The sequence below is a fragment of the Fringilla coelebs genome (assembly GCF_963513975.1).
Source record: "Fringilla coelebs genome assembly, chromosome: 7".
Classification (NCBI taxonomy): domain Eukaryota; kingdom Metazoa; phylum Chordata; class Aves; order Passeriformes; family Fringillidae; genus Fringilla; species Fringilla coelebs.
Genome location: NC_140035.1, coordinates 6,211,929 through 6,272,448, shown reverse-complemented (window position 1 = coordinate 6,272,448; position 60,520 = coordinate 6,211,929). Strand labels below are relative to the sequence as shown.

Sequence of the window (60,520 nt, the reverse complement as noted above, 5' to 3'; positions counted from 1 at the left end):
CAAACCTTATACAGGGATTGTAATTTGTGTCATTTGACTCTTTGACTCCCAGATGATTTTTTTTCAGGAAGCCCTAAAGAGCTCACTATAACATTGTGCTGAGCGTTCTGAACAAATTCCCTCTACTCCGATGTCTGAACAGTAAGTTTAAAAATTAACTTTACAGCACCACCTGGTGCTTACTTTTCAGTAGAGCTGCATTAACTCAGAGAAAATCCCTCTCAGCCTACAGAACTGGGGAAAGAAGCAGAAAAAAACCACCTTCTCCTACATGAAGAGTATTTTCAAACTAACATTGAGAGGAGGGGAGGGGGAAATATAATGAAGGCCAAATATCTTCCTATTGTTAATTTGAAAGGAACAATATAGAATAACATGAAAGTATTGTTGCAGGTGGGTGGCTATTTTTAATGAAATGCAGAATTTGCCAAAATGTGGTTTATGAAAGAAATGAGTGGAGAAGCTACTGCAGATGGAGTTAGTGCCCAGTGATGGGGTACGGCTCCTGACAAATATTTATGATTCCCTCCACTCCTTAAATAGAAGGAGTTATTTTTAATGACATGCTTAGTTAGACCAAGGTGTAACTCTCCAAAGCTGGGAGAGACTAACAGGAAAAGAATACTGTCTTACAAACCAGCTCCATTTCTGAGCCTCCCTCAGAAACAGTTATTTCACACTATTTCTAAATAAAACATGTAACTTTGATCTCTTTCACACATTACAAATGTTTCTGAGGTGCTGGTATCCAGGAAACAAGACAAATATTCAGGTATTTTAAATTCTTAATAGATAATTTAATAACCCTATAGTTTACAGTAAAAAAATTGAGAGCAGAAATTCAAGCAAAGTTTTCTTATAGAAAGATCTTCAAACAGGTTTACAAATATAGTCTTAAAAATCCCTCACAAATGCTGGCAGTTTTTAATTCACTTACATGACACAAGTCAAGACATTCATCAAGGTAGGGGTTTCTGCCCTGCTGACTTAAAGCCTTGCTTTGGGCTTGGCTATTTGCTATTTTCTACTTGATATACGCAACAGGAGCCTGCACATCTTTAGTCCATCTAAAAAGAAACAGAAGTAATCAGTTTCTCATTGTCTATTACAGGAAGTTATAAAAACTTCTTAAAAAAGAGCATCAGTCATCCAGGAAATTTGGTCTTCCTTTAGACATTAAACATTTAGATCACTGTTTTTTTCACCCTCCAGTGACAGGCATAGAAAACAGCAATCTCACATGTGAGTAACAACAAACCCACCCCCAAACATTTAATGAGCTTTTATTTATGTTAATAAGAAAAACAGTAAAAACTTATAGCATAAAATGTGTACTAAAGAAGAACAATGTAAAATTAATCTGATTTAAAACAGAAACATCTACATAGCTTGATGATTAAAAAAGCTATTGGATGATTCTCCTCTGCATCCAGATGATGGCACTGAAATACAGAACTAACAGTGGAACTAATACATGTATGCCATGCTTTAAAAGCTTTCCAGGTATGCTCAGTGTAAATGAGAAATCATGTATTACTGACCACACTCTGGCACAGTCATAGTAATTCAAGGAATTACCCATACAGCAACCCCTGAAAGAAAAGAATGCATTTTCTAACTTGTAACCAGTCAGCTCTACAAAGCCATTCTCAGCCCTCAGTCCTCCAGCAGATAGTTTGGGTTGACGACCAGGTAAGGATCATCATCAAAAGTCTCCTCTTCTCTGGATCCTCTCAGTCCTGACTGGGACAGCTCAATCAGAATGTGGTCCTGCAACAGACAAAGAGTTGTGTTAAAACAAGGACAGAGAGGTTTGTTTGTACTCTTTGAAAGGCATTTTTATATTGGTAGGACCTCTTATTAATTACTTAACCCTTTTAATTGTGAACTCCCTCTAAGAGAGTCTTAAAAACAGCATTCAAGGAAATCACTTCTATGCTGTATCCTTCCTGGAAACTTTCCAGCCTAGTGCTTTCCAGTGTAATGGTTTTTTGTCTTTAAAAGTGAAAACTAATTTATTTTGTCATACTTTTTCCTCCAAAATGCCCTCGTAGCCCTCTCACTTAAGGCTATCCATTGAATACAAGTGTTAATTGTATTTTTGTATCTTAATGTATAATAGTACTGTAGAAATACAGAAAAATATCACACTTCTATAGTGACACAGTACAGCACCTTGAACTTTTACTTATACACATCTTTAATTTATTTCAGTGGTTTTTCCTGTCATTACTGTAGCAGGTGTTAAACAAAGAAGGCATTTATACTGTATCAATCAATGGAAGAATAAAACAGATTTCTTCAAACAGGAATGTATTCTATTAAAAATGAAACATTTTAATATAAGTCGCAACCCTATACAAGTCAAAACCCTTTTTCACTATCCATACATCTCTATACATACATAATGTGTAAGTCGGTGAATGACTCTCTCTATGATCTTCTTTTTATTTATTAGTTCTTCTTCAGATTCGATTTCAGATTCAATTTCCTTTAGATACCAATTAATAAGTTCACTCCTCTTTAGTGCTGCATCGTCCTCTTCTGCAGAGAAAATAATTTGCATAAATACAGCAGCAGTAAACTACCACTCAAACCATAGGAGAAAAGGATTTACACATAAACATTCACAAAGCTGAAGAGAGAAACATACTTTTAAAGATGTTTAGGAAAGGTCAGACTTAAGGGTTTTTTTCTTAAAGCACTGTATTTTGCACAGGAGGTTGTTGTGTCATGGTTTAATTGGAGATAATTAGATTGAGAATGGAAGCTTTCAGGTCTATGCTTTCAAATGGCTTCCAAATCCTCTCTGCCTTCAGCTTCAAGAAAAAACAGTCACAAGGACTAACACACCTTTCCTCTAGGTAAAGAAAAACCACTGTCACACAAAGCCAGAGGAGTCATCCTTCTACATGTACAAAGCATTTGAACAGACACTGTCATCTCCACACCCTTCCAAAAGCTTTACAGCTTTAGTATCTGCCATGAGACAACTACTGCATTGCACTGCAGGAGTAGCCTCATGGCAACTGAAATATTTTAGTTTCTGAAGAACTAATCCAGTCATTTGCTTAAGACAGGCTGTGGTTGCTGGCATACATTAAAACTCCTGCTCCAGTTTTCACTGCTGCAGATTCTTCTAGCTTGGTTACACCACTGTGTGCTACAAATCCCCTTCTGGCTCTCCTCTGCTGACATGCTGTTCAGCTTAATAGATTTTGATAAATGACTAAGGTAACAGAGCTGGAAACTCCAGGAAGTCCTATTTCCATCACCAGATGTAGTACTGTCATATGAGCACAGGTTTACACCTGACCCGACAAGTTTGTTGTCTCAACAGGAGTGAAAATCCCATGTACAACAGCAAGAGATGAAGTAACAATTGCTCCCTGAAGTCAGGGTCTGCCTTCTTTGCAATAAAGAAATTCTTACCTTCCTCTGCTTTCCTGAGGTGCAGCACCAGGAGATTAGAAATGCGTCGGTACTCAGAGAAGCCCAGCCTGAGAGAAGCTTTGGGTGCAGCATCCTTGCTCACATCCTCAGAATGGCCATTGATCCCATTCACAAGACCATTGACGCCTGCTGGAGCTTCTGCCTCACCTGTTGGGACACATGCCCACATTTAAAGCTGCAACATCTTTTAGCTATTTAACTCTGAGCCACTGAAAAGCCTTGCGCTGACCAACCAGGCAAGTTGCTGAAGGAGGCTGAAGAAGCAAGACAGTTAAGAACAGGAGCCCAGATTTCTAGAGCTCATTAGTTGAGAAACTGGAGAGAAGCACATGCTCAGTCAAGGTAAGCTGTAAAGACTGAAAGGACTTTCCCCTTTGAAAAATTTCTTTAAGGAATTTACCATTGACTCCATCTTGGTCCTCTTGATCCTCCACTTGCTGTTCATCATCTTGGTCTAAATTGACATCAGGAGTCTCAACTCTAATGATGGACTTATTTAAAAGCCTGAAAGCTTCCTTCACATGTTTTGGGTGAACCTGAGGAAGATTTGAAAAAAACATATATTAAATAGGCAGATGGGCGCTTCAAGTTTTCAAACAGCTCCAGAGACTCATCTCTGACTCTGACAAAGGGATTTTCTACACATCTCAGCTGATTAATCCTAAGCAGTAAATACTCTGCAAGTTAAATTATATCCCACTACAAGTACTCCAAGATCATGCAAGGTTATGGAGGAAAAAGCAGCCCAATTAATCCTTCAGGCTTTAGCAATCATGTGGAGTTGATAAAATTTTTACTAAGCCAAGAACGTTTGGGAGAAAGATCAGTGGAGCAAGAAACATGAAAGAATGGGTCTGAACAGAGACAATATGAAAGAAAGATGTAATTAATGATACTCTCTTCCAGAACTGAAAAGCAAAAACTGGAAAAATCATCTGTAGCTGAGCCATAACCTAAAAGCTATCTGTTTCTTTATAAGCTGAATTTAATTTAAAAGAACCCAAAGGGTGTCCTTACACAACCAGCAAGCAGGGTTCTATCCCTGCATGTGTCACATAGCCTCTAATCAACATTTCAAAAGGCCTGCTGGGTTTGAAATCAAGGACTAGAGGGGCAGTAATCACACTACAGTTAACAGTCAGAACACAATGTGCTTTTCAGCAGTGGTTGATGTGAGCAGGAGCTCAGATCACACATACAGCTACCCTTCAGGAGGTCCAGATACTTGGATGAACTTTGGCTTTTTAGACTGCAAATGGAAGAGAGCCAAGAGATTACAAACTGTGAAAGATCAGGAAAGAAACTTCCAACAGCCCTGGCTGACAGTAGTTGGTGACATGATTTGACGGGTAGGAGGCTGAGTGCTGACACAGCTGTGATACAAAATCATGCAAGCTCTCAGTTTGGACCAGCTGACACCAGCTTTACAAGTCATCCCTTAAAAACAGTGTTTCTGGCATACAGACTCTGAGTATGACCACGACTCAAGCTCTCCTCCTCACCCACAGGACTATTCCCAATACCACAGTCAAACAGCAAATGCACAACTCCCACACAATTCCATGAACATTTCCCCAGACCTCCATCACAGCCCTGATACCTCATCACAGCAGTGCATGCGGGCCATGGCCTCAGACAGGCGGATCATGCTCTCCAGCTGCCGCACCGTGATCCTCCAGGATGACTTGGTCACTCCAGAGCCATCGCGCTGCCGCAGCCGCTTGTACTGCTCCACTATGAAGTCCTCAGACTCCTTGGATATCTGTGTGGCATCAAAGAGAGTGACAGGGGTTCCAGTGGTCAGAGTATTAAAGTTTTTCCTTCTTGCATTAGATTGTCAGCGTACAGCCTTTGCTGTACAGGCTGCTGCTTTTATCTGAAATATTCTATTGCACTTCTCTATGGAAGTATAATGGCAATCACATTATGTTGAAATTATGTTATAATAATGATTAAACTTATCAATGACAATGTCATTACAGTAAATACATAGCTGCATTCATTATTTTACAGCAGATTTTAAAATAATTTCTATTTTTCTCTTCTACTGACTTGTTTCCAGACAGAATTTATGTCTGTCCCTACTAGATTGTTCTGTTTATAGACTTAAGAAAAATCCAACACACAGCCCTTCCAAGCTGCTACTTGGATAGACCCCAAAAAAATCTGTAGTTAGATCAGTTTCCCATGTTCTGTATTTTACCAAAAAGCAAAGAAATAGAGGCACAATACCCTCTTAAAATAAAGACACACAAACTGATTAAGTGGTGAGTCATTAAACTACAAAAAACTCTGCAGCAGCCACGGTGAATAACCCATGCCTGTGAGGTATGAGAAGGCCATGAAGTCATCCCTTAATTGTTCTAGACAAAGGTTAAGGACTGCCATGGACTATAACAGTCTCAGCTGGGCAGACTGGGCTTCTGGAGTTTAGGAGCACCAGGTTGCAAAATACACTCTGTTTCTAGGTAATAACCTGAGTTTATGGCTCCTTCCTTGAGAAAACACTACCCCAAGTGTCTTGGTGTTTGCTGGAGAAAAGCCTACTGCAGAGCAACTGTTCCTTTGGACCTCCTCATACAGAACAACTGTTCCACAGTTTAAAAAATTAAAATTACCTTTGGCTTAAACTGTCTTGCAAACAGCAGATACCTTCGGATATCATCCAAGGAATAGACACGGTCAACAGACTCTTCCACTCTGGAATGCAGATCCACGATGCGCCGGGCAATGGCGTAATCTATCACCTGGGACATTGGGGCTGTGTCAGCATCCCTTGCACAGCACCAGCCAAAGAGCAAAACAACACTTCTATTCTTCCTTCCCATTCCCCCTGTTTACTTGTTATCCTCATGGCACAGCTACCCTTTCCAGTAGCCAAACTCTCTGCCAGGAGGTCCAGGAGAATGCCCTGGGAGTTTCTAATACAAGGAAACACAGCAGAGGAGGGACAAAAGGCAGTTTTAGGATTTATAACCTCTGGGAACTCTCCTGGATTAAAAGTTAGCCAGAGAACAGGCAAAAAGCAGCACTTTGCAGCATGGGAACTTCCTTCGTTTTCAGCCTGCTTTGTCTCTCTCACCAGTGCCTTCTCAATTAGATAATCACTCTGAGCAGAACAGTGGCTGAACCAACATTAATCTCTGGATCTCATGCATTCCCAAGGCAAATGCCACACAGACAGGTGGCAGCAGTCTCAACCTTAGTGACCAGCCATTTGTAAAAATGACTAATGGTGTTAAGTTTGCAGGTCAAACCACTACAGGATGAAAAGGCAGTATCCTTGTATTCAGCAGAGTATGTTCAAATTTGTACTGCCAGCTTTTAGCTGCACAGAAAGAGCAAAAAAGCAGAAGCAAAACACTCTCACGAGATTTGCATCACTCAAAATTGCAGAGGGCCACCAAGATGGTCGGAGGGCAGGAGAACATGAGGTATGAGAGGCTAGAAGAGCAAGGTCTGTTCAGCTTGAAAGGAAAGCAACTGCTTTACCAGCCAGCATAGATGTGATGAAGCCAAATAGTCCTTGAATAAGAGGCAATCCACATGAACTGAACCATGAGAAATTCTGATTAGATACAAAAGCTATTATTTTTGAACACATGACAGTTGTCACACATTGCAGGGGCCTGGAGAGACTGCAGAACCTCCATCCTTCGAGATACTCAAAACTCACCAGGTCAAGTCTTAGCAAACTGTTCTCAATGATCTGAGTGCAAGGTTAGATTAGACACCTCCAGGGATCTTTTCTGACACAAACTACTCTATAATTCCTTAAAATTACCTCATTGCACTCATCCACAAGGATGAAGAAGAGATCAAAGCGGGACATGATAGGAGCTGACAGGTTGATATTTTGTTTCAGTGACTTGGATCTGTCATAGCGTCCACCAACTGGGTTTGCTGCAGCCAAAATGGAGGTCCTGGCATTCAAAGTAGCCTAACAGTAGGAAAAAATAAATTTAAAAAATCTGTATCTGTGACCACTTCCTAAACCAACTCACTGCAACCCAAATGGGTCAGCATAACACCTTTTAGGTGGAGTCCAATGCAGGGTATTACAACAATCACTACTCAAAAGCATCTAAACTCCACCAACAAGCTCTTTCTAACCAGGTCTCTGTCCCAAGACACAGTTTTGATAATCAATATTGAAACATTGCCACACTCTTGCCAATAATACTGAAACAAGCCCTTAAAATTCCTTTTCACAAGATCCTGTTTTTCTACAAAGACACACCATTCTGTAACCTTTTTTGGGGTTACTTCAAGGTTAGGCTTTTCCCATTTTCCATTTCTTGCTCGCTACTATTTAACTCAGTAACATTTCTGACCTTCTTTGGGTATGTGCTACAAAAACTTTCCAACAAGTGATCTCCATCCTGCCACATTGAGGCAGCTGCAGAGGTGACATGAAGATTGGGCAGGTGAAGCCACATCAGTACACATTACAAACAGTCAAGTGATGCTACAGACTGCACAGAGGAGTAGTGCAAGCTACCTTCACTCCAGCTTTAGTAATGGATATTGTCTGCTGTTCCATTGCCTCATGAATGGCTACTTGATCCCGCACGTCCATCTTGTCAAATTCATCAATGCAACAAACACCCTGCAGCAGAAGAATGAAAATAAGTAACCCAGAATGAATCACTTATGAAAAAAGCACCACTAAGATAATTTAGGGCTCTCTGTCATCAAACAAACACATTCTAGGGATGAAGGAGCCTCTCTCCCTCCTAGACTCACATTATCTGCCAGCATCAGTGCTCCAGCCTCAATGACAAATTCGTGGGACTCCTCATCTTTCACCACAGCCGCCGTCAGGCCCGCAGCGCTGGAGGCTTTGCCACTGGTGTACACAGCACGGGGACTGAACTCATCCACATGCCTGTAGAAAAGACGAATAAGACCTCCAGTATTTCATCTACCTCTGATATTTTTAAATGTGCAATTAATCTGTATTTTTAATAGTCAACATCCTTTGAAAATATTTGGAAATTTGTATGCTGAGTTTGTTTTAGCCCTGCTCAATTACTTCACTCACATCCACACAATCTCTGGAAATATTCTCAAGTATTTTACTTCCCCTTTCCTACAGTTGACACAGAAAAAGGCACAGTGCACACTGGACAATATTTAAAGGCTGGGTCTTGATCTTACTTTAGAAACTGACTCTTGGCTGTACTTGGATCACCAACAACACAAACATTGATGTCCCCACGCAATGAAGTGCCTTCTGAAGTGGTCTTGGGAACTCCTCCAAAGAGCATCAGCAGGACACCACGTTTTACTTCATCATTACCTGCCCCAGAAAAGACATTAAACTAAACATCCAAAAAGCCACCACAATTTTCCTATTTAAAAAAACCTCCATCCCACTAGAATTTTAGAGCATTTGGACACTTCTGCTCAGAATTCACCTATTCACTAAGCATCCACTAAAACCTGTAGGGTTCAGTAGCAGAACACCTGACATCAAGCCCAACCCTCTAGATTGGGCTTGCAGGCCATAATGATTAAACATCACAAATACTCAAAAAATAGATTTTCCTCTTCTAGCACAACCAGTGCTGAGGGGGAAGAGTTTGTGATAGCTGGCACAGGGCTTTCAACCTTTCCCAAAAACTACAGAGACAGCAAAAGGAATTAATATTTATATAAGTGAAATCTTCCCTCTAAGGCCACAAACGGATTCTTACCATGGATAGTAGGGAAGAGGCTGGTGCACAGATTATGGTAAAGGTTCTTATCTTGGCTCATTTCAAAAACCTTTTCCCACTCTTTCACAGACATTTGGTTTTTAATGCTTTCTGCAGTCTGTTCTTCATCTCGGAGCTCTTTTCCACCAAACTAAAACAAGGAAATAAAACAGCATTCAAAGTAGTAACAGAGTCACTAATGAATGTGAGCACTGCAGACAGGTCCCAAAAACTTGCTCTGAAATCTAGATGGGAAAAACACGTTCTGAAACGCTGCCCTTAAGCTAAGTAACCTCATTACCTTATACCTTTAAAAACCAATACCCAATTACCTAGCAGGCAAAATCAATGGTGTAACTTGTAACTTTAGTTAGTGAAGAAAATCCCAAGTGAGTTGCTTGTACAGAGATTAAAAAAAGAGTAAAACCAATATGACCTCCTTTGACTAAAGTTGTCTTTGTAAGCATTCCTACATTAACTGGAACTTCCAAGGTCTTTTGATGCTCTGAAATGGGGGAAGGAAACTTCTACTCCCAGAACATACCATATGCTCTTTTTATCCTATGTGATGGTGATGCTCTTAGCAGAATGACAGATTACAGTACCCCACCATGCCAAAACTCAGATGTAGTTAGTATTAGTCACATTGCAGTAACACCCCAAGATGACACTTGATAAACCAGAGGGAACAAAAAGGATGCCTGTTTCTCCTGTGACAAAATGCAGCAATAGGATTTCCTGGAAGAAAAGGAAATGCTCCAGAAATGGATGAAAGCTGAATGGAAACACATGTGCCAGTTAGCTGTTTAGAACAAACTGTAACACTGGCAAATAATCACGTCTGTGAAAAATGCAACAAGCAACAAAGACAAGAAATTAACTTTGCTATGTAGCTTCAATGAACATATAAAGACAGTCAAACCAACACAGAAAGGGGGCACACACGCACACTTAAAGCTTTACCCATTCCTGCTCCCTAATTTGAGGGACAACCACACAGAACAGAAATCACCAACACCTCTAAATCTCCTTTCCCTGCAGACTCACCCGTGGATTTGTTGGTGCCACATAACAAGCCAGAAAGACGAGCTTATAGGAGAGCTCCCGGACCCCGAGGGCGCGCAGCCCCCGGATGCCTTCGGTTTCGTAGCCCTCTGTCCCCGTCACCCGTGAGCCGGTTTCTGCACGTAACCCTGCCAGGGAAGCGGGAGTCAGGACAGTGGCTCCCAGCATGGGAACGACACCCCATGGAGGTCATGAGTAGCAGCAAACCTGGTGTGGCGAGCTGGGACACGTCAGGCACGACAATCAGTGAGCCGGTGAAGTCACATTTGTCACCTGCCTGTGCAGATTCCACAGCCTCTGCGCGCAGGATCACCTCCAGGCTGCGCGGAATGCTGCCGCGCGGCAGCTCGCCCTGCGTCTCCTGGATGCGCACCTGGCACAGAGAGAAGCTTCAATGCTGAGCACCACACAAGATCTGAAACTGCTTCCAAAGCTACACTGCTGACAGATGTGTTAAACAGCATCTGACTGCTGCTACCCATGTCAATCCCTCCCGAAATACAACACACAACCAAAGTCCCTTCGCTAATCAGCATCTAAGGAGCCTTGGAGCAGCTTAGAGGATGTACAAGAGCTACAGTGACAATTCTGAAAGGTAACCTGAAAACTTCAGTTAATGTGGCTGACATAAAATACAACTGTGCGATGTGAGGTGCTGAGGATTTGTGAGAGCAAATCAACCTGGAAGAGCAAGATGTTGCAGATACCCATAAGCACCTCTTTTCATACTTGTATAAAGCAGCTACACCTGATGTGCTGGCAACATGAGACTAACTCTGGCTTGAACATGTGGGGTTTCAGTGGCTTACTTGGACAATAAATGTCACACAAAAAACTAATAATTTCCTGTTCTTAAACATAAGTGTTCCAGAGATAGGAACAAACCTTTTGCATAAATTGCAGTGCCTTTTCCTTAAGTCTTTTCTTGACATTGACAGAACAATTAACCATCTTCAACGTGTAGAAGTACAAATAACTCCTTCCAACTACCACAGGAACATTACTGGTTGTCATCACCCTCCAACATCACCCCTGTACCTTTTGGAAATCAACAAATCTTGATTTGTTTGTGTCCAGCAGGAATCTCCTTCTGTTGGCACAGACTGGGTTTCTGCAGATGTTTGGCTGGGTGTATTTGAATTGCTGCTCCACATCTTTGATCACTGTCTGGCAGTCGAGGCACAGGAAGGTTCCGCTGACCAGCTCGGGATGGACGGGGTGGGTACGAACCACCTGCCCACTGATGCGCAGCAGGGAGCCAATTTTTGCTGAAGTCAGTTCTCGAATTCTGTTTAAAACAAATTCACAAGGATTAAATTATTGAGTTGACAATTTAAGGCCCAGGGTACTAAGATACAAAACAGTGTCACTCTGACTAAACAACTGCTGTAACAAACAAAAGAAACAAACTTGCTACAATCTATTCTCATTTTATGATTTTATATAAACTTTTAGATTAATACTAGAGGTCAAACCAATGCAAAAGTTACATCACTGATACTTAAAGGCCACACACACTATTTTGTTTTTTAACTAGAGAGGTTACACTTGTTTTTGACACGTGATGAATTTAACTATCTGAGTGTGATTTACAAATTAAAAACTGTGTCAAAAAATCTCCTGCACAAGATCAGGAAACTTTGTCACAACTGTACTGGCCAACTGCACATTTCACATTACATAACCAAAACATTTTCAGCATGCTTTGACTCGCTTTGCCCTGGCAGTAAAACAGCACAAGTTTCTGGAATTAATAATTATCTTACTTGTGTCTGGTAGGCAGGTCCTGGAATGCAACATAAAAATCCTTGTTTGCAGGAACATTTCCGTGGTCTCTGGCAAAAGTCTTTGTTGCTCGACACAGGTATGGATAAACCCTGAAATATGGGGAAAAAAAAAGTTCTAATTTTAGAGACGCTATCAAAATGCCTTCTCTGCTTTAGATTACATTAAAGACTTGTAACAGATTTCCAGGTTCTGGCTTTTAATCCTACGTTGTATAACCCAAAAAACACACAATAAATATGCTAAATGTGAGATCACTGCATAATAATGTTATTTATGCTCTTGTTTGAAAATAGACTTTTCAAAGTCTCATTTTATTACACTTTTATCCTTATGTTAAGAAATATATCTTCAAAATAAGTGACCAACTCAATCAAATATTGTCAGAGCATGAAATTTTAGAGTTTATTCTGTATTTTCATACTGACCACCTACTTCTTTACCACAATAAATGCAAATTATCTGGTTAACTCATGGGTTCCAGAGAGGAATCCACTAAGAAAAGGTTTTAGACAGTAAAAAATATAAGTGTTTTTAGAATGCAGAAAGAAGCCGCTTATTTTTTTACATAAAAGCAAATATTATGGGCCTGAGACTCCAGCAGAGCTCAGCTTTACCTGAAAGAAACCCACTCTGCATTTTACCTGTAAAATTCCTCCTGAATAGTGGTGGAGAGCTGCTGATTGAACTGCTCCAAATCCGCAAAGCTGACGATCAACGTGTTCCGCTCTGGCCGGATCAGCTCTTCAGCATCTCGCAGGTACTTGACCTCCCCATCGCTGTTCTGGAACCTGAAAGTGATTCAGGAGAATGTTTCACAGTCACACACCAGGCAGCAATTGAATACTTCTGAGTTCAGGAGAAAAGACAGAGAAAAGGATCACTCACATTCAGGCATCCCACAGTCCCTTGCAAAGCCCCTTTCCAACAGTATTTCTTCTTCCACCCCCTTGCTACATCTGCTCTATTCACACCCTAGCACAGACACACTGGATTTACATTTCATACAGCAGTAGAGTTGTCTCAGTGCCAGACAAAATTTATTTAAGGTTTAACAATGACTCTGCACCAGCAAACAACGTTTTGTTTCCTCCGGGTGATGTTAATGGCTTCCTTATTTGATGCGGATGGGCCCCTCAGGAGGCAAAACCAGGGAGCCAGATGTATTAATGTCTAACACGCAGGCCGTGGAACAGGTTTTCAACACAGCTGTGACAAAACTTTGTTAAAATTGACCAAATGCACCTAAAAAAATCATATAATTATAGAATGGTTTGGTTTAGAAGGGAGTTTAAGATCATCTCGTTTCAACCCCCTGCCATGGAAGGGACACCTTCCACTAGACAAGGCAGCCCCAAGGCACACCCAACCTTAGACACTTCCAGGACCTCCCAAGTTCTCTGGACAACGTTTCCGCGGAAACTCTCCGAGAAGAGTTTTGTCTACCAAAAGAGGACCCTGCTGCCTTCCTCCAGGTTCCTCCCGGCAGAGCCTGAGACGACAGCAGAGCTTTTCCAGCTGAACGCCAAGGGCAGGGGGCACCAGGCCCTGACAGGATCTCGCCAAATGGCGGCCCCTCCGTGAGGCGCTGCCGGCCCGCCACCCGCTGCCGACCCTGTCCGCCCGCCGCCAGGCCCGGCCCCCGGCACTCACTCCTCTAAGAAGTCCAAGAACAACTTCTGGCACTTCTCGGCCACTTCATCGCGGATCTGCTGGTGCTGCGGCGCCACGCCCGCGCCCCCCACGGCCGCCACTGCCAGATCCATCCCGATCGCTGCTACTGCCCCGGCCCGGCCCCACAGCGGTTCGCGCCACGCCGCGTACCACGTGGGCCGCGCGCCCGCCGCGTCGGCCAATCGGCAGCCGCTGTGCCGCAGAGCCCCGCCCGCCGCGGCCGTTTTCGCGCCAAAGGCGAGGGGCGGACGGGGCTGAGGGCGGGCTCCGAGGAGGCGGCCGGGGCAGCGCCGGGCACCAGAGTCCCGCCCCGCGCCGTCAGGGACAGCGAAGGGGGCCGGCCGTGGGCTTGTCAGCGACCTGCTCAGGGCTGCGGACCGCCTGGAGCTGTGCCAGAGCAGCATAACGTTTCCCATTGAGAAAAAGAGGCATAGAATGCTAAAGGGTTCTAAGGGACCTTAAAGATCATCTCGTCCCAACCTACCTGCCATGTAAGGAACACCTCCCACTCCACTGTGGAGCTCTGGGGCTTATATCCAACCTGGTCTCGAACCCTGTCAGGGATGGGGAATCCACAACCGCCCTGAGCAACCTGTTCCACTGTCTCACCATGCTCACAGTGAAGAATTTCCTCCTAGTATCTCACTTAAATTCCCCTTTTCCAATATGTGTCTATTCCTCTTGTCCTGTCACTACAGTTCTTGACAAAGAATCTTCCCTGTAGAAGGTTGCTATGGGTTCTCTACACAATATTCTCCTCTCCAGGCTCAACATCCCCAACTTTCTCAGCCTGTCTTTGCAGGTGAGGAGCTCCGCTCCTTTTATCAACTTTATGGCCCTCTTGTAGAGTAGCTCCAACAGTTTCATGTCCTTCTTACGCTGTGGATGCCAGAGCCATATGCCTGGAGATGTCAGCTGTGGGCAGCTTCAGCACAGCAGCTGCAGTGAAGCTTCCACATAACATTGCTTTCCCCACGAAGAAATCAGCTATGATAGCTGGAGTTAAAATTACTGTGGTGTGGCCAGGGCACCGCTGAGGAATTCCCAAGCCAGGGAATCCCCACCAGGTGAGCAGGAGGCACTTGGGCAGCTGCTTGTGGAGGAGAACCCCGCCATGGAGCATCTCCAGCTTCTGAAGAACTGGCCCAGGTGGAAAGGGTGTAAACTATGCCAGGTGAGGGTCTGGACACTTGGCTCCTCATTGGCACCACTGTAGGATGCTTGAAGGCAACATTTGCCAAGCGGTGCCATGGCTGACAGCCATTCCCGAATGGCAGCTGCTGGCACACGGCGCCTGCCAGCAGGAACCGCTTCAACATCTATGAAAAATTGCTTACAATTGCTCTGCCACCTGCAAAGTCATTAATCTCTGCCTAAACTGGGAATTTTGCTGTAATTATAGCAGTTAAGGGCTCTTTCTGTTTTGAAACCCTTGCAGAAGTGCCAGCAGCAGCAGCCTCCTGCAGCAGTGTTTGTTCACTTGCCACAGTGCACTTGTCACAGTGCACTTGCCATATAGGGAACAGAGACAGACTTTACTATTTTGCAGTTAAAAAAGTAAGAGATTGTAGAACTAACTTGGTAATTTTTAAAACACTTGTGCGTAAATTCCATTTTTTTTGAGATAATACTAGGAAAAATGCACACAAGTTGGTTGTGAGGTTTGTTTTCAAAGAAATAATCCATCCTTCTCTCAAAAAAGAATCTACAATTACCCAAAGAAGAAACAGTAAATAATTAAAAGATGTTTGGGGAAGTTTCTGGAGCCCCAGTGTGAACCAGAGTCCAGGGCAGCCATATGGTGTTCCACAATGGATATTGTCAAGGCATTCTCCTCCATCCCTTACTTTCACATTGACTGGTGTCCAATATGCCCGGAATTGACAGGCACCAGGTGAAAGCACAAAGTTTTCCTGCTTTTTTTCCTCCCTTCCTCCTGTGCTGGCCCACTGGGCAGGGAGCAAGCAGCTGTGAGGTGCTGCCCACCAGGGTTACCCCAGCAGGTGTGGGCAGCCATGGGGAGCCAGGCCTGCGTTTGGCTGCCAAAAGAACAGTCTGAGTCTTCTTTCCCACTGGGCAGAATCTGACAGCTCAGTGAACACAGATGGGTTTTCAGAGGGAAATGGTGCAGTTAAACTTCAGAAGCAAACTGAAGCTTTGTGTTTGTTCTGAGCAGACTCCCTGGCTACCCTAAACAATATGCTTTATAGTTCCTTAGTTTACAAAAATTGCACTACTGTAATTACCATCTGCATATAATGAACAAACCCATTTTACCTGGTGGAGAGGCAGCAGCAATGTCGACTCCTTATAAACTGGTAAACTTCCTGCAAGTTACTGAAAATGAAGGACAGTACAGGTTTTACTTTTCCAGAACTATTACAGCAGACTTGGTACCTATCAAAACAATAAAAGTCTTCTAGACCTTTATTATTTGCAGGGTTTCAAACTAAGTTCTAGCACTGTGCAGCTCCTACTAAAGTATCCTGTTAAGATGACATCCAGGACAAATACATTTTGTATTGATTTATGATCATAATTATTTTCTGTTAGCTAAGAAAGGCTGCATGAATGGATTGAGCAGACAAAGGAATTGGGGCCTCCATCCAAATTCTTGTTCTTGTGCAGTTACTGTGAATAAATGAAGGTACAGCATGAGTTTGAATAACTCCTAAAAGAATTGGTATATCTAGAGCAAGGAACAGCACCCAGGATTTTTTTTTTTGTGGACAGGAAATGTAAGCCTGTAATTTTGCTCCTGGTTAGAAGAATGCACATCCAAAGTGGAATATATTACCAGTTCTGTATGAACAAAGGTAATTAAATTAAATTCATTCCAGTTGGCTTAGCTAAACAAACAACAGTTTTGAAACTTGGACTCATCAGTAATAAGTCTGTGACAATGAGCAGTGTTTATAATCCACTTAGCTTTGCAAGGTACAACTGGTTACAGTGTAAGATTTTCAAGTTAATAATTTTGGGAGGATTCCGCAGTATATTAATTACAACAGACTCATAAGCAAAGCTGCTAAGTGTTATTCCTTGAATTGTGTGACTTCTAAACAAAGTCTAACTTCTACATTTCCAGTACTTTACCTGACTGACCTTTAGTATGATTGTTTTCTAATGGAGAACTCTTGTCATAAGACATTAAAATTAAGTCTTGTTCAATGGCAGCTGCAAAGATGATTTGCCCTTTTGTGAAATTCTACACAATTTATACACAGCCTCACTGACCTTTCTGTAGCATAACCAATATGTGACTTCTCTGACATTTAAAAATCAAGGTAGCAACAATAACACAGACCATCCACACTATACCTCCTACTGAAAGCTTGATCATGTAAACTGTTAAACAAAAATTAAGTCAGGAATTACAAATATGTATGAATATTAGAGCAATTATTGCAGTACCCAAGTCTGGAATTTAATCCTTTGCTCTTCGGCAGCAACACTTACAAAATGTTTTAAATTTGAAAACCAACTCTCAGATGCAGTTTACAAAAGGAAGTTTCAGATTCACTGGTGCCTCTCCAAATGCAGGGAACATTCTCTGGCTTGGGAGGAGGAGGATGATGAGAAGAAGTAGCTTTGTGCACTGCTGCAAATTGAGGAGTTCAAGTAAGTAAATAATCTGAGAAAAAGTATGTCTAGAAAGAATTTCAGAACTACTCTTACAGAAACACTCCGTTTCTCTAAGTGTACACAGTTGGGCTGTTCACAGCATTTATAAATTAAAAAAACACCCTGAAATAGATTGGCTTACATAATTTAGGGATTTTTTCCTTGGTAGAAGATGCATGAAATCCTTGTCTAGTTTGTTATACCAGAGGCTGGGTCAGGCAGGAAAACACATGACTTGCCCTCAGACTCGCTACCCATTTATTTTCTGAGAGTATTATATATCCTCTGTGTATTCCATGAGAATGTGTAAACCTGCAACCATTCTCAAACAGTTATATCAAATAAAGACCAACCTACGGCTTTTATACAACTTTCAAAAAAATGGGGAGAAAATAGAAAATAAATTTAAACTCTGGCAGATATTACATCAGTAAAAGAAAACAACCCAAAAAACCCTTATTGAGTCATTATTTTTGGATGATACAAAGCAAAAACCCAGGCAGGTTTGTATCTAATTTACTTTGAGTGCTTTATTTCAACCTATTTTAACAACTTCTTATGAACATTTCTTGTTAGGAACATTCTCACCTGCTTCCCTACCTGATACTCATGTAAATTATCAACTGGCTGATCTCTCCAGATTTTTTAATTGCAAGCATCCAGTCACTTTATCTTGGAGCCAGTACTTCAGAATATTCAATCTTGCTGACATAAGTGAAAAATGCAAAATGGTTATCGCATAATTTATTAAAATGTTTAGAAAAATGGTACAATTTAATGTGGCACTAAAATGCTAATTCAAAGTATCCATTTTTCATTAAAAACGTGCAGTTGCCAATACAAAGAGTCTTGATCTGTTAAAATATTTCCCTTTAAATAAACAACGAAGGATAAAAAAAAACATTACTGTGGCACTTAATAAAGGAGAATTTAGTTTTTAATTGCATATCATAATGCTCAAATCAATCAATACACGTTCATCAGCAGCAGGGGCTATGCCTGCAGTCACATCCCATTTGCAGGGCAGAGCATTCCCAACTCTCAGAGCAGCTCCTGTCAGGGCGTCAGGCGTTTGGGATCCCTCGGGAACATGGAGGTCTGACGGACGTTGTGCAGCCCCAGGTACAGCATGGTTACCCTCTCCAGCCCTACAGCGATGAAAACAGCCCATCAGCACTGTCAGGCTTTGTTCAAAACCCCAAAGGAGCTGCAGGTCCTTCCCAGCTGGAGCCAGCCTCACACAGCAGTGTGAGCACAGCCCATAGGGCAGGCACTTCCTAATCCTTGGGGCACCCCAGCCATGATAGGTGGAACCCAGATGCACACTTGTTTTTCTACACAGCTCCTGTGTTAAGGTTTCCACCTGGAACAGCTTGAACCCAGTGTTAATTCTCATGGCATCTCCTGTTTGGTGGGTACTTTGCCATGAGGACCATATACTCTGAAGGAAAGATGCAGCTTCAGTTTCCTTGATGTCATTCTGACTGCCCTAAATTATTTTGAATTACCTGTATATGTTGATGCTCATAAACAGATGAAGAAGCAATCTCTTATTTCTCCTCACTGCAAAACACCTTCAACAAATACACAGAGACCAGTGGCTGCTGGTATGAGGATGACTTTGATAAATCCATACACAAAACACTATTTTCTTGCTTCCTTAAATTTTCCTCAGAGGTCAAGTTTGAAAGTGATGTGCCTGGCTAGTGATCACTTTTTCTTGTGATCACCTTCTTTTTAAACTCACCAGACTGTGCCAGTCTTTTGCCTATTTATTTTATGATGATCTTTAAATGTGAACTTCTCTCCTTAAATTCTCCAGGATAAACAGCCCCTCAAATAGTGACCTAACAGGGTCACTACTCAGAATTTTATACTGAGCTCCACTTGCGACTGAGCCCCACTTTAAGTTAAGCTCAGGCTAAACAAAAACCAGATACTCACCTATTCCACCACCTGCGTGTGGAGGTGCACCAAACCGAAAGGAGTCAATATAAGCCTTTATTTTCTCCAAATCTAGAAAAGAAAAATAATGGTTTCTCACCTGCTCAATGAACCCCAAGCCAAACAGACAAGTGAATGCAGGACTAAAAGAACAACAAAAAAATTACAAACAGTGGGATTTTACTCATTGAACATGTAAATTGTCCAGAGCTATCTAGAACTTATGAGTGTAACCATTTTGTGATATAATTTTATTAATAACTATTTATTAATAACTATTCAACAAGGTGTTGCTGCAAGACCCACTAGTTTCCTAATACCTCACTCTAGATGGTTAAACAGAATTAGAGGAATTAACAGTAAGAATAAAAGAGAACTCTGATTTTACCACTCATATAACAAATTCTGACCCAAATTTTTCCTCTAAAGGACACAAATCAAGTCAGGACTTATGTTCTTTTAAATTGCTTGTTACCAATGCCATGATGCTTGGCTCTTTCTGTCAGCAGCTGGGGGTCATGAATTCTCTGAGCTCCAGACAAGATCTCTTCCCCTCTCATGAACATGTCATACGAGTTAGAGGTTTTCTGGAAACACAGAAAGGAGTTTATTTCCTACCTACAGTTCCATAGATTGCAAATATTTACCCCTCAGTAACTTAATCTTCTGATATCCAAAGCTGTAAAAAAAAGCAGATTTTCTCCTAAAGTGTCTGCTGCCCTGGAAGAACGTTTCTGCCAACTTTCAGAGATGGCAGCAGTGTTTGACCATGGAGACTCTTCATAAACCTCTCCCAATTTTTGCTCATTTCTTTGTGGTATGTTTTCACCAGTGAAGAGTAACTGAAAACATCTGACAAGTCATGAAACTCTGACCTGATCTTGTTATCATAATTTTAATTACAGGAAGGCTGGAACTAAATTATCTTTAAGGTCCCTTCCACATCACTCAATGATTTTATGGTCATATTAATACACTTCATCGGTATTGTCAAGATATTGCTACATGGAATAATTTAAACTTAAAAAAAAAAAAAAAGAAAAAAAAAAAAGAAAAAACCCCATTGAGAACAAGAAGGAATTTTACTTACAGGGTTGGCTGGGTCTGGCATTGTATAAAAAGGCCTCACGGCAAGAGGATATTTGTCAAGAATATAGAAGTCTGTGTCGTACTGAATAAGTAATTTAGAATAGTTAGTACAAGAGAAAACCACATAAAAACAAATTACAAGAGAAAGACAGAACCAATGAATCTTTGAAATAAAATTAAAACAAATTTCCCAATAGCTTCCTGCAATAGAGTCTAAGTTATCAATAAAAGTGGTGCATTCTTTCTCAGTTTTTCAATACTATTTCTAGTGTAAACTTACAAATGTTGAACAGTAAAATGTGTTGCTGTAACACATTTTGCTGTTACACAATGTGGGGGCTTTTTCCCCCCAAAGGTCTCATAGATTTTGTTAGAATTGGGTTTGCATTTTTTTGGAAGTCTCCTAAGAAGTGGCTTTGGAACATACTAGCCTGTTTGGTGTCCTCAGTACAACGTATGATAAAAATAAATATAAAACATTGAAAATGGTTTGAAACAGCTTATTAATGACAAAGACAAAACTAACAGTAGATGAAATACACAGCACCAAAATGGGATTGCAGTCAATTAAAAAATGGTAATCACCAACTCTTCACAACTTCTGCATGTTCTGAGCTACTGTTTACATGTAGGTATTTACACCAACCCTATGACTCCACAGTACCAGGTTTCAGATTCAGTGACACATTTATTTACTCTAAAATAATAATTACCTTTTCCTTTACCAGGCGTCCCAGGAGCTTTTCATTAGGTGTGCTGAAAAAAATTATCATCATTAAAATGAAGTAATTTGAACTTGTACTGAAGACTTACTTCACAAATCCCAAAAGATTACAGCTACAGAGCTGCTGCACCCTGACCCTTAGAAAATATAGTACTTGTTTCTGATTGTTTTGAGTTGTGCACACAGAAATTGCAAAAGTATATTTATTTGTTTCTAAATACTTCGTATTGGTCTTAGAAATTCCATAAATTAACTGGCACCTAAAAATATTCTTGCTCTCAATGTAACTTCTTCCTAGTTAGCATATTCTGATTACTAAAGAACTGTGTACTCTATTTCCTATTGCCATACATCTTGTGTATGACACAGTAAGTGAGAACCACATGAACACTTGTTGAGGAAATTATTTTCCTCCATAAAACTCTTATGATAGAAACTTTATTTGGTGCACAGATCATTTAATTTAAAATCACACAGTACCCTAATGGTCCTGGATATATTATGGAGAAGAACAGAAATGTTTTAATTCATTAAATGTCTTCAGTAAAGTTTATACATAAACTGCTAATTAAACCATCTCTCAGTAAATCAATGGGAATTCATCAAGATTGTTTAATCATTTTCCTGAGAGGTGGAAAAAAGAAATGGAAAGGTATTACTTAAAAGAAAGACCTTAAGGCAGCAGCATCTTTTTGCTTAATCCTATTCAAAGACATGTGACAATTCACATGAAGGACTGCAATTGCTGGACAAAAAAACACTTCCTCAGAAGGTTCAAGTTGCTCTCACTTTATGTTGTCAGTTATTTCTGTCAGATTTCAGAGTTTGTACCTATAGTCTACATTAAAAGAAAGGATTATTTCCACATCCATTCATTTACTTGTCAAGAGATCTGCACAGAAGTGCTGTTTATTCCTCTAAAAGCTGTGGTTCCTTATTGAGGGCTGCCAGGTGCTCAGTACAAAACTGACACTTCACTACCACTTTCCAAGACTGACACAGTTACATCCTGCCAAGTACCTGAGATCCTCTTCATCACCCATCTCCACACCAGCCTCTCGAAGCATGGCGACACCTTCACGGTATTCCAGCCTCAGAGTTGGCTCCAAAAACTTAAATGGCTCACATGGGAACTGTTTGCTCACTGTCTGAATTTCAGTTTGGAATCTACAGACAAAGAAACAAGAACAGAAGCCAAATACAAAACAGTCAAGAACTTGCACCTAATACTGATTTTGTGATTTTGCCACAAGAGGTCCCTCTTACAACATAAAAACTGTATTAAAACCACTTCAGGAGAAATTCTGTAATGAATTGTCTCAACAAAGTTAATGCATCTACTTCACTGATGTTAATATTTTACTACTACTTCTGTTTAATCCCTCTTGTAAGAAATAATCGACTTGGTCAAATTTTCACAGTAAAGACACTGAAATCACCCCTTAGAGGCGCAGTATTTACCTGGGTTCTTTTTTGATTTGAGTAATACTCAAATATAAACCAGGAATTTCCTTCTGGACAGATGAAGATTTGCATATCTGCTGGCAAAACAGTCTAATTTGTAAGCAAATGGACACCACTTCCTAAACTTCTAGCCTGGTTTTTTAATGATTTAAGACTGTGAATAATGGAAAATAATTCCTGCTGTTATCATGGAAAAAATGCAGGCTGATCTAATCACCTTTATTCAAGAAAACTTTCTTACATAGTAAATGTTAAAATCATTTTTGAAACAGACCAATCTACCAGTAGTGGCAAAAAAAAAGGACATTTTAAATTAAGGATTTGAATTAAGAAGTCCTTTTAACAACAGACAGCAAGTTTCTTAGCGCAAGCCAGCATACTCCAGGAGATGCTAAAAGTAGCTTACTGGCCTATGGCTTGAGTGAACCTTAGAAGTCAGGCACAAAGAAATAGTTAAGAGCAAAGCAAAAATATGTTTCGAAGTTGTGTTGTAAATCAGATAACCGATGATTATCTGATAAACTGAGGACAAAAGGCTGGTCTACTTCATTCCACAGTGCAAGAGATGTCAAACAAAGAAAGTTGCTCATTAAAAGAAGGAAATGCTTTTATTACCTTTCCTGAAGTCCTTTGAATATCTGCACCAAGGTATCTGCAATCTCATCTACCACTTCATGATAGTGATAATTAAAGGCCATTTCAATATCCAGACCAACAAACTCAGTCAGGTGTCTGTGTGTATTGGAGTCCTCAGCTCTAAATACTGTAAAATTAAACAACAGCAATTGTAATTGACCTGAAATTATCATTTCAGTTGGAAAAATAACAATCATCATTTGGATTAGATAGACATGGAATATCTCACTGAGAGACACATATATAACTAGCAGCCTCAGAGCATCATTTGTAACAGTGACAGCATTACTGCAGCTGTGGTACAGATACAACCCACAGAGAGGCAGGATCTCTGCTTAGATGGACAAAGATGAGTGGAAAAAACAGACAAGCTTTCAAGCACACAAGAACTTTCAGATTTAAAAACTGCCTTTTTCTGAGGAAATGGACTTGTACACGTGTGTGTCTTCTGGGATAGGTACATGAGTCTAATATAAACACATCTTCCCATAAACCATGACTCATCTCTTAGTGATTAACAAGAAATTTGACCTTCTGAATTACCTGGAATTGTTTTGTTTTGTTTTATACACTGTTATTGTCTTCAGCATTTAGAGATTAGGTATCTTTAAACCATCTGAGGTCTTCAAAGAAACTAATGTACTGCCACTTAAAGAGGCCATGTCCTATCAGCATTTAAGAAAGAGAGCATGGGACTGGAAATCATTCCTTTTTAGTATTTACAGTTAGAAGTAAGCTTGTTCTCAGTAATGTTGTTCAGAACATGTACAGCAACTTCTCTGTCAACTTTACTGTCATCAGTTGCCTCAACTGAAATTTGGTTTGGCAAGTGGAACTACACCAAGTGAAACTATTCAGAACTTTAGTGTGTGTGTGTGTGTGTGTGTGTGTGTGTGTTACTTGTACCACAGCTGCTAAAACCAGGGCACACTTCACACGCTGCATAAAGCCAAGCTTTTCTTACCTGGCCCGACGCAGAAAACTTTTTCAAAGTCAGCACATATACACATCTGCTTGTACAGCTGTGGGGACTGAGCCAGGTAGGCACTGGTTTTGAAGTAGGAAACAGTAAACACATTGGCTCCTCCTTCACTGGCAGCTAGAAAGCAAGTACTTTCATAAGGAATTATTGAAATAAAATGAAGCAATTATTAATAAAAATGTAAAAAATCAATAAGAGGTAGAATGATAAATTATTGGTCTTTAAAGATCAGAAAGAGATTTTTCTTCAAAACATACTAGAGGAAAAAGATGTATTTGCATCCATCCATTCATGCCAAGGTAAATTTTGCAGCTCAGGACTTTCACACCTTGCCTTGAATTTCTGCAAATTTAGTTGGGGTAGCTTAAAATGTTCCTGTTTCAGCTGACCTTTACCTTAGAGTGAGAACAGGAGAGAACACATATCTGTACTAATACATCTACCTGCACCCCCACATTTCTGTGGAAACCAATCTCTGACAGTGGCTCAGGCTGCCAGGGGTTCACTGCAGAGCCTGAGACCCAAGTGCATATCCTGTTTTGCCAGGACCATCCTCTCTAACTGAAGGCATAAATATCTCTCACATCCAATCCCAGTTTTCCCAGAGGGCATGAGCCAAAGCTATAAAGCTTTTTCTCAGTTTGAGGCAATTTTCATAGACAGCTACAGGAACAAGGATCACATGCATTTCCCTTACTGTAAAGCACCTACCAAAACTACATCACTTCACCTTGCCAATTCCCAGTGTGTGACATGAGAGGTGCAGTGGCCTAACACAGGTAACTTTTAAAAACCTCAAAGCTTAGAACCATTATGATGTTTAAATTGGAAGTTTAGTAAGGATTGCACTGACTTAAGTTAGTCAATTTTACAAAATACGGTCTCATCCAAACAATGGGATGCTTGCTTCCAATGGGACACTGCACACTTCCTCAAAGGTCCTACATAAATAAACTACCTGGGAAGCCTTTTAGCACTTGATACTATTCAACTATCTCTATAGGAAAAAGCCATCCAATCTTCTAGTTCAATGACACTTTTCAGGTTGAAAGAACAGCTGCTTACATGCATTTTGTTAAAAACTTCATTTTTTATCTCAATCAGAGATGTCTTCCAAAATATAAATACAGAAGCATAAAATTCTGTAAGCAAAACGTGCACTTTATGAATGTACATACAATAACACAGTAACACAAATGTTCTGCTCTGATTTTCCATGCCACGTATCTTAGTGGCATCAACAAAACCTCAAAGAGCACCAATAAGATGGAAGGAAAACCTCCATCAGTAAATCAAGCCACTGAAAACAATACAGCAAATCAAAAGAACTAGAAGCAGTATCTACATTTCAGACTTTAAGGCTGAAGCTGTTATTCCACATTTCCAAGAAGAAAAAGGTCTACCACCTTCTATTCTGCCAAATTCTAATTACTAAAGAAGTGACAAATTGTGCCATATAATGGCATCATATTTTACACCACATGTTTGTTACAACATCTTCATGATGGAATATGCTTTTAATCTAAATTAGACTGGGTTTTTTTAATACTTAGAATGGAACAGGCAGTGCTCAACACTGAGAACACTGATTTGAAGAATAATGCATATGATCATAATTAAACATTCATATGAATTGCAAACTACATAAATCAGGTGTGTATATATATATAATTTTTCTTGTCACTCTTTTAATAGCCTAAGTCAGGAAAGAAGTAAAGACTCTGACACCTGCTAGAAGTTTGCTATGTTGCATCTAAGACTAGAATGAAAATTTATGTTTTTTAAATAAAAACTTACTAAACTTTTGTCAGATAGGTACACGGAGCAACTACAAAAGAAGCACACCTGTAGCTGCTGGATCACATATACAATACCTGAAATGATTTTGGGAGTCTGAATTTCCACAAATCCCTTGCGAATAAGAGTTTCTCGGAAAAGCTGACAAATACCAGACTGAAGGCAGAAGATTGCCTGACTAGTGGAGGTCTACAAGAAGAAGATAAAATAATGAATCCTATGTTAGTTTTTCCTGACTCTATTACTTCTTCTGGACAGCTGGAAGGATGAATTCCTTCCCTCAGGAATACCTGATTATTGTATCTGCCTAAACAGTGAAAAGTGTGAATCCATAATTGTCTGTTACACAGAAGGAAACAGGAAAGGAAGCCAGAGAAATTATTAATTTCAATTCATAGCATATTCAGTTATAAACGAGGCACTACGGTCAATTCTACATTAAAAAAAACCAACTGATTTATGAGATGCGCTTCTGCAAATAAAGGTTTTACAGTAAGAAATTGAATAAAAGTACTAAATCTATTAAAAAGCTCTCAGCACACTGAACTAGAACAGCTGCAGAACACGGTGCATGACAAAAGCAAAGCCATTAATAGCTTACATAAGGTAGAAATGTCTGTCTGTTAAAGGCTACCAAATACAATGTTTTTCATGTAAAAACACAGCCACATGTTAGCCATGTACAACACTGACACAAAAACATCCAAAACCCAAGGTCTACACTTCCAACATTTAAGCAGCCCAGATAACCCCTCTTGATATGAACTGCAGTTCTTCTGTCTTTTTCATCTTACTTTAAAAGTAAATTTAGCTGAAAACAGAAGTAGCTTTAACTGAATTGATAATTATTTTTTTGTTTATGCATGTGACACAATTGAGCTCCTCATCTGGGTTACCAAATACCTGCACTAAACATTCCTGGAACACTTTTTGGCATATGGAATAAAACAACCACTGTAGCGACTGTTGCAAAGACTGCAAGGTGTCAGCACTGAAGCCATATCTGATTTTGTGCTTTCAGCATCTGAAACGTGACACTGAGCAACCTAAAAGGGTACAAAAAAACCAACAAGTTCCTGCTAACGAGCAAGAGAACGTTTCTTTACGACTACCTGCGTCACAACACTGTTTACTTCTCTTTCTGAACAGCACCCAGCTCTCCAGTCAGGGTAAGAAAGGCCTTGTGGGCTTTTTCACATGACTCCTCTAGCAAACCACAAAACAAAAAACCCCCAACCAAAAAAAATTATATAAGCAGCCAAATTTAGACAGACAGTCAGTAGAAACACTGAAATAAAGCTACAGCCATCATCTTTGCAAGATAAAGACATCCCTTTACCAAGAGACCAAAGAGAAAACTGCAGTAATACTGCAGATCTGGAGCTGTTTGCAGTTATTTGCCGTTTTAGCTGACCAATGAAATAATTCACGTGGTTAAGTGGTTGAGACTAGTAAATAATAGCAGTTCTCACTGTCTGATAAACCACATGTCTGATAGACCACAGCCACTCAAATGTTCAAAATGAAGGAAATGAGGTTTTGAGCAGCAGTTGCAAAAGTACCCTAAAAGTTTTTCACCTTTTTCACATTGGTCTCCCAGAACGAGACATATGGTAAGACTCTGCCTGAGTTATGGGCATAATTTGGCAGTGTTACATCCAAGTATCAGGATGATTCAAAGGGATTTTTTCTTCTTAACCATCTCCTACTTGAAAGGTGAAAGAGCTGACAACTTTAAGTCACATTTGAGTTTCCCAATAAAGTTTTTGGTGAACTAGACACATCTAAAATTGCTAAGAGAGAAGATGTGTAACATTAACATAAAGCAGCATAGAAACAATGCCTCTTCTACCCTTGGTGTGAACCAACAGCAATTTCATGCCAGAACACATGAGAATGCAGTAGTAAATCAACAGCCCCAGGAAAAAAAGAAAACTGGTTGCTAAACCCAGTCTGAAAGCAATTACATGGTCTGACCTAAAACTGTGCACAGAAACACAGCCAGCCAATACCCAACACAGCCCTCCAGTAACAAAGGTTGGTCAGGTGGTAACTCCTCCTGTCCTTTGTGAGGATGCAGGACAAGGATTCTGTCTTCCTAAGCCACCTATAATGGCAGGTTAGACTTAGAAACAGTATTTATGAAAGCAGCCAAGTTCACAGAACTGGACACTGAAGCTTTTATTTAACTGCAGACCAAGAACAAGAAGCAATTCTCCATACCTCAAATTAAATCTGACAAGACCACTCTTCTTTCACCAAAGGTGGCTGAGTTTCAGTGTCCATTCATTCAGAGACTGCCAACATGGATAACTGTTGGGAATTTGTGATACTGCAGCCTTAAACAGACCCACAAGATATCTGAGATAAGCTTCTAAAGAGCTGCATCTGACAATTTGCAGTGGAGTCAAATCAATGACCTCAGAAGTTTTATGTGCCCCTACAATTTCCAAGTATTTTAAAAATGAAGAAAAAACTTTTCAGATTTAATAACATTCTTTGCACTGGTATGATGTTCAGAACACGAAGAGAAAAAATTCATTTGAAGAAAATAATTCAGTAACTGAGATGCTGGTATATATAGCAATGTTTGTACATTGGTAAGTAACATAGTCACAGTTTGAGCTTCCACACGTAGGTACAACACAGCAAACTAAAGACAGAGACAGCTGTCAAAATTAATTGATTTTTACCTTTGTCTTAAAATAAGATTTTGCCATGGCATTCTTCTTGTCTAGTGTTTACTCCAATAGGAACTCTTCCACACACATATCGACAAACTATCTTATCTGAGACTATGGCAAAGATAGTAAATATTGCTTCAAGAATTAATCAGAAACAGAAACAAATTTATGACAATTAAATGCTGTTGCAGTTAACAGTGTTAATGTTTTAACTTGGTATGCAAAGTTAATTTTACAGAAAAACTCATTATTTTCAATAATGACAGCAGAAGAAAAGTTTAGGGAACAATGCTGAAGTATGAGTTTCAGTTATAACCTCACTTTCATTTCACCTGTGTATTTATTATACAGATGCCATGAAGGAAGACATTAATGATAAAACTGAGCACTGTAAGCTTATAAAAACAATTATCACTGTTCATTTGGCACAAACTGCAGTGTCAGAAGAACAGCCACGTGTGCTGCCAAATGTTTTTCAGTGGAATTGAGGGCAGTTCACACCACCACAATCGTATCTCAGAGAGGTGAGACCGGCACAGACATGAGAAGTAGTGAACTTTCTTTTTTACTCTCACATCAGCTGCAGAATTTTTTCTGCTCTCCCCTCATTTTTGCTTTTCTGTTTGCCTGCTGTAGCTACCTATCTTCCATCAAGAACAACCATAAATACATAGTTGGCTAAATAATGTAATCTATATTCTTTTAAGTAATATACATTATTTTAAATAATGTAACCAATTTTGCAATTCTTTCACTATACCTAGGACAAGTGAAGGTTTTGCTAGGAAACAGAATTTATCTTAAATAACATTTTTTTTAACCCCAAGGTGACTGAAGTCAACTTTTATTCAAATTTCAGTATTACTTATAGTACAAGAATATATGAACATGGAGTTTGTAGTCTAAGTGACTGGGACTGTGTATGTACACTTTGCCAAATCACTGCCCACAAGAAAATGAACTGTACATTTGCTTTTTCATTACAGCTTGGATTCAGTCGGGAAAAACACAGCTTTTGCAATGAGGAAATTGAATCCAAGACAATGAAATCAAGCTTGAAGTAACTGAGTATTTGGAAAGAAAGTGCATTAAGATCAGTGTACAGCTGGATTATCACATAACACAGTCTGACATCCATAAACTACTAAAGACACAGTTTAATGCTAATGCTCTACCCTGAGTAACACAAACAGGGTAATACTGACCCTAAAAAGGCTTTGCTTTGGTCTCAATGCTAATGCTCTACCCTGAGTAACACAAACAGGGTAATACTGACCCTAAAAAGGCTTTGCTTTGGTCTCAATGAGCTGGGCAATAGCAGACACAATTGTAGCAACAGGACTGCAAAAAGGCATATAATTCAAGTCACATTTGGACAGATACCGTTGAGATAAAAGTCCTGCTTGAAAACAAAAAATAAACCAGAGCAAGTACATCAGTCATGTCCACTGTAACCCTGGGTGAATCTGAATTGTTTCTTTCTTCAGATTTTTTCGCAAAGACAAACTGAGAAGCAAAACCCAAGAATTAGTGTTTCTTTCACTGGTCTTTTCTTCATTTTTTTTTTTTAAACAATGTAAAACTGGAGGAACCTGAATTGGTATTCTTAAGAAGTAAACTACAAGAACCAGTGTTTCATTGGTCTTTTCTTCATTACTTTTCATGTACCACAGAACTTCATGAAATACAGCTTCTGCAGGTCTTTTTACAGACATGGGAAGTCTACACACCCCCGAATACTTCAGTGAAACTTAAGAACAGCAGAAAAGTAAAGATTTTAAAACACAGTCAGTGCTCTATCTACTTTGCCCTTTTTAACTGTTGCTGTAAGTGAATGGTAAATCAAACATCCCTATGATCAAGTCGTTTGACTTTCATTAAGCCATTGAGAAAAATAGATACTTGGTTTCCTCACAGTCATCTGTGGTTATGTGAAATAAAATCTAGTCCATACAAGGACTCTTCTTTCTTCTTACCCGCTCTTTTTTCTCTAAAACCCCAACTTTTCTACTCCAAGGGTGTGATCTGTATTTTATGAATCAACCCACCAGGAACAGGTTCATTCTTCTCCAGTAATCATTCTTTGGAAATGATTTGCAAAGCCCCTTAGCCCTAAATAATCACAATTTTCTCTCCATACCTCACAGTAACAACTACAGCAGTAGCTTGGCATCTTGACATTTAAGTACTTCCCATCCCCAACCTTGAAAAAACTAAACCACGAGACACTTTTAAGAGATCTCTGTCAGCAAACAAAATGCAAGATTGCTAATGATTCACTGCAATACACAGTCTATTTCCACATGTACACAAGAGTGGAAGTCTTGCAATCTTTGCAACATACTTTGCATCTTTCATCTCCATTAATGTAATTTCCTTATTATTAATTACACTCCTTGTATTGCATGATAATCAAACCTTCCTTGGTGTACATCATCGCTGGATGGAGTGATGCTATTTTCAGAAATCCAGGTTTTTTCATTCATGTAATAAGTGAGTTTCCCAGCCCCACTTCATCATGACTTGGCCCTATCCAGTTAACTCCTTTGTTAATCACTATTTAAAATTAGCTAATTACTTAACTGCTTTAAATACTGTGTTTAAATGGAAAAAAATTATTTTAGTTGGATACAAATGGCTTTTTTCAGTCTGAGCCTAACCAAGACATATGCATTTAGTTTGGTAAATCTTTCTCAAAATAACAGCATCCATATTTTTGATGTTCAGTGATTTCTGTCTTCCTTAAAAAACTGGGGCACTGAGGAAACCAGCACTAGATGATACATTTAGCTGTGGCTGGACTTCCTCCCGCACTTGTACAAACAGACATCACAGCATCTCTATTAGAATTACTCTGTTAAAATTTTTCCCTGTTGCCCATGATATGGTTTTCCTAGAAGGAACAGCTGTGGGAACAATGGTTTCAGAAAACACATCATGTTTGCAATCCTCATTAGGACATGGCTACTTACGCAGTGCATTTGAAACACTAAAGGCTCTTTGAAGCCCCATTTGTACTCCAGTAGCTCCAATCTATGGAACCAAATCCCTGAAAATCATTTACTACTTTCTGGGTTTCTTTGTATTCCTACTCTTGTGATTCCACTACATAGAGTGCTTAGGATGTACATATATACATAAATGCATGTATTCTCACTGAAATTTCCCCTTTCTTCATTAAGTATCTTTTCTGCTTATTCAGCACTCTCTTTTAAAAAACAGATTAAAATACCATGTTTAGAATCTGCTTTTGTTCTGAAACACGTAATGAAAGGTGCAACAGAAAAGACACACACAAATGTGACACAGTCTGAGACAAAACTTTTCCTGTGCAGAGGAGGCCAGATACCCAAGCCTAATCATGGGCAAGCTGTGGCCAGATCACACCCAGCCACAGGTGTATGCAGAGGATGAGACAAGGACACTGCAGTAATGAGATCTGGTATTCCATCCTGCCACCAATTCTGTGAAAAGCTAACCTGAATTCCTGCTCAGCATGAAATAGGTGCTTAGCACCACACTGCAGCAGCTGCTGGAGCTAAGGAGAAAACAGCTTTTTAACACAGACTTAAGGTTCAGAGCTCAAAACAAGGTGCCAGATATTGCTGAAGAAAAGGTGTCCCAACAGCGGTTGGGACACAGAAGAGGTTACAGCAACATCCACTTAGGTCAGCAGTTGCACCCTCCAGGCAGAATACTGACAACTAATGCCCTACAGCTGCACTGACAAAGATATTTCAGAAGTATTGGGATAGTCATGCTACTGAATGTGTACAGGGGCAGAACTTTAGCCCAGCCCTTTCCATTCCATCTCTTGTGTTCATTCTGGCATGAGTTTTCCTTCTTTTTCCATTACTATTTACCTTCTTAGGCTTTGCTCTGCAGATGCCCTCAACTGCATTACAGCCAAGGGCATCAGAGCCAAGGATACCTCCAAGCCATTTTCACCCAGTATTTTTAAATGCTATTTCCCTTTGTATAATTTCTCTGTTCTCTTTGGGCCTCATGGCTCCTTTCAGTTTATAATACAGGTGTTTCTTCAATATAATGGATTTTCTTAGGTTTCTCTGGAGTGCTGTTGGTTATTTTTATTCATCACCAGATGTTCAAGTAAAGCCTGCAGTTCAAGCATCCCAGATTTCTCCCCTTCAATTCAGTACACTGTCTTAGCACTGCCATAAGCTGATGATCCTTCAAATGATTTTCACTTTCAATTATTAGTATAGAATTCTTTTCATGAAAGGCTTTATTTAAGACAGAGTAAGAGACTAATTTGATGAGATACTGAGTATACCCTGAAAAGTAACCACTGACTGAAGTTACTCAGCATGGTACTTGAGGTCAAGTGAAAAACAATTAACTTTGGTACCAGTAAAACAAGTGACACAAGTAGTTATAGTTGCTGAAATAAGGACATCAGATGTTGAAAAGCTGTAAGTCTATTAGTGCCAGAACTTTTCCAAATTTTCCAATAACTGACTTTTTTGTTTCATTTCTCAGGTGCAAAGATTGATTTGCTGAGAAACTGCCATTATCAAGAACTCTGAAGGCAGTACTAGGTATCAAAAAAAATCAGCTAAGCATAGTCTTCATTAAATGTTGATTAAAATTTTATTGTGGAGAGCCTAAAATGGCTAAAAAGCCTAGGAAAAGGCCAAGATGCCTCAAGTCAGTAATGCTTAAGTTAGTTACAGACTTAAGTATTAGCTGCTGTTTCAAAAAAAAGAATCAAAGTTCTGTAAGTAATTTAGTAGAGAGTATTTTGCTTCTGATTAGAAATGGAAAATATTTGGGAGCTCTATGAATTCACAGGTTGTGTCTCTATGACCTGGATAGAGAAAGGTGTTTCAGGAAAAAAAAGGAAAATACATGCGGAAATGCTGTGGAAAAAACAAAGAGAATGAGATTGGCATCATGGCCTGGTACAATTTCTCTGGCTAGGCATGTATTACAGTACCTCAACTGACTGTTAAAACTCAGAACTTCCATCTTATACTTCAAAACCAAGCTCTTTACAGGTTTTGGATAAAAAAAACTACATCTGAGAAAAAATGTTGTCTCTAAATTGTCTCTATTCAGTCACCTTTGACTTTTGCAGCTGAACAGCCCAGATGTACACAGCCACATGTCAAATCATCAATGTTTGCCTTTGTTCTTTAATTAACATCAGTAAAGGTGAACATTTAGGATTCAAAAGTACTGTGCTTTTACAATACTACACAAAACCACAAAATTACATTGTTTTTCTTCTGGCCAACAATACAATTCCATCAAATCCATTACTTTTATTGCTTTGTGGATTAGAAATATGAAGAATAAACACTTGCAGGCAAGCCTGCAGCACTGCATGTTCCTTACCCTTAGATCAATGATTCTGTTGTCCAGTCTTGTATCTTGGTTTACAGTAGCTCTTCCATCCTAAACAGGGGCACAAAAGCACATAGTGAATACACACACATCCAAAAAATAAACAAAACCAAAACTTCAAAAAACCAAAGTCAATGGAGAAAAACACCCTCTGGCTAAAAGCAAAGGGTTATTTCTATGTTCAGCTGAACATCTAGATCATTCTAGAAAGAATACAGAGCAAACTGGCAGCACAGAGAAGTACAAGGTGTAACTTCTCCCAGAGGTCACAGGCAGAACCAACTATGAGGATGCATCAGACATACACACAAGATTGGGAACCCTCTGGTTTTGACTTTCTACTGCAGTTCAGCAGACATCAAAGCTACAGAGATGTTGAACACAGTTCTGGATGGCACAAAGGAAGTAAAATGCAAACCTAACAAACCCCCAGAATCACCGCATTAAGGAAGTTGCTTGGCTTTCGTGCTGTTGTTCAGCTACAAAGACAATAAAAAGCATTTGAGGATGCAAAGTTTTCACCTCCTCTCCTTCCACTTCTGGTCGAACAGCATCATCCAGCTGTAAGGGCAGCCGGGGTTCAGCTGAACTGATCACATAGATCTGAAATTGAGAGAGAACAGAAATAGCATGAGGCTCTGCTCAAAAGGAGGTGTGATTTACAAAAGGATATTTCTAGCAGAGACTTGAAACAGTGTTTGCATAGGCTACTGGCTCTAAAGCCGTGATTTTATTCCAGTACTTGAGATGCATTGTGCATTCTCATGACAATACTGAAGTGCTTAGTTCTTGCTTTCCCTTAGATTTGAAGTATTTTTTTTTCTTCTGGGAAGCATCAAATTGAGCAGGTTCATACAGCCTGAGGGACAAGACTTTTTGCATGAATGCCAGCTCTGAATATACCAGATTTTACCAAGTTGTAGTTTCTGATTCCAGCAAGACCATCCTGTTCTTCTCCTTGTTAATGTATCATTTACTTATCACCTGAATACATCTGAAAGAGCTATTTCAGATTAAAAAAAATTATGAGATAACTAAAATACAATCAGAGAATGAAAACCACCTTGCTGTGCCTTATGGTCTAGTATTGCTCCTAGAGGAGCAGTGAATTTGATGGTCTTTCAGTAAAATCAAGCATAGGATAATCTGCACACATATTAAAACATGTTTCTTCAAAATCTGCAGATTTTTCCTAATGCTGTTAGCTAAGATTTACTTCACTGCTATAATAGCCATTGTGCTCTAATCCTGAGGCAACTGGGTTTCAGCTGTATTGTAGGCATACAGTTTAGTTAAAAAACTTTAGAAGAAAAGGATATTACATAAAGGTTTAAATATGCTTTCTATTTAAACAAATTATAAAGTTACACTTCCTCCAGCTCTACAGCACAAGCTCCAGGAACTTTAGATTTCAAAAGTTTCCATACTGTTAAGCCACTGAGAGTTTATTTCTGTGAGAATTATGTATTGCAGTCCATTGTACTGAGGGGAAGATTGTAACTCTGATAAAGAAGAAACTCCTGACTTGCACTTAAAAAGAAGCAGACTTTTTATTCCAGAATCTACTGCAGTTAAGAATCAAAAACCAGAATTATAAGCTTTTCTAGCCGAATTATTCTAGAGAGATACTTTTTAAAATTTAACACTGTAATTCAAATGGCAGATAAAAACAAGGAAATATAAACTCCAAGTATCTTAAAACCAGAAGTGTTTCATTTTTACATATAAAACACTGAAATCTGTAGTTTAAGGCAGTTTATTTCTCTGACATAGGATTCCTTACTGACAAAGTTTATGTATGTAGGCAGACAGTCTCAACAGATAATCTATCAAACAATTAACCAGTGCTCCATTTGCTCAAAACTTTACCCTTTGAACGTGAAGCTCGACGTCTTGCTGAGTACAACTTCCAATTTTCTGATACGCTTTCCTCACAACGCCTTCGATGTCCACAATGCTCTCTTTGGTGATGCTGGCAATAAAGAGAGGACAGGAGGCTCAGTAAGTTCCACTGCACACTGCAGCAGCCTCAGCACCGAGCACCACTCATGCACTGTATGGACTGCTGAATAGCAGAACAGAGTCAAGGATCTCAAGTTACTTTCATATCTAATAACTGATTAATAAAGGAGTTTGCAGAAATATCCCCAGCCACAATGAATTCAAACTGGGATGGAAGACTTGAGAGGGAAAGAATTATGATTGAGCTCAGTGCTCGCCCATTCTCTGTGTGTTGTTTATACATAAACTGACAAGTGGCAGAGCTCTTTTTCTAGGCCACAGACACTCTTCCATGTGTCAGCTGATGCAATTATCTGCAAGATGTGTCTTCACCAGCAGAACAACAAACTGAAAGGAAGTCCTAGGACTGAAGGGGAAAATCAAAACTAGTTCAGCTTGTTTAAACTACATGACTTGTTACTGAAAGATGCAAGATGCTCCAAAGTAATTTCTCTGTGACAGAGGACATCCTAACTGCTCCCCACTAACAGTCACTAATAGTACATTAGAACACCACACACCATCCTGAAAGTCTTCCAAAGATATGATATAAAGTATGTGTGCTATGAGCAAACAATAACAAAAGTCTCATGAGTCAGAGGTGAGAAAAGAATTTGTATGAGCAGTTTTTATTTATACATTTAAGGTACTGGAATTTAGACCAGTACTTTTCTACAGATAATCTCACCCTCACTGGAATTATAGTTTCACTCTATCTCTCTGTTAGCTTGAAAGAGGCCAGATATCTAAAAAGATTACTTTCCTTTTTAGGAAAACTAATGTTACAATTACTCTTTCACGTGTGAGTCCTCTTTGAGAAAGCTGAAAAGCACATTACATACATCGCTTGACCACCTAAGCCCTTAGACAGCAGGAAAGCATCAGGCCCACAATTTAACTGCAAACAGTAAGATGTGAGTGAAGATGTCATCAGACAAGCTGGCCACTGCTAAAAGCAGCAAACCAAAGAGCCATTAACAACCCTCAAGGGGGGTTGCAAGGCTGTCACTTTTTTTACTTTGAAAAAAATTTTGAAAAATCTGATCATATTGAAGTAACAGTGGAAAATTCAAGCATCACATTCTCAAAACCTAACAGTGGCACTGTAAGTAAATTCCAATCAACTAAAAAATAAAATGACAAATTTGAGTATTTTAGCTGATTACACTTTTTTTTATGGTAATACTTCCAGGTGATAGAACTTATTAGCTGCTCTAAAGTTAATATAGACAAGGGTGCTTCATATGCTTGACCTGCTTAACCATCAGGTAATTTCATGCATTGCATTAAGCTCATGAACAGCATGTTCTTCTGGTACATTTACACTTTAGAAGAGCTACAGTTGCTCAAATCACAACTAAATTTGTACAAAGCAGAGGCTGAGAGCAGGCTTTAAATAAGAATCCATTTAGTTATGGGTGAGCCTCCATTTCCATTAGTTTAGCAGAGGCAACAAATATGAGAAAGGATAATTGAAATGACACCAAGTGCTTCCAAGTACTTTCTATTACAAATGATTCTGTTTGAAACTCCTCACAGAGACTGTGGAACCAATACAGTGCTTTGGATGCAAGAGAGTGTCACCATCTATGAGAATATACGATGCTAAACCAGTATTAAGTGTAACTATAAATTCCCTTTGCTTTTCAAATGCATGAATGTTTGAAAGAATTAAAGTTTTACTCTTATGTGAACTTTTTTCCCTAAAAAGTTTTCTAGTTTTGCGGCTTCCTTTTCAATGTCAACATTTTGGCAAATGTCCAGAGAACACTACTAATGACATGATTAGCACTGTCTTCACTGAAAATACCAGCTTCTAATCTGCTTAATAAAAGCCTTCTCAGTAATAACAGGAAATAATGTTTTAAACTTATGGAAGGAAATTCTCTGTGCTGTAGAAAAAATAGTTAAATATAAATGTGCTGTAAGGATTCATAATTAGATTGGTGATCCCACGGATGAGAACTGATAGTGAAGTCTGTACAGAGCTCTGATCAGAACATGCAAGGAATTCAACATGCAAAATGGTATCAGGTTAAAAATACAGGAAGAAACTGACTTTTACATCACTGTAACTGCGATGTTGCTTTGCAAACTTGCATAACTTTAAAACTTTGCACATAGGATAAATTGAGCTTTCTCTCCATTTCTACACTGGAGTTGCAATTAAAACATGTTTCTTGATCTGGAACATATTTTAAACTGTAGCTTTCCTTAGTCATTACATTTGCCACAATTATAAGATGTATTTCAACTGAGTTCCTAACTGTGTAGGTCCCTGTAACCAAATATTCAAGTAATTGCCTAGGCACACAACAGCACTAGGAAGGGGCTACAAAGATGTGACCATCTTTGTATTTATAAACATCCATCATCTCCTCTAAACTTTCATTTGATAATTAAAACATGTGCTTTTCCACATTTAATCCAGTATGGAAATGAAAGCTTGTGTTCTGAGTTTTGTTTGAAGCATGTTCAGCAAGACCCAGAGCTGGAAGTGTCTGATGTCCATAACACTGCATCAAACATAAACTACAGAAACCTGGAAGGTGCTGCTTTGATCCCAACAGGTCATTCCAAGGATGTTATTGAAATGGCATTTTCAGTTCAAATTACAATAAGGAACAAGATGCTTTAATAAAATGCCAGTAACTACAGCAAAGCATTCTCCACAGCAGCAGGAATAAGTAATCTAGGTGATTTTTGATAAAATTCCCCTTGGTAACAAAAAACCCCCAAACACCACCAAAAGTGAACAAGTAACAGAAAAACATGCCAAAGTACCACTGTTTCCACTAAGGACAACAACATTTATATCTATAATTAATATTACCAGGGACTAGAAACTAAAGTAGGATGCATAAGGCATTAAGCAAAGACAGATGACATCTTTACATTGTTTAATTTAATATTTAAGTATATAGATTCATGAAGTCCAACAATAAAAAACTTCTCTGTATAGGAAACTATTTTGTATTTTGTAATGTTCAAAAAAAAAAAATCAAGATTATAATTTCTAAAGTGTCCACTAGATGCCTTATGTCCCTCTTAAATAGCTGCATGTGTATTAGCTAAGACTTTCTCTTTTAACCACAGGATTGCATTCTTGCAGTTTTTATAACAACATCTTTCATCAACAGCTTCATGTTGCAAGCTGAACCCTATGCTGGCCTCCCAAAGTGAATTACAATCAACATTTTCTTGGTCAAAAGCCCAAAGAATAGGAAGAAATTTGGTTATTTACAGATTTGAAATAAAAAATGTTTACCTCTTCTATACCATCTATACTTATTCTAGCATTTTGTTGCTTTTTCTTCAACCCCTTTCTGTAAGCAGACTGCACAAATTATATTAACACATTATTAAATTTAAAATATTAAATAATTGTATTAATAACATAATAATCAATGGTCCTTTACCTGAATGCCAGTGCACTGATTTATTTTCAATAAAGGAGTGCATTTTTAAGTAGTTAATAGTGTAAACATTTTGTACTGAACATGAGCAACTGTAATCCTGTCTGCACAAATATAGCAAGTATGCATGATGCTCCCTGAAAGGAAATTATATGACAAGAAGGCCAGGTAAACACCTGTTCTTACTCTCTTCATTCTAAAAATGTAATGATTGGTTTCCTCTACCAACATTCTAACACTTGGTTGAACCTGCATATCCTTTGGGGAAAAAAGAAGCCAATGTGCTTTTAAAGGTTTTAAGTAACAAAATCCACAATGAATTTTTAGTAATTTTCACTAAAAACCTACACTTTATTTCCTTTCTAAAATCCCCTAATTTCATTCTCTGTTCATTGCATCCTGTCATACCTTTGTTATTGCAATGTAAAGAATCTCCTGCTGGCAGAAAACCTTGCACAGCAACACCAGACAGATTTAAATCACTCACTAATTTCTCCAGGATAGAACAGAGTTTTCTTTAGACTCACAGAAGGCAGATTTGCATGACCATGAATCATTTCTTATTGCAACTTCACCATCAACCTTTTCCAATCTAATATGTATTCAGAGACAAAGACAACAAAAGTGGACAAAATATTCCAGAATTGCCTAAAACCAGGCACATATTACATTAATGCTATTTTCTAGAAGTCAGAGAACTGCATGGGCTCCTGTCAAGTCAGTTATCTATCACAATCCCACATTTCTCTCTGCACTTTTCTATTTATTAATCCTGAACACCCACAAAATCTGACCAAACAATCACAAAGATAAAAATTCACATTGAAGAGCATTGAAGTGATTATTCTAAATTAACCCTGGTTATTACACACTCCCGAGTGCCTATTTACCAGTCCAATTTTTGTGTCACCAGCAAACTTAGCTGCAATTTGACATTTTCTTCCAGTATTCTGATATAAAAATTAAACAGAAATGGATAAAGAAAACATTCTGCACTATCCAGCAGTCTCCCTGGTATTACCAATTTATCTAGGTAAAGAACTTACATATATTTTTCTACATTGTGAATTATTTTCATACAAGTTAATAATTTCCCCCCCCTTCATTTTAATCTCTTTCCTGCCCTTTTACTCTCCAGTCTACTACAAAGAGCCATCAAGTTACTTCCTGTGCAAGGGCAAATTTTTTGAGCAGCTAAATTAGAATCTGTTAACCACCTCTCCCAACTGCTCTGTCAGCTCACATGGTTTTGGCAGAAGGGTGGCGGGAAAGGCTCAATGCTGAGATAGAAAAGGAGAAAGAAAACCAAAACCAGCCACACCTCATGCTTCATGGAAAAAAGGAGGTTGATGAATTACTAAGATAAATTACTAACTGGTACCTCTGCTATCTAAAAGAGACAATTAACTGTTTCTCTTTTGCAGCATTCCTTGCAGGACTGGGCTGAATTGTTTTTTCTGATAAAAGACAGAAGAACAATTCCAAAGCTGCCAATCCAGCATCTCGACTGGCTCTGTGCTATGTTTGTTTTGGAAGTTCAACCTGAAACCTTACATGGTTAAACTCATAGAAATTTCTTTGTAAACCTGAGTTGAACCACTATAAAGTATCTTTCACTAAAAACTCACATTGTAATGATAATTGTGGTAATTACTGTATGAATGCTGCTGACCACAGAACATTATGAAAGTTCTTGGTTTCCATGTGCCAATATCTAAAAGAGGAACTGGTTTGTTTATAATTTATGAAAATTTGTACAAAAAATGCTCATTATTTAATCAACTAAAATTAAAAATTTAAGATCCAGAATTTTGAAGACTATTTTAAACAAAGTTGTGGACACAGTATTAAAGTATGTAAAAATAGCACATGGGAAATACAGTTTATGCACCATAAATATACAGTGAAAACTTTTAAAAATTTAATTCAAATTCAAGATATTTGAGTTAAATGTTTTCTTCAATAAATGTGTATTTCCTCATTTAACATGTAGGAAATGAGATGATAAAAAAAGACACTGAGAAAGGCAGGGAAACAGGATAGTTATTTTTAGACATCTAAGCCCAACCTCATTTGCTAGAAATAATGGGATCACTCCAGAGCAGGTGAAAGGCAGCAGGGAAGTGACTGAGGACAGGCACGTACTGGGGCTCTGCTTCAGGTGCTGCTGACACAGTGACCCCACGTGCACTCACCAGCAGGGAACAGCAGCAGCCTCTGAAGGACAAGAGGCAGCTGCAGCGCCAACAGCAGACAGAATTGTAGGAGATGAAACACTGGAAAAAGTGACAGCATGGCAGGATATTAATAAAATAGGTTTGTTGGTGGGAAGGAATCCTGAGAAGATGACTGCACTAATGGTGTTTAAAAAACCAAACGCAAACCCTCAAAAGAAAATCCAGAAGGCGGTACAGGAGTTACACCACTCAGAGAACATGATGACGAGCATGTAATCATTCAGAAGCACAAATAATAAGGGAAACATGAATGCTACAAAGTAAGTGAGGCTGAAGTACCAGGACTTGGCTAGCAAATGTTATCCCAAAACAGGAGTAGAAGGAAAAGTCAAAACACAGTACAAACATCATCACTCTGGCTACTCTGAGGAATTCAAGTCTATCTTATCAAGAAGGAAGATGACAGGGGCTTGGGAAGAACCTAAAGATGAGGTTCTGCCTGATTTAACAGCTCACTGCTGCCAGAAGAGAAAGGAGCTTTACCCTCTACTGTTTCCAGATACACTCTTCAACCATTTACCATTCCTTGCTAGCTCTCGACCTCCATCACCTAAATTAAATCACTAATCTGGCAGAAAACTAATTGAGTAAAAAAAGATCAGTGAATCACAAAAAGCCATCACAGAAGTTTATAAGTGGCAGTCAGCATATGGAAAAATAAGAGTAAAGACCAGCTTCCCTCTCATGAGCTCCTAACCACAAAGATCTACCAATCATGAAGTGTAAGAAATTCAGCCGTGGAGGGAAGAACCGCAAAGAAAACTGAAAAAGAGAGATATTGGAGAGAACTGGAGAATAGAAGAGTGTGCATCACAACTCTAAGAGTTGTTGCACTGTTCTGTAGCACAAGTTTCTCGAGGGAGTACAGGCAGAGTGTTGGGAGTTTTGAGGGAGATAAATTAGGGAACAAGTACATTATACACTTAATTCTTTTCAGAGATTCCAAGCGCTGGAGAGAACAAATCATTTCATGAAGCAACAGAACACTTCACTTTGGCTCATAAACACCTGTGAACAGCATGTTTCACACTGGCACTGCCAGCACTGAGCACCGCCAAACAACAAACACTGCTGGTTCTGTCTTCCTGTTGCCTTGAACCCCATCAGCAGAAGCATTATCCCAACCTTCTTAACTTGGCTTCTGGAAGTCTCTACTATAATGAATCTTTCCCCTCCCTGACATATTGAAGGTTGAAGGCTGTAGCACTTTTGCAGCTAATTAGTAGGGGCTCCCTTCCCAGGCATGAGAGTAGTGCCAAGAACTCCACAGAAGCAACTCAAGTGCCACATGCTAAACATATTCTGCACCAAATAAACTGCACAGAATTGATCCAAATTTCTATTTGTGAACAAGTAGACAGACATGATTAAAGCTCTACTATAAAACACATTTGTCACACAAACATATTTATTACAGGACAACCTGAAAGCACAATCTTGAGGCAAACAGAAGGGAAAGGTAATTTTTTTATCTTTAGGAAAAAAATTGCTGCAACAAACATTTTTTCAATTGGCCAGTCTAACTATTACCCTGCCAAATATTTTTTAAATTAAAATTTTAGTGCCAAAAATAAGGTGTAGATAAGACTAACCCAGTGCACAGAAGCTACTTTTAACTTCTGCAACTCAGTAAGCAACTAGCAATATGGGACTTCTTCTCATCAGTTCTAAGTATAAAATGTATTACTACACTGCACGTCTGGTAGAGGAAAAACACTGAACATGTGCGGACACAGAGCACCACCACACACCAAATGAAGTGTCCCACTAAGCTCAGCTTGCCAGACTTTTTGTTAGCCAGCTTGGAAGAAAATGTAGGTTGTCTATGGCGAGAGAATGCTGCTTCAGCAGTTCAGAATGAATTTCAAGCCTGTTCTCTATTTTATCTTTTGTCAGTATAATGTATTCAACGCAATAGAGAGCTGACAATTTAAATAACTACATTTTAAAACAAACGAAGCATTGATGTTAATGTGTGAAAATGGTCCCAACCCCTGGGAGTCCTGGTTCCCACCATTGTTTACTCTGACAACAGGATATAATTGCTTACTTACTTGGCAGCAAACTTTACCATCTGCTTGCTTGCATGCTGTCCCACAGCCACAAGAGCTTGGATATTAAACTGCTGCTGACGCAGGACTAAGAAACACTGCTTCCCTGAATACAAAGAGAAACAACACAGGTGTATTAAGGACAAGTTACTCGAGGTCTTTGTGAATGAGAAAAAACTCTTTACTACTTAAATATAAACTGAGCTTTTTAGGACTGTGCATCTCTCTCTCTCATTCATTGCTGCCCCCCTCCAAAAAGCTGCTTCAAGCTCCTCAGCTGTGCATGTACACACACACACAAACACACACAAACACGGAGATAAATTAAATAATTGTGCCTTACATCTATAAACATTTGAATGGTCATTTTCTAAAAATAACAGCAAGCCTTCCAAGATAAAGAATATTTAGACAAAAGAAAAACAACAAATCATAACTTTTAAAGTAACTTTTCCTTCAACTGCAAGAAATACATCACACTTTTCCTTGTTTCTTTGCTCATAACTACTTCAAGTCTAAACTATTTTTAAAGAGGTTTTTTCTCATCTTCTCAAATCAAAGCTGTAGAGTTTACAAAGCTGCTTGGAGAGAAATGGGCTTGATTTTGCACCACAAGGACTAAACTAACAATGTTCATTCTATAATACACCACACATTCTGAATGAAGGGGAACAAAAGGAGTATTGATTCTAGTGAATGACAAGAACTTAAGAGACCCAATTAAAAATTCCTGTAAGAGCAAGTTATTCATGAACAGCTTAGGGAAAAAGAAGTTAATAGGAATTAATAATAATGTACAAAGAACATAGTGCATTTTGTTGACTTTTAAAATGGGTATTTCCAAGTCAGCAAAGATATTTCTAATCTGTTTAGCTGACAGTTGCAATCATTTCATACTTCTTCTCACATCTCTAATAATCATTAATTCCTTAACTTAGTTTTAGGGAAATATGGTGATTTTAAATGCTTCTTCCTAGAGAGAAATTAACAACAAACATTTCACTGGTGTACCAGTATCTGATAAAGGCACTGGTATCAGTATCAGTAATTCAAGAGTATCAGAAAATAAATGCAGAACTCTTGAACACAATCTTATAGAAATAAAAGCAAACATACGAAACGAGTACAAAATATTATTAAATATTAATTATATTTACTGGAAATGACTAATCTTGTCCTACAACAAAAACGCAACAAGATTAATTACCTATTTTCAGAACACAGAGTACAACTAATTTCTGTATTCCAGAGGCTGCAATATCCAGAATGATACAGATGCACGTACTTCTTGCAGACGAACATTAAATAACAGATTTAAATTAGAAAAATACAGGCTGTATTTCAGATCTAGCAAGTCAACAAAGAAAGTACAATATGATATGCTGAGTTTCTTTAGATAAAGGAGTCATATCTCACATCTTTGACATCTCAGTGTTTCTTACAGTGTGGTTGGATACAGTATTTCCTAGGAGATAGTTTTTGTCTCCATGATTTTAGTCACAAACAATTTAGCAAAATATGATGAAAGTTTCAGCATTGATGTAGGAGGTGTTGATGTAGGAGAAAAAAATGCACAGCTGAAGACAGCTAGGAAGTAACTCAACTATAAGACAGGGAAATAATGACCTGCTATCACAGAATAGCTTGGGTTGGAAGGGACCATTAAGGGCCATCCAGTCCAATCCCCTGCAACAAGCAGGGACATCTCCACCAAAACCAGCTTGCTCAGATCCTCATCCAGAAGACTGGTGGTTGCACTTAATCCCAAACACTGGAGGTCTGATGAATATCTGCATTATAAAAGGACTCAAATGTCTTTGCCATGAATAACAGTAGCTGTTTCCATGAAGGAAGAGGATGTTTTGCAGAAGGCAACCACTTCTAATCACACAGAAGATAAGTGATCAAACGGACCTCACTCGCAGGACTGGTTAAAATATCCCAGTCACAAAGATCAAAAGAGGGAAGAGAATTTTCCTGGGAGAGCCGAAGGCATTCAAAATATAGTATCAAAAAGACCAGCCATAATCAAATCTAGCTCATGCTTAGAAGCCTTTCCAGATCAAGAAACGCAAAAAAGGAAGCATTTGAGTAAGAAAAAAATTGGACAACAGGATCTTCTCTATGTGTTTCAAAATACTTATGCAGTGTTTAGGTAAAAAGAATAGCACCAAATTTACTCACTTTCAACAATAAACTACTCTAAGTTCCTACTAAAAAAACAATACCATGTCTCACAAGAGTGCTTAAAAGACAAAAAGTTTTAAAAGAAATTTGGCTAAAAACATCTGACATGGTAAAATGAATAGAATGTTCAGTCACTGAACAAATAAGATAATTCCATCAAAAATAAGCACATCAACCAGTAATCCACCGTCTGTGTTGGATGAAAGCACCAAATCACACAGGACCTTATGAAAGAAAAGGATATAAGGAAGTAATGTGTATAAAGAGTAAAAATATGTTGATTATATAAATTAAATGATGGTTACATACATTTGCCAGCAAAGAGAAGACTTTATATGGTTTATTATAAAATTTGGCCCAATATTTAAATTGCTCTTGATGGAATTCTTATTTTCAGATGTTTCATAGACCTTTGGATTAATAACCCAAAATCTATTTTCAGGTCTAACATTCTGCACAAGCCCCAGCTGCCTGGCCAAACCCAGACCAAATTCCCAAGGGCTTTTCAATGATAAATGTGATGAGTAGATTAAACTGGCTTTAAAATAAGGCCAGAAATAACATTTATTCAATCTATGATACAAACCATAGGGCCCTGTGAACTTTAATTTTAGTACAACCCACAGAAATTCCCAGCACCCCATTCTTTACACATCCTTCAGTTAATTTCCATCAGACTCTATGAGTGACTTGCTATAGGAGACAGCTGGAATCTGCAGTTGTTCCCATTATTTTTTTTTTGGTTTATTGGTCAGGACCAGACAGGGTTAAATAAAGGCTACACTGGTTATTTAGAAGTCAAATTCAAGTTTCTGAGAAAAACTAAAGCTTGTTTTTGTGAAAGATTTTCCTGTTTCCTGCAAGGCTTTCCTTTCCACAGTGGTAGGAATAGTGCCATGTTGTGTGTGGGAAAGGCTAATATTACTTTTTACTCTTAAACATTTGCTTTTCTTGTAAGATTCTTTCCCCAAAGCTTAAGTAAACAAGCATATGGCATTCCCTAGCAGCACTCCCTGAATGTCAGAATTGTTCTGTGTTGTCAGACCAAGAGGAAACAAGAGACACTATGAAAAAATTCAGATCATTCATGCCCGTGATCAATTCCTTTTGCTTTCATTCTTTAGGTTGTGTTAAAGAGTTTTGAAAATAAGCACTGTTGTTTCATCAAAAACAGAAGGGAAGGATTACAACAGCTTCTTTCAAGTTCATATTGCCCTGTTACAGAGATGTTACTGTGTTTGACGTATATGTATTCGTCATACAAGATCCCACATATCAATGTATTACAGAAAGCAATCAACAACCACAGAAATTTATATTGTTTTCAAGGTCTGAACAGATACCTGCTTCTAATATCCTGAATTCTGTTAATAGCCTGAACTCTTCCTATAATTGAAAAAAAAAAAAGCCATAAGGATAGTCTAATTTATGCACTGATAGTAACAACAGTAACTTTTAAATCAGACAGAGTGGCTTCTGTCTGAACAACTTCATGATGTAATGACCAAGGCTTTCGCAGCTTTTGGAGCTGACAATTTCTTTAATTAACTGAGAGATTTCCATTACAAAATTACTGAGGAAATCACAGAGGACTCCTTAAGTTTAAAGATTCTAATACAAATTAAAATGTGCACCATGCATATATATTGTAATGCAGTTCCTTACTGCAGCACAGACACTCATTAAGAGGGACACGTTTTAAGAAAATGAACTCTCAAAAAGAGAAATTAATCTGGTATGTCTGATGATATTCTGTACTGGATTCTTGCCCCTAATTTGCATCATTCCCAATTTTAAGACTACCGTTAAGTTTCATTTATGAAGATAATTTCTTCATGCCTTTTTTTTTTTTCAATTCTTGGAAAGACAAGTTATTTATATCTACAGAGCTGCCAAACATAACTGAAACCAGCACACAACAGTTGTCAGCATCTGATGTCAACTGCAAAGGCCAAAGCCTATTGAAGTTTGCATATGGCAGCCTGGTCTCCGGAGGGAACTTCTGATTCCAAGGAAGAAATATGGCTGTCAGACAGCCAAGGGCGACAGCCCACACTGCTGAGAGTCCACAAAAGGGTTTCCCTATTGTCTTGCTAAAGAAAGATGATGCTTCTTATTTGAAGTCCAAATTGATATAATTAGAAACTGGTAATCGAAAGTAAGAACTCTGAAATTTTTAGAGATTTTTGTTTCCTGTCAAAGAAAAGGTGTGGTGAAAATATACATGTGCAGCCAAAGAAATATGACCTGCTGACAAGAGATACATTTATAATACAAGTATGTTTTACTGTAGAAGCTTAGAAGTGTTTTGTCTCACAACTATTAACTCCTTAAGGAGAATTATTTCATTTTTAAATTACTATTATTTACAACTGTCCATATATTATTTAGCAATACAGTAAAAAAAATTCACTTTAACTACAATATGTGATTTCCACACAGCTAAAACTAAAATCTTCTTTTCCCTATAGATAGGGAAAAGATGGGTGGAAAAAGAGAAAAGAGCCACTCAAAGTAACACTGAGGCAACCCTGAGTAACCAGGTGGCAAAGTTTTCTTGAATGCAAGACATAAGCAACAGGACATGAAACCAAAATAAACATTACGGTTGTACTAATGAAATGAGGAAATAAACCCAAAAACCCAGGAGGCCTCTCACCTTTAGCTCTGCTGGTGTGAACTCTGCCACGAACCCAAACCTCTTCATCTGCCTTCTCCACTGTCAAGTCTTTTATGCGAACCAAAACTCGATCTGAATTACAGAAAAAAACACACATCTTAAAACAGCTTTTCACTTTAAACTCCAAATGCACTATCATTTCTATTGATAAAATTGATAATAAATCCAAAACATTGGTTTTTGTATCAACAGCATAACTGACTTATTGAAAACACATAAACTCCCATTTCCTTTCTTAGTGACTTGTACTTGATGCAGTAGCTTTAAATTGTTCATTTTTGACTTACACAGCAGGGTCAAACTGCACTTTACCAACAGCAAGACTCACTGTAGTTCACGGATGGCAGAACCCAGCATGACTAAACTGGTTTTGATAGGACTTCACTGTACTACCAGCACTTATTAGTCTGAACTTCTGCTGCCTAAGGGATGTGTGCCCTGCTGCACTGTGCAGGGTCAAAGCTGCCGTGTTGAACCCAGTGAAACAAAGGCTCAGAGTAGACATGCTACTCTCTGTGCCTACCTTACATAGGTAGGATGAATATAACTGTAAAATAACTATTATGTATAATAAAAAACAGAAAGAAACCACAATTTTAAAATATTTATTTTGATTAAAGCAACAGCATTTTGGAGCAATGACAGTATTACTGCATAAAATAGATAACATCCATTTCAAGAAAATCTCTTTGACAACCTGATCAAGCACTACCATCACTGTCAGAGCCAAGACTTGATCAGAAGAACCCTTCAAATCCAATGTAGCTGCAAAGCTAAATAACAACAGGAATGCGTGGCCTGGAAAGGACAGATTTTGGATAGCAAAGGGAAAAAAAGATATCAAGGAAAATATTTTTAAATAAATTATGACTTTAAAAAGTTTATACAACAATTACATCCTAACAATACGCTGGGTGCATTCCTTGCATGATTCTTTCCTCTCCCTTGTTACAAAATAACATTAAATTTGCCCAGACACACTGTAGACTTTTCCTGACAGAACTTTTCAAAAGTTTTGGGAAAAAACCCAACAACTTTTGCGTGCTCCAGATTACCATCTGCTGCTCTGGACTCCTTCCTTCTGTCTCTGAATACCAGTCACAGCTTGCCCTGCAAGCCTATTATTCTGCACTGGGGATTTTAGGGGATTGAAAACTTTTATTAGCTTATGTCAGGGCAATGCAGCTCTTTCTTCACACACACGTATCAAATCCAGAACAGAATGGAAGAGCACAGAGAAATGTGACAGGAAGTTGACTCAAATATGTTCATGAAGTGTGTATGTGTGAATGTGTGTGGGTCTGCTGGGGAAAGGAGAAATGGAAATAAAGATGTTATAATTTGCCAGCAATTTCTGATATTCAAACTTTTTGTAGTACTATAGGAAATATGCAACCATCACAATCCACAACCTTCAGTATTGCTAAGAGTTTGATATTCAGACAGTTAAAATTACCTCAGTGAACTTGAAACTGTATTGTTACAAAGTTAAAACATGTTCTAGGCAGAAACATAAAGACAGAAGGAGGTATTACACCTTTCATGGGTCCTCAGTGTTTCATGAACCATCTGCACTAGATAATTTTTTTTTTAAGTCTTTTGGACACCGAACAGTTCATATTTCACTAAGGGTAAACAAGACATTTAACACTAAAATTGTTATATGGTATTAATTATTAAAAACTATTTCACCTTCTATAAAAAGGGTAATAAACAATATCCACAAGGTGACATCATAAAGCCCTTTCTTCCAACAGCAGATCACACAATCACAGAATGGCTGAGGCTGGGAGGAGTCTCTGGAAGTTCTCCCACCCAATGCCATGCACAAGCATAGAGCCAGCAGCCCAAGACCATGTTCCGATGGTTTTTTAGTATTCTCAAGAAGGGAAACTCTTCCTGGTCAACCTGTACCAATCCCTGGTCGCCCTCACAAAAAAAAAAAAAATCCTGATGTTCATTGTGTCCATTGCCTCTGTTCCTGTCACTGTGCTCCACTGCAATGAGCTGGATGTTGCAACTATGCCACTTCTTAAATCCAGTTCTTTTTTTCCCTTAATGTATGGCCCAATCTCTTATTTTTCTCTCAGAACTCCAACCACTTCTAAACATAGGAGGAGAGGATAAACGTCCTAAAAGCTGTGTGGCATACATAAAACAAAACTTTTTCACTTTCAGACCTCATTCCCTGCCTGTCACATCAACTTGTTTGCTAAAATAATTTATCCTGCATCATGGAATTTAGAACACTATGATCAATATTTGTCCTGTATTTGTGTAGTGCCAGCATCTTCAAAGTACTGGAAAAATTTGAAAAAGAGAAGGCAAGTTTGACATAAAAACCTGAAAATATCTCACCCTCCTGTGAGCCCTTTGGCAAGAGCTCTCCCTGTCAGGAACTATGGAATCTGTAAATAAAAGTGCATTAGTCTCAAGGAAGAGATTAGGCTGATCTTCAGCTTTTTTGTTATACACATTTTGTTCTTTATCGTTACCTAATTTTGGTGTTCTGGTGGCCACGTTCTAAAATTACAGAACAGCAGGAGTTACGCAGATTGCATTTTAAGCCAAATGGAAAACTCACTCAACATTGTCCATACACTGAGATTTTTTTTAAGCACGGATGAAAAGGTCAAGGGGACAACACACCTAAATATGACACTCAGCCTTTTTCATACAATTTCCTGTAGCCTTCACCATTTTCCTTCTCAACATACTTTTTTCTCCAGTACTTTTGAGTGCTTTTTTTTTAATATGAGACAGTTGGCATTTCTCCACAAAAGCAGGACTTGATCTACCATCTCAATCTGCCAGCTCAGGTCCCCCACACAGTTGTTTGCTCTGGGATGCAAATCCAGGAGAGGAAACACAGAGCTGGGCTGCTTCCAATGTGATTTCGACTCCAGCTCCCTTTCTCTGGCAGCTAGAATGGATTTTATTCAACAATCACTGCTAACGCAGTCTCTGCTGATTTGCTTGTCCCATTACATTCTTGATATAAAGCTCCCCTTCAGTTGTTTTGAAGAACGGTCTTGTGACTGCTTCTCTTCCCTACATTCTGCATTTCCCTTCCTAAAGAGGCACCAACCAAAACAATCCTCAAAGGAGAAAAAAAAAATCACCTAATCACAGATGATGTCCCTGTTTTACATTTTACTATGAAGAAGTTACAAGAAGCCAGTCTGTTACTTTCCCTCATTACCGTTTCATGCAGTGAATTTAATACAAAGAATAATATTCCTTGGGATATTAGCCTGGGAGATTGTTCTCTAGCCGCTAAGTTTTCCTGAATCCAAATTCCCCATCAGGAGAAAATCAGGATTTCCTGAATTCAGAGTGGTATGACTGATAAAACCCATAAATATTAATATCCAATATTAATGGATTTGGTGCCCATACATAGGAGAAACTGAAGGCTTCACAAGCAGAGAGATCATACTCAGAGAGCACTGCTGCTATAAGTCACAGCAGAACTTACTCCAAACACAGACCTGACATCTCTGTACATTATACTTAACAATAATTTAATAATTTTTTTAAAAGTCTGCAGTGATGGACAGACACAAAACTGACAAACCATTTAAGCCAAGGTCCAAGCAAGGGCAAAAACTGAGATTCCTCTCAATGCAGAACTGAGTTCCAATATTCAACCACACTCATGTTTTTTTTTTTTTTCTTCCCTCCAATCTCAACTTCCTGTTCTGACTCATGTCCATGACCTCCAGTCCCATTACCACACACCTTCAAAGCCTGGACTTATCTTTCCTACACCCTCCCATTAAGTAGATTTAAACTATAAGATCATCCCACAGCTTCCCGTTCTCCAGGCTGAAAAGCCCAGCTCCCTCAGAAACTGTGCTCCAGTCCCCTGGTAGCTGTCCACTGGACTGGCTCCAAAATGTTAATGCCTTCCTTGCACTGGAGAGCCCAAAACTGGACATGGCACTCCCAATGCAAGTGTCTCACAAGTGCCAAATGTATCCCAATAAAGGGGGAAGATGCCAGTGGGATCTGAATGAAAAAGTTTGGTAAATGATTTCTCAGGAAGTACTGAAGATATTTGGTACATAACTTTTTCCCTTCTTTCCCACCCTCTCTCTTGCAGAAACTTTATTTCTTTTTCAACTGACCTGGTTTCTCTTGGGATTGTATCATTGATGACACTCCATATCTTTCCTTAGCATAATCCTAGAATGGAGGTGAGAAACATATATCAAAGAAGCACACACAAAAAAACTGAACAACATCAGCACAGAGTTAACTGAGGAACACAAAATAATTAGCAATAATATTAAAAAAATGTATTTTGGATTCATAAGAGATACACAAGGGAGAGAAGACAATTGTGCCCTGGATGAAAAAAAATAATTCCAGCAACAGCAACCATGCATGATAATCATTGCTTGTCACACAAAGTTAGTGTGATTATCAATACAAAGAGCCTACTCCTCAAAAAACATCTGAGTCCTACTTAGAGAAATTAAATATTTCCTTCCCATATTCAGGCACAGTGAATTGTCACAAGCCAGAGGAGCTGAACTGTTAACAAAATCTGCCAGGTAAGGCAGAGAGGAAGGCAATTTTCATCAAAACATCACAATTCCAGTTTCCCATTCATTTCCAAATAAAACCCCTTGGTTTATTTATTTTATTCTATTCAATACATGAACGAAAGTTCCTACTAAACACTTTATTTGGGGAGGGTCTTTGCTTGTCTGCTTTTGATGAATTGTGGCATATTTGTAACTTTAGGGGAGCCACCAATACTTGGAATTCCTTGTCGCTGATGCAACAATAAGCACAAATTACTTTATAACAAAATCAACTGATGCTCGTTGTTAGTACTTCGTTCTTGAAGAAGCACGGGCCTACAGTTTTTCAGCACCGCTCTGTGATCTTCACGTACAAGGCAGAAGCACCTGCCAGGCCAGCGGGAGCCCCTGCAGAAACCTCCTGCTGGGGAGGAGCATCCCAGGTGTTTCTGGGAGAAGCAGAGCTCTTCAGAGAATCACAGGCTGGGCCCGGCGAAGGGGGAGTGGTGGGACAGGCAGGGTAGAGCCAAAGGCAGCTGCGCCCCCGGCTCGGCCAAACCCGGCCTGGGCCCAGCCCCCCCACCCCGGGGAGCCTCAACAGCGCGCCCGCCGCGTTCCCTGCGGAGACCCACATCAGCCGCCGACGAGTCCTCGTTCTCCGGGCGGCGGTCCCCCTGCCCGCGGCCGGCGGCGCTCGGCATCCTGCGGCGACCGGCGCGGCCCTCACGGTCCTTCACGGTCCCTCACGACACAGCCCCGCACACGCCACGCCGCTTCCGCGCGCCCGGCTCTCGCGAGAGGGCCGCGCCTGCCCCTGCCCCGCCCGGCGCAGGCCGAGCGTATCGCGAGAGCTGCCCCCGGCACGCGCTGCCCGCCTCCCGCGGCGGGCGCTGCCCGCGGTGCCCTCAGGGCGGGCTGAGGGCGGGGCGGCTTGGCCGCCCTGCCGGCCGGGCTGCTCCCCTCAGAACCCTCCCGTCAGGGGGCCGCCGCCATCCCGGCGAGTGTCGGTGCTGCCAACCTCGCCCTGATGATGCTGCGGCGAATGCTGCTGGGCTCGGCGGGGCCGAGGCAGGGTGGGTTTGGTCCTCGCTCGCTCTGCTCCACAGTCCATCACATTGTGGCCAGAGGTAACATCAGAGAATCACAGAAATGTTTGGGTTGAAAGGGATCTCTGGATATCACTCAGTCCAACCCCCCGCCAATGCAGGGTTACCTGGAACGTGTCCAGGTGCCTTTGGGATGTCTCCAGAGAGGGAGACTCCACAACCCCCCTGGGCAGCTGTTCCAGTGCTCTGCCACCCTCAACGAAAAGTTCTTCCTTGTCTGCACATGAAACTTTCTTTTTTAGTTCATGGCCAGTGCCCCTCATCCTGCTACTGGGCACCACCGAAAAGACTCTGGCACCATTCTCTTGGCACCCACCTTGAAGATATTTATATAAATATCTTCATATAAATAAACATGTTGGACTGTGAGGTGGCCAGCTAATGAGCATGGAGCCAAATCGAAATGCACTTTTGTTCTATTAGGCCAGCAAACGTGGCTTCCCAGTGCTTATCCTGGTAGCAGTTCTGAGCACTTGCCCAATCACCCTGTTTATAAATAGCTGTTTATTAGTTAGCTACAAGTAGGTCTGGTAGTTTTGAGAGGATGAGCAATAGCACAAATGCAGGTGTTTCCCTCCAGCTGAGTGCTTGCTTGAAGCAATGCTACAGTTCTGAGCCAGGGCTGGCTGCAGGTGCCAGCTTTGAAATGACAGAAATCAAAGCTGGATGCAGCTGGCGAATCTATAGATTGTTTATTTTGTGCAGGGCGAGAAAGAGTTAGCGGTCCTGATTTAAATTCTAGTTTTGAATTTTCACATTTGACTAACTAATCCCTTTTGTGGTATCGATTAGAGTTCTTCATTTCCTGTCCTACAGTTGTTTATTTTGCAGCATTTTGCACTGTACTGGTTCAACATCTCTTCTCGTGGGAATCCCCTTGCAAAGTTCCCCTTCTGCCTTTGTCTCAGAGAATTAACACTTCACCGTGAGACCACATAGCTTTCACAAAATCCTTTCTTCTCATGCACTGTTGAAAAGAATTAAGATTCAGTGACAGAGAAGGCGAATCACTGTAAGTTTTTATTCCTCACCACAAGAAACGAAGTTCTGATGGCAGGGTACAGTGTATTGTGCTTAAATGCTAGTGTAACAGTAACAAAGCACACGGATTTCTCTGTGTCAGTTATGTCTCTTGTTACCTGTCATGTAGAGCCACTGCTCAACCTGAACCTGAGCTAACAGACAGATGCAAATCTTGTGCCTCACCACGGAGCAGACGGTACCACCTGCACAGCGCAGTGCTCTGTAATTCTTGGCATTTCACCGACTTTGCTGTGAAATTCGATCAAAAGAAACCAGCCCTGTAACCCTTATTTCTGTGCTGGGAGCCTTCCAATGGTGACTAGCATGAGTATTTCCTCTGGGGCAAATCACCTGACTATGGTTCTGAAGGAAAAACACTTTAAATATAATGAGAGTGTTAACTGAAAACAAAATATGGCCTTTTAAAGGGCACTGTGGCTAATTATTCCATTGCCAACTTCCAGAAAAAGCATTTTGCAGAGTTCATGCTCTCAGGTCATTTGTACAGGGTCCCGTTGTCTTGCAGTGGAACTAGGCTGGAATAGTTTTTTTCCAAAACCTTGGAAATAGGTTTTTTGAGCAAAAATCTGTAATACACTGAAAATAGAAAAACAGAAAATTGAAATTGAGAATAATTTAGTATGTGGTTAAATAAACCCCTCAAAATTCTCCACTTAGCTTGGATCTGCAGCAAAAATTTGTTTTCCATCCCACTGGATTGATTAGGAATCCTCCGTGAAGAGCACAAACCATCAGGTGCAGGCGGTGCTGCTCATCTGCCGCACCTTCTGTTTGGCTGCGCTGCCGCTGACAGCCGTGCGCTGGGGGCAGTACCTGGGTGAACCTGGGCGCGATCGGTGCCAGCAGAGCCGGAGCCGCCCCGGCTGCGAGGCGGAGGGGCTGCGGGGGAGCGGCCAGCGCTGTCCCCAGGGTCCTGGCCCAGGATTAGCACATGGAAATGACATCACCCACAGCCAATCGGGGGGCCCCGGGGGTGCAGCTGGATGGGGGCCATCCTCCACTTAAGTAACAAGACATGACATACCATGTGCTAATGCTAAATAATTTATCCCTCAGGCATATAGTGAATTGCAAAGCCAAGCTGAGGCCTGGTCAACAGTTTGTAGTTTAAATTAAAATTGGCTTTCCTGTCTTCAAGGGAGGGAGGGGGTTATCCACTGAAGTGATGAAAAGTGGAATGCAGAAAATCTCTTTTTTTCTCTTCGCTTCATTTCTTTCTCCTGCTACAATTTGATCTTATAAAAACACTTTTCAGTGATTTTGGAGGTGAATCCCACATATCTCTATTATATGAAGGAAATTCATAGAGGAAGGTTTAAGATGTTTGAAATCATTATTTCTGATATATCCTTGAAACTTAGGCGTTAGCACTCATAATATCATAAACCAAAGCTATTCCAAGATTTAGTTATATGTGTTTCAAGTTACAAATGGTATGTGGGTGTTTCCATAGCAGAGCCATAAATTAGTCTCGTTAGGAATCCAGAGGCAGTTGCTGCTGCTCAGGCTGAGGCTCAGGCCCAGCCTGTGTCAGGATGCTGGAGCCAGCAGCTCACAGAGGTGGGTGTGATGTTAAACCACAGCTGATGCCTGCTGAAACTGAAGCCTTTCCAACTTAGCAGTGCAGCTAAGCTTGGCCAAATGTTTGACATTTGTTAAAATATTTAGCTGATTTTACTTAAATATGCTAAACAACATTTCCACTGAAACCACAAGAAGCTGTAAGTAGTCAGCACTTTCCATAACCTGTCCTTACACAGGATCTTACAAAAATGGTGGCTCAAATATTCTTTCATCTTCCAGTATACTATTGGCCAGGAAATCAGAAGTTGCAATATGCACAGTGTTGTTGGGGAGGAGATAGGAATCACTTTTAAATTATTTTAGGAGATAAAATTAAAACAACCTCTGCCCTATGGAATAAGAACATATTTACCTAGTCTCTACTTGTTTGGCAAGTTAAAACCTAGAGAGCATGAAGTGGTACAGAGATAAAAAGATCATATGGGGAAAAAATACAAAACAAATTGGTAGTGTCTCTGAAAGGTCTTCAGGGAATTCAGCTTTATTGCCACAATAGCACACTTTTTCGTGTGCAATTACTTGTTGTCATGGAAATGGATTTTGAAGATTTCTCCTATTTTGGATGCTGCAAAGCATGCTTAATTTAATTAAGAGGTTGCCTTTGATTTTTCCTTTCCATGTTTGTTTATTTATCTAGGTTCTTGTATGATTGTCAGGCCAGTATCCAAATTTGCCTTAGATAACAAAAAGAAAAAAACATGCCACTGAAGAAAAAAAATGCAGGAGCAGCTAAAATATTAATATATTATTTATTTTGTAGGTTATATAAGTTCATAGTGTGCCTTCTGTGATAGGGAAAGCTCTTCTATTAATAATTTTGACCTTGGCAAAAGTGTATTTTTGTAATTGATCATTCTCTTTTTGCTAAAACATTTGTACAATGAATAACAAAGCCTTTGCATCTAGATCCAAGTAGGAACAGAATTTGGCAAATCTAATTCCTTCCTGGATTTTCGCAGCTCTACTTCCTTTAGGAAGTTTTTAGTCAATGGGAAACAAAGGCTTATTGAAAGGATTAAAGTTGCAACTATTCTCTTTGTTTTAGAGCTTCAGTCACGGTTTTCCTCTAGTAAACAACATTTGCAATTAATAAAACTTCTAAAAAAACAGGAACTTTGGGGAAGTACGTGCTTATGATAAGCAGCAGGATTTCTTTTGACAGAACTCTATACAAAGGTGTAGTCTTTTTAAGTTCAGACAATGATAACAATTGAGTTTCTCAAAGCATTTTGGAAGTGTTCCTTCTGATAAACACAAGACAACATGCTCTGCAGCCAGGGATGGGCAATACATTTAAACAGGAGATGTCTTGTCAACGGTTTTTGTGTCCCAAAATTATTTGAAATAGCTGCAAAAAGCTCACATTTCATATCATGCATAAACCTAGTAGTCTTGTCTTACATGATGAAATATCTGCGTGCACTGGACACACAGCACTGCATATATTTATGAGCTATTTGCATTAAATAATATTGTTCATGAACAATAAATTGTTCATTGTTTCCTTTAATATAGCTCTTGAAGAAGGCATTTGGATAGCAGCTATCCATGCAATAAGAACACACAGAATATTTAATCTTTATAATTTATTTTTTTACTGTTTTTATGTCATGAAATACACACATTTTCATGTTCATGTCAGCTGTATTTCTCTTGCTTGCTTTATGTGTTTACTCCCAAGGAATTCTCTCCTGCCAGTGGGAGACTGAGGGAAACACGGTAAGTTTGATGATGGCCCTCCCTGGAGGGCAGTGTGGAGCTGCCAGATGAGTGGGACTGACTGGCACAGGAGATTTTTCAATAACAGCTCAGCTATTGTTCTCACCCAAGTGTCCAGTTCTTTTTCTGGGGTGGCTGATGTCCAAAGGGTGCTGAAAACTGCAAAGTGGAGCATAAAGAGACTGCAGTTCTGGCTTGGCCCTTAAGCGCAAGGACATTGTTCTTTCTTACATGACATTTCTCATTTACAGAAACCATCTGAAGCCATTGTCCTTCTGATAATTTTCACACTTTTATCTCACATGTAGGCAGATTTTTTTTCTTCTAGATTTCATCAGCTAAGTGTTCCATAACCTTGCTAACCTCTAACCCAGAGTCAACTTCTGGTGAAGTTATAAACCTTTAGAAACAGAAAGTTGTGATGGGAATCCTGACTCAGACTTGGTTTCAGCAGCAGGAACAGTACTCTGTTATCAGTAGATGTGAGTCAGGCACCAGCACTAAGTCTGATCTTTCAGATTGCCCATCAGAAGTGTTCTTTGTTGCTGTCTGAAACAAACAAGAAGCAGAGACGAGTCATCTAAATTATTAAATGTGTCACAGAGGATGTTAAATGCTATTTTTGAGCCATTTTCTTACAGCAATTGTGAAGTATTTTGTAAACAAAGTGTGTTATTGGTCAAGGGTGCTCCGTCAGGCATTCTGCATTTATCCATTGGCTCAGCCTGTGAAGGCAGTCACACAGAAGTTTGTAGGTTGGTGGAAATGGACAGACTGATTCCTAGAGGAAATAAGCGTTAGCATGAGAACAACAGCTGAACTGAAATCCCATAAGCCAGGAAGAACAGCGACACAATTACACTAACAGGTGGTTGGTTTCAAAACAAATTTCAAGGTCTGACAGCTCAGTGCACCTGCTTTGGGCTGATTTCTTTTAAGACTTGGTTTTGGCATGAGCCATTGATAAAAACCATAATTCTTTGTGTCTGAAAAAAGTCATCATTACTGTATAGTGATGATAAACTGCTAAAGATTTCTAAAAGTTGTACTTAGCCAGAAGGTAATGTGGATCATTCTGCACACTCTGCCATTAGAGTTCAATTTTTTCAGCTGAGAGTTTTCTCTCTCAGACCTACCAGGCAAACATGACACACCTCTCCTTCTGTAAGCTGAGATATTTTCATAGATTAGAGTGCTGTGATTTGAATTAGGTATGACTTCAGCTTTTGCATTCACCATCATAAGAAAAATCAAATTTTATTTTGACAAAGATTTTAGCAAATTCTGAGTATCTATTATATATTACATAATTTATACACTGAATAATTCTGAATAATTATAAAGGTCATACTCTTTCTTCTACATTTCTTTTAATTGCAGAAATTTCATTTGGGGAGATTTTTCAATTTGCTTATATTGTTCTCAGCTTATAGAATTCTCATGAATTTTGGACCTCTCCCATCTCCTTTTAACGAATGAAAATGCAAATCTACATAACAGGTTTTTGTTTTAACTGTCCTTCATTCAGAATGACTAAATACATTACCTGACAGCAGTGGTGGTTGTTTTTTTCTGAAGATTCTGTTTCTCAGGTCTTGATAGATTACTCTCTCTACTGGATTGTAGAGCATATTCTTGTTAGTTTTCCTTGGCTGTATGTGATTTGACTATGTGACTGTCAAGGTCTGTTAGATTTTCAAGTTTTTGTAGTTACATTCTGGATTTCATGATCTGTAGATTTGAACCCATCTAACTGGAAAATAAGATATGAAAGATACTAAGTTACACCTTGTGAAATATACTTAAAATGCCCACCTTTCAATTTGCTGTGTCAGTGATCCAGGTTTGTAGTGGCTTTACCTTTGTTGTAGTTATTCAGTTAACAAAGACTGGCGTGCTTTTTTTTTTTGCTGTCAACTTAAGACAGTCACAAGCACAAAGCTAAAACTTCCGCTGCCTTCCTTGGGGAGGATGAG

At 39.4% G+C, this 60,520-nt stretch overlaps 2 protein-coding genes across 2 annotated transcripts; both read right to left on the bottom strand.

Moving 5' to 3' along the window:
* Nucleotides 1-884: 884 nt before the first annotated feature.
* MCM6 (minichromosome maintenance complex component 6) lies at nucleotides 885-13,773 on the bottom strand. The gene is made up of 17 exons (XM_084209355.1): nucleotides 13,656-13,773; nucleotides 12,647-12,793; nucleotides 11,984-12,094; nucleotides 11,256-11,505; nucleotides 10,425-10,590; nucleotides 10,200-10,345; nucleotides 9,153-9,303; nucleotides 8,614-8,755; nucleotides 8,200-8,341; nucleotides 7,955-8,062; nucleotides 7,238-7,393; nucleotides 6,072-6,200; nucleotides 5,054-5,215; nucleotides 3,854-3,989; nucleotides 3,433-3,600; nucleotides 2,405-2,544; nucleotides 885-1,770 (listed from the first exon to the last, which is right to left on the bottom strand). Exons 1-17 carry the CDS (start codon nucleotides 13,766-13,768, stop codon nucleotides 1,657-1,659), a joined length of 2,481 nt encoding a protein of 826 aa, XP_084065481.1. The 5' UTR covers nucleotides 13,769-13,773; the 3' UTR covers nucleotides 885-1,656.
* Nucleotides 13,774-17,853: 4,080 nt separating this feature from the next.
* On the bottom strand, nucleotides 17,854-53,891 carry DARS1 (aspartyl-tRNA synthetase 1). Its single transcript, XM_084209015.1, has 16 exons — nucleotides 53,724-53,891; nucleotides 52,690-52,747; nucleotides 48,539-48,631; nucleotides 43,696-43,798; nucleotides 35,857-35,959; nucleotides 34,510-34,590; nucleotides 33,979-34,038; nucleotides 26,014-26,125; nucleotides 24,122-24,256; nucleotides 23,137-23,284; nucleotides 22,078-22,224; nucleotides 21,047-21,089; nucleotides 20,335-20,415; nucleotides 19,720-19,831; nucleotides 19,245-19,316; nucleotides 17,854-18,448 (listed from the first exon to the last, which is right to left on the bottom strand). The coding sequence occupies exons 1-16, from the start codon at nucleotides 53,790-53,792 to the stop codon at nucleotides 18,357-18,359; spliced, it is 1,509 nt and encodes a 502-aa protein (XP_084065141.1). The 5' UTR covers nucleotides 53,793-53,891; the 3' UTR covers nucleotides 17,854-18,356.
* Between the last annotated feature and the right edge of the window lie 6,629 nt (nucleotides 53,892-60,520).

Excerpts from the sequence above, each read along its gene's own strand:
- MCM6 (XM_084209355.1), bottom strand. The coding sequence starts at position 13,768 with ATGGATCTGGCAGTGGCGGCCGTGGGGGGCGCGGGCGTGGCGCCGCAG. Across the intron at positions 7,394-7,954 it reads TTACTAAAGCTGGAGTGAAG|GCTACTTTGAATGCCAGGAC; the intron begins GTAGCTTGCACT and ends TCCTACTGTTAG. Across the intron at positions 3,990-5,053 it reads GCATGCACTGCTGTGATGAG|GTTCACCCAAAACATGTGAA; the intron begins GTATCAGGGCTG and ends AATCTTCCTCAG.
- DARS1 (XM_084209015.1), bottom strand. The coding sequence starts at position 53,792 with ATGCCGAGCGCCGCCGGCCGCGGGCAGGGGGACCGCCGCCCGGAGAAC. Across the intron at positions 52,748-53,723 it reads AGGACTCGTCGGCGGCTGAT|GATTATGCTAAGGAAAGATA; the intron begins GTGGGTCTCCGC and ends CCTCCATTCTAG. Across the intron at positions 19,317-19,719 it reads AGCCAAGCATCATGGCATTG|ATTTGGAGAAAATAAAGGCT; the intron begins GTAACAAGCAAT and ends TTTCTTTTCTAG.